At 43.6% G+C, this 66,784-nt stretch overlaps 3 protein-coding genes across 3 annotated transcripts; 2 read left to right on the forward strand and 1 right to left on the reverse strand.

The window, feature by feature from the left end:
• Positions 1 to 6,822: 6,822 nt before the first annotated feature.
• On the reverse strand, positions 6,823 to 39,987 carry fam120c (family with sequence similarity 120 member C). Its single transcript, XM_083920109.1, has 17 exons — positions 38,423 to 39,987; positions 35,465 to 35,711; positions 34,763 to 34,845; positions 32,727 to 32,855; positions 29,339 to 29,441; positions 27,650 to 27,714; positions 27,083 to 27,354; positions 21,082 to 21,244; positions 20,878 to 20,961; positions 19,542 to 19,713; positions 17,785 to 18,034; positions 16,849 to 16,963; positions 16,175 to 16,384; positions 14,961 to 15,204; positions 14,708 to 14,843; positions 13,292 to 13,355; positions 6,823 to 13,166 (listed from the first exon to the last, which is right to left on the reverse strand). Exons 1-17 carry the CDS (start codon positions 38,936 to 38,938, stop codon positions 12,906 to 12,908), a joined length of 3,114 nt encoding a protein of 1,037 aa, XP_083776235.1. The 5' UTR covers positions 38,939 to 39,987; the 3' UTR covers positions 6,823 to 12,905.
• Positions 39,988 to 45,321: 5,334 nt separating this feature from the next.
• LOC310951395 (isocitrate dehydrogenase [NAD] subunit gamma, mitochondrial-like) lies at positions 45,322 to 49,221 on the forward strand (the record flags this gene model as incomplete). Its single annotated transcript, XM_083919597.1, has 8 exons — positions 45,322 to 45,403; positions 46,839 to 46,899; positions 47,034 to 47,166; positions 47,273 to 47,406; positions 47,510 to 47,612; positions 48,410 to 48,556; positions 48,876 to 49,031; positions 49,120 to 49,221. Exons 1-8 carry the CDS (start codon positions 45,337 to 45,339, stop codon positions 49,219 to 49,221), a joined length of 903 nt encoding a protein of 300 aa, XP_083775723.1. The 5' UTR covers positions 45,322 to 45,336.
• Positions 49,222 to 60,720: 11,499 nt separating this feature from the next.
• Positions 60,721 to 64,853, forward strand: avpr2ab (arginine vasopressin receptor 2a, duplicate b; the record flags this gene model as incomplete). Its single annotated transcript, XM_083919545.1, has 6 exons — positions 60,721 to 60,990; positions 61,701 to 61,946; positions 62,748 to 62,894; positions 63,933 to 64,224; positions 64,301 to 64,531; positions 64,669 to 64,853. The coding sequence occupies 6 exons, from the start codon at positions 60,721 to 60,723 to the stop codon at positions 64,851 to 64,853; spliced, it is 1,371 nt and encodes a 456-aa protein (XP_083775671.1).
• Positions 64,854 to 66,784: the final 1,931 nt, after the last annotated feature.

The following is a 66,784-nucleotide window of genomic DNA, read 5'->3' on the forward strand; positions in this document are numbered from 1 at the left end:
TAGCTATTCATTAATGTCATAACTACTCGCCATAGTAAAGCTAAAAAGCTAAACCGGGGCACCATCACCCCAGCCTTCTCGAAGCGGGAACCATTAGCTGTTAAGCAAATAAGACATTGTTGAAACTACGGCGATATCTAATAAAAGAAGCAAGATTGTTGCTAAGATACTTAATTTAGCTTCTAACTGCAGCTAGCCAGCAAGCTAGCTAGCTAACTAGCCAGCTACCAGTGTTATTGGCGGTTCTCGACCTCTCGTCAGTCCGCCTGCTGTGTCACATCCGGGCGGCCCCGCACGTCCTCACAGGTCCGCGGCTGTTCGTCGGTTGGTTCGTCGGTTAAAAAAAGTGCCGGTTGGTCGTGTTGAGCTCGAGGCGCCCGTTACTCGAGGTGTAAACGTTCATTTTTTCCGTTAAAGAATCTCAGCGGGATGTTTCCATGCCTCGCTTTCACCACGCCAAAAGTCACGTGACCGCGCCCTCAAAACGAGGCCCGGCTACGTCACGCTCTCTACGCCACTCGTACGTCACGCGCGTGCAAAAGGCACACTTCAAGCTAATACAAGTGAAATACATTATAAACAACCGAGCGAAGGACATCAATAACAGATTAATACAACACTAATAAATAAAATACGAGACAAAGCAACAATAGTAATAATACAAATAAAACAATAAAATAAATAGGCATTCTTATGCATCTGCTCAGATTGAAATATTACCGGTATTGTTTACTTGTATCCTTGTAATTTGGACTGTTTGACAATAAAACAATTTAAATAATTACCTCTTAAATGTGTATGTCGCCTTTTTCGTCTTTTTGTTCTGTTGTTATCACGAAATGTATTTATGGTCTTCTGCATTATTTTACGATAATGGTCATAATGAAGAAGATGATGATGAATGCACGTTACTAATTCAGCTTCTTCCCCGGAGCTGTTTGTGCTTTGTCGTCTCGCAGGTCTCTGCTGATCGTGGTGGTGCCTGCTGCCGTGGTCCTACATGACGCTTCCTGCTGCTATTATCACTGTTACTCATATATACTATCACTAGTTTAATAAACTATAAAATTTGTAGCTGTATCGTAGCTGCTATTGCCACTACTCATCATTGATCATGTTTGCCACCATAATTATTATCATGTTCATATTCTGTCACCTTAGCTGTGCTTGTTTCTACTATTCTGTTGTATTAACTGTCTTAACATATACGTTATATTCACATTACTATAAATATTATTATAGTTACTGTTAGGCTTTGCTTGCATCTCTGGAAGTGTGTCTGTCTGTCTCTCTGTCCATCTGTCCGTCTTTTCTCTCTTTCTCTCTCCTTTTCTTCCTCTCTCCGGTGCAGACAGATGTCCGTCCTCCACAGAGCTGGGTCTGTCTGACGTTCCTGTCTGTTATAGTGAAGGTTTGCGTTGCCACCGTACTCTACGGGGGAATTGTTGGGTCTGTGTAAATCTTGAATAAGTCATTGAGTGTGGTCTTTACCTACTCTGTAAAGTGTCCTGAGATAACTTTTGTTATGATTCGGCACTATAAATAAAACTGAATTGAATTGAATTGAATGATGATGGTGATGATGATGATGATGATGAATAAAGGGAGTAAAAAAACAAATATTGGACAAACAGACCTTGAATTTACAAACCCTTTTTTAGCTTAATGTTTCAGAGTGCATTTTTTATTGTTTTATTTAGGATAAATTCTTTATTTTGACTACACATAAGGATTTCATGAGGTGTTATGGGACATTTATATGTATCATTTTATATATGATACTTGTTCAACCTTGTTTTAGAGTTGTTTAAAAGAGATTATTTTCATAACACAAGATTTATTACAGTTTTTCTCGATTGCTAAGACACATTTCTTGAACGCTTCTCTCCTTTTCTCTAAACTGTGAACACAAACCCCAATTTTCAAGCTACGTTCACAAAACCTCAGACTCTTCTTGCAAAACCAAACTTTCACCTCACCACTTTGTTGTCAAATCATGCCCCAAGTCAATCAAAACATCATAAAACACTACTGAGCAGTCACTAAACACTACATAGAAAAATAGAAAACACAATGCTCAGGACATGAAGCTGAATGCATGTTGCAAAACAAAAAAACTTGCATTTAGCACTTTACACAAAGACAAAAAACTGAAATCTTGTGCATTAACATGTAGCACTTGTACAGTACAAAAAACAAAGATCTTTTGCATTTACAGTACACATATTATTTGTTCAAAACAAACAGAAACCGTATGCATTTGCCACTTGTGTACAGTTCGGCATTGTCCTCACGGACCATAACAAAACTTAAACATATAATTACTTACAGTATACTGTGGTACAGTATATACTGTAATATGTCATACAGTAATTTGCTCTCAACATGTACATACTTTACTATAATGTCAAAAAAGATAATTACCTATTCTCTTCTCTAAATCTTTGGATTATGGTGGACACAGTGAATCTAGCGATGTTTGGTTGTACCCTTTGTCCGACCTCCCTCATGCTCATACCATGGACAAGAACATGGTCAATCACAGTAGCTCTGATTTCATCAGATATTACTGTTCTTTGTCTTCGCTGATCACCTTGACCACCTATACCACCTTGACCTCCTCGACCTCCTCTCACACAAACTCTTCCTCTTAGATTTCTATCCATTGTAGTGCCTCACAAATCAGTGCTCTCTGAACTGGCTTTATATATTCCCTCACATCATTAGCCACAAGTGTGATCAATTTTGAGTTGTTGTGTTCAAGTAGTGACAACCGTGCTTTAATTGTGTTTGACTTTTGCCACCTGTGCTCACCATTCTGCAGCACATGTGCATCACAATGAAAATGTGTTGGTAAGTTGTGTCTAAACAGGTGAAAAGTGCTCATGGTTTTGCCAAAAGAGTGAATGATTCAATCAGTGTGTTCAGGCAACAGAGGAATTGGTTCAGAAAACAGGATTTAGTGTTTTAGCAATTGAGAAAAACTGTAAACAAAATAGCCACAATAAAAGCAGTAAAACTCAGATTTGTCCTTCTGTTCGACCAGAAGATGTCGCCATTTTGGATCAAACCATTTCATACGGCCATTCAGTTTCTGGCTGCTGGTATGCCTAGGTAACGCAAGATTTGGTCTGTGGGGCGCAAACAGAACGAGACTTCAAGTGCAAACTTCCCTCCACCCTGATCTCATCTCATCTTCAACTGCTTATCCGGGGTCGGGTCGCAGGGGCAGCAGTTTTAGCATGGGACCCCAAACTTCCCTTTCTCGGGCCACATTAACCAGCTCTAACTGGGGGATCCTGAGGCGTTCCCAGGCCAGTGTGGAGATATAATCTCTCCACCTGGTCCTGGGTCTTCCCCGAGGCCTCCTCCCAGCTGGACGTGCCTGGAACACCTGGAGGCGCCCAGGGGGCATCCTTACTAGTTGCCCGAACCACCTCAACTGGCTCCTTTCAACGCAAAGGAGCAGCGGCTCTACTCCGAGTTCTTCACGGATGGCTGAACTTCTCACCCTATCTCTAAGGGAGACTCCAGCCCCCCTCATGAGAAAACCCATTTTGGCCGCTTGTACCCGCGACCTCTTTCTTTCGGTCATGACCCAGCTTTCATGACCATAGGTGAGGGTAGGAACGAAGATTGACCGGTAGATCGAGAGCTTTGCCTTCCGGCTCAGCTCTCTTTTCGTCACAACGGTGCGGTAGAGCGACTGCAACACCGTCCCTGCTGCTCCGATTCTCCGGTCAAACTCACGCTCCATTGTCCCCTTACTCTTGAACATGATCCCGAGGTACTTGAACTCCTTCACTTGGGGTAAGGACTCATTCCCTACCTGGAGTAAGCATCCTCCGGTTTCCTGCTGAGAGCCATGGCCTCAGATTTAGAGGTGCTGATCCGCATCCCAGCCATTTCACACTCGGCTGCGAACCGATCCAGTGAGTGCTAAAGGTCACTGACCGACGATGCCATCAGGACCAAATCATCTGCGAAAAGCAGAGACGAGATCCTCAGCCCACCGAACTTCAACCCCTCTCCACCACGACTACGCCTCGAACAGGATTGGTGACAAAGCGCACCCCTGGCGGAGGCCAACCCTCACCGGGAACGAATCCGACTTACTGCCGAAGATCCGGACACAGCTCTCGCTTTGGGTGTACAGAGACTGGATGGCCCACAGATGTGACCCCCTCACCCCATGCTCCCGCAGCACCTCCCACAGTATCTCCTGAGGGACGCGGCCATATGCCTTCTCCAGATCCACACAACACATGTAGACTGGATGGGCATACTCCCAGGCCCCCTCTACGATCCTTGCGAGAGTGAAGAGCTGGTCCATTGATTGAAGATCTCTCGGACAGGGGCCTCCTCCAGTTCCCAGTTCACCCGCAGTACTAGTTTGGGCTTACCTGGTCTGTCCAGAATCTTCCCCCATCCTCTGACCCAAGTCATCACCAGATGGTGATCAGTTGACAGCTCTGCCCCTCTCTTCACTCGAGTGTCCAAAACATACGGCCTCAGATCAGATGATTCTGTAGTGAGGGAGTGGCGTGGGGCGGAGGAACTGTTCACCTGGGAGGGGGGAGGAGGGACCGGGGTCAGCAGCTGGGAAGAAAACAGACGGGGGAGATAGCGAGGGTGGCAGAGACGGGAGGACGTGAGAGCTGGCGGCCTGAGCTTTTTGGGAGCCAGTGGCACTGTGGCGGGTGGGTGCTGTTCGCAGCTTATAGTGCTGCCGACAGTGAAGACAGCTGAGTAGGAGAGTTCGTCGTGTCGATCAACCCTGTATCAAGAGGGGAGGCCAGAAACCTCCTTTTGGTAGCGAGGGACTGGGGAGTAGTCGTGCCTTACCTGTGCTCTCATGCAGCAGCCACATCAGTGACGCCGACCACGCTGAACTACTCCACGCCTGCCAGCTGAGCATTCTGTTCTGCGGTGCACAGCCCCGTTCCATTGCCTAGGCCCCACGGGGGGGTCTTGTCACCAGACCGGGCAGGATAAGTCCTTTGCTTTAATGATTTTCATATAAACTTACTTGTAGTCTTGTCAGTTAATGTGTTATATGATTTCCCCTCTTAAAGAAAGGTTTTAATTAACTGACGTCAGTGTGCCAGCGGCCCCGTTAAGGGCGGCTCATTGCTCTTGCGGTGCTCTATCTCCCCCTAGTGTTGGGAGTGGGTTTCGGCCCTTTGTGTTGTAGTGGTCCCTAAGGAGCCCGTGTGATTTTGAGCTCCCATTGTCGGTAGTGTGATACCTGTTCTAGTTGCTGTGAAGTGATTTGTGTGCAGTGTCCCTTTCTGGGTGTGTTCTCTCTCGTGTGCAGTGTTGGTGTCGCCGGATGGTGGAGTTACCTGCCTGACCTGCTGGAGCTGCCCTCATTGGCCTGCTGAGTGCAAACGTCCCTAACCCAAAAATGAATTGGAAATAAAGATTGTCTATTCTTATACATATCTGTCTGTGGTGGGTGCTCTCTGACCTCTAAATACCGGACCTGACCGGGTTAACAAAGGTGGTGGCAGCTGGACGCTACTCTAAACATCCTAAACAACAAAATTCATTACAATACGATCACAAAATCGATCATCGACCTTTGGCCTAAGGTGCTCTGGTACCATGTACACTTATGAGCATCCTTATGTTCGAACATGGTGTTAGTTATAGACAATCCGTGACTAGCACAGAAGTCTAATAACTGACGACCACTGGGATTTAGATCAGGGAGGAGCTCCTCCCAATCACGCCTCTCCAGGTGGCTCCATCATTGCCCACGTGGGTGTTGAAGTCTCCCAGCAGAACTATGGAGTCCCCTACTGGAGCCCTACGCAGGACTCCATTCAGGGTCTCCAAGAAGGCCGAATACTCTGAACTGCTGTTCGGTGCATATGCACAAACAACACTCAGAGTTTTCCCCCCTACCACCCGCAGGCGTAATGGGGCGACCCTCTCGTCCACCGGGGTGAACTCCAACACCGCCGCGCTCAGCCGGGGGTTTGTGAGTATCCCCACACCCGCCCGGCGCCTCACACCCTGGGTAACTCCAGAGAAGAAAAGGGTCCAACCCCTATCCAGGAGTACCAGACTGTGTGTGGAGGTAAGCCCCACCAGATCTAACTGGTAGTGCTCCACCTCCCGCACAAGCTCCGGCTCCTTCCCCGACAGAGAGGTGACATTCCACGTCCCCAGAGCCTGCTTCTGTTGCCTGTGTCTGGTCCGTCGAGGCCCCTCATCTTCACTGCCACCCGTGCAGCAGCGCACCCGACGCAAGTGGTGGGCCCACAGGATGGAGAGGAGGGAGGTGCCTTGATATTTTAAATGTAGGTCTTTAGAGTCATTTATAATTAACATTAATTATATATTACGTCACAATTAAATTGACTGACTGATCCCTGTAATTAAGTTTCTTTTTGCTCTGAGATATATTCACAACTGAAATGTAATCATCATTGAACATTTAGAAGGGATTCAAATACACAACTGCGAATTTCGTTTGTGAAATTTAAATGATTTCATTGCTTTTATTGTGGTGATCATACCGGTGTCCGATCTGTCTTAAGTAGGGATGGAAAATGAGGATGTTCTTTTGGGGACAGATTAGGTCATGATTGTGTTCAAAATTGCATATATATTTTTTTTGTATGATTGTACTAATCTATACTTTTGTTTTCTTGTTCCAACCTTGTACATTTGCAAATAACCTTCATAAAAACAAAACAGAAAAAGAAACAATGCGATTGCAAAAGTCAACCTGACAACTGTCACTGTCCGGCCCTGGTGATCATTTCTTTAAAAAAAAAGAAAAAAAAAAAGACAATGGACACAAGAAAATCCTTTTTTTACTAAAAGAATAAATTTTATTTCAGCACTGTAAGTCATTTCCCAACCAGTACAAACATGACTGCCATCTTTGTCTCTTTCTGAACCATTCCTCCCCTCCCTCTGTGAGGTCAGACCACCAACAGCCAGACAAATTAAAAAAAAACAAAAAAAAAACGCTTTCTTTCTCATCTCTCCACAAACAGTCCGGTGCTTCCATAATGCTAATGATGACAAATGATACCAACCATAATTATAACAGCGATAATGAGGAGAATATATCTAGAACAAGAATATGGATCAATTTGAACCCTTTTGTTGTTGTTGTTGCTGCACAGCTAAGTTTTGGGGCGGCCCTGGGTACTGTCGTGTGGCCGAGGGTGCGACTGACCCGACCCAGTCAGCCTGACTGGGTCTCAGCCATTGGAGGGCAGGGACGGGGATTATACTGGAGCTTAGGGGCTGTTGAGGGAGGGAGTGGCAGTGTAGATAGAGACAGACAGAATAGGGAACCTTTATTCAAAACTGGACAAATTGCTGCAAAAATCCTGCAAATAGAGATCAGAACAGGTACAACATAACCGGTGACTCCTTTCCACATTCTGTATGACAGACGATAATACTGTTTTGACTTCCACAATACAACATAGTACATTTCTATTCCGGGACTTTTGGTTCTCTTTAACAATTGTCGAGCTCTTCGGGCTGGACGGGGCACTCTCTGATCATCGCGTCATCGCTCACAGAGAGAGGGAATTTCCCTCACAACACTTCAGCTGAGATTTGATTCCATTTTTAATCAGAAATACATTTTTGTGGATTATTAAATCTGTCTTTTCAGGCTGCAATGATTACTTTCTCAATTGAACTGATTTTTGATGATAAAATGTCACAAAAATAATTTTTAAAAAATGTTAGGATTTCCAGAAGATATAACATTTACTGTCACATTACATTAAAAAAAAAAAAATTATCAATTAATCTGCCAACAATATCAGAAATGCTCTTTTATTCGACACACAGTACAGAGAGAAAATTCTTACATTTCAGACACTGGAGGCAGCAAAGTTTTGGGCATTTTTTGTTTGGAAAATAACTAAAATTCTTAATTGGTTCGTACGACTTTTTAGGGATGAAATTCAAGCGCTTTCAAGGTACTTGAGCCAAAACTCTCGACACGGTTATTGCATCTAAACTGGACAGCAGATGGTGGTCCAACGGAAAAAACATGTCAATCTCCAACAAATATAATCAAACAAATGTGACGACGGGATTGTTTCATTTTAAATATTTAAAAGATTTCAGTTTACATGAGTAACATGAGAAACATTACATCATGTTGAAGCTGAAGTCTTTTAACCCTGAAAACGCTTCTAAAAAAGCCAAAACGTCCGAACCTGCATCGAAATTGTTGATGTATTTTCTGTCAATAGCCTTGTGCGAGCCATATCTTAAGATATGTATAAATGTTTACATATTTTGCTGTTTATTCATACTCATATTACTGGAGTAATACATTTCGCAGCTAACTGACAAACAATCATTGCAGTTCTAGATAAAATTCAGCCAACGGAAAACCTGGAAATAGAGATTTTGTTTCCTTAAAACAGGTCTGAAATTGCAGATTTGTCTTTTAACACACATGCAAATTATTTCCCGCTTGCACAGTCCATTTGAAGGCTGACTCAGATGTGTGTGTTTTGAGGAGAATTCAGCCACGTTCAGCAGTTCCCGCGCATGAAGAGACGAGTTACAAGTAATACGTCGCTCTGTCAATCTGTGGGGATTTTAAAAAGGCAAGTTTGAGAGCACGACAATTACATGTAAGAAAAAAAAATGCAAAAGAGGGCGCCAAAACCCCAGCACGACTGAAAGCATATTTGTCGGGTTCCTTCGTGCGTTATCGAGTATCGTTCCGAGCGCGTGCACATGAAGAAGTTGCGAGGAGCGAGCAAATTTACCCGCGGTGCATGAAACAAACCTTGCTGTCCGCTCAAAAACGCCTTTCTTTCCCTGTCTGTCTGCGTCTCCACGAAAACCACCTCAGACTTGGATAAATCATACGTGCTGTAATGTCATTATATTTATATATAGAATCATACTCATCAGAAAAGTTGTTACTCGGGGGGGGGGGAAAACCGTCCATGTCGAGGGGACTATAGGGGGCTTTATAAGGGGTGGGGGGGATCCTAGGTGTACTTTGGTTCTCAGGTGTTTACAAGAGATGTTTTGCTGCTTTGTGCAAGGGCGCAGAGTTCAGCTTAGATTGATAATGAGTCGACCATGAAATTGTTATCAGGGATATTACGAGAATCATAACATAGTGCAGACGACAATTTTCATTTCGAAAAAAAAAAAACGGGCAATATTTACTTACGCACATAATAAACGGTGGTCTAAAGATGCCATATAAAATACAGGTAAGGAAAATCGCAATCATTACAGTTCAAATCTCTAGGTTGGCTAAGCGTATTTCAGTACTAACTGAAGCGATGGTAGAAGGATTAGATTAGAAGATGTAATAACATTAAAAATAGTAAGAAAAAACACATTTTTGCACAATTGAATAAAACCGTTTTTTTTCAGATTTTTTTTTCCAGACTCTGGCTAGATACATACAGAAACTTGATTATCAACGTTAATATAACCTTTACTGTTAGTTGGGTTCGATTAAGGGGGCGGGGCAGCCCGAAGAGAAAAAAACAAAACAAAAAGAGAGAAAGAACGGCCAATAGAAACGGTCCTAAGAAGGGCTAAAAAGGAGAGGCAGAGAGAGAGAGGTGGTAAGAGTGAAAGGGAGAACTGAAATACAGGAAGTGGCGTGGGTATGGGGGGGGGAGGGGTTAACCTGTGTGTGTCAAATGTGTGCGTGTGTGGGACTGCTTTTAATGCGAATCAGTGGGCATGGTGTGTGTGTGTGTGTGTGTATGTGTGTCTGTGTGTGCGCTCTATGAGGAAGATTAGGGGCAAAGAGAAGAAGAGAATTTTTTTAGGGGGGCGGAGGGAAGGGTTGAGAAAAAGTGTCATAGCAGGAGGGGGCGGGGTCAGGATAACAAGCATAAAAATCACTGATCAAATATCTATTGAACTAAAACAGACAAGGACGAGAGAGGGACACTACATCATGTATTGTGTTGACTTTTTTATCCATACTAGCTACTGTGTAACTCAGGGTTTAACATCTATGTTATCTGTGTGTGTGTGTGTGTGTGTGTGTGTGTGTCGCGTTGTGTGTGTTGTTGCTGTTGTTTTTTTCTTGTTAAAATCTGTCCATGCAAACTTGAAAATGTGTGATTTTTATTTCTTGATTTTTTTTTAAAGTTTTGTTTTTTTAAGTCAGTAGAATGTGTTACCAAAAATGATCTCTGATGAACCGACGACCACTCCACTGGGAACTGAAACTGCACAAAATCACTTCAGCACGAAAGCAGAGAGAATGCTGCTGGTAACAAATGCAACTGAATACCTGTGTGTGTGTGTGTGTGCGTGTTTTATATCTTTGTTTGTCTGCATGTATGTATGCGTGCGCGTGTAACTGTTATCTGGCGAGCGAATCGAGTAGAGGGCATCGTATACCGGATCACGCTCTGGCTCGCCGCAGAAAAAGCCATCTCCTAACAATGTACTGTTGCGATACACATTTGTACTCATGTCAAAAGTTGAAAGCAGTTAAGTATATGACTCCTAGTAATTCTAGACTTAGTATTTTCGGCCAGTGGAGCTATATTCTCTAGCCTAGTCTTGGTGTCCTTGTATTACAGCCCGACGCTCATTACCTACTCTTAACCTATGAACACCTACGGCACTCGTATGCTTAAATCCCTACCAATAACGGCTAGAACAAGTCATTTTGGTGTTGGTGTAAGAGACGGCGGCGCAGCGCGGCCTGGCCCCTCGTGACGGATGAGTGTAGGCCTACACTCAACGGCTGGGTCAACTGTCAAGGTTGAGTTCCTAACTGAGGGGATGTCTGACGCGACTACATTAACACTTACATATATAGTCAGGGTTTTGTCCTTCAAAAAACGGCATTTCCAAAGAGCTTTCTCTTTTTTTAATCCATGTCAATTTTGTGGCACAGAAAAGAGCATCATCAACATAGTAAGAAAATAAGGTGCTTCTTGTTGACTTGCCCTTTTTTTTTAACATGGCGAGCTCATTTCAACCTCTCCTTTTGTAAGTTTATAGAGATTACAATGTTCATGGCCAGCATCTCTCTCAGGCAGTGTCTTGTCGGCCTTACTGCTTATTTATCTATTTTTACATTTGCAGTTGTGCTACCGGCTGAGTGGTGCGTTGTGTTATTTCCGTAGTCTGATGAAACCTACTATGGGGGACACATCTCATTCTCTACAAACACAAGTGCTCTAATAAAAGAATTCATTCTCTTTAGAAGTCTCAGATTGTGAGCGGCACACTCCGGTCCGCCGCGAGGCCTCCCTCTCTCCTGTCGTGTGATCCGACCCATAAAGCCTCCGCCGTGTTCGGACCGAGGTGCTTCGGGGCAGGGAAGTGCTTCCTGCTGGTCTAAAGTGACACACCAGAGTTGTGGTGTTTGGGCTGTCGTATTGACAACCGTGACTCAATCACCACTAGAGTGGCTTGGGGGGGGGGATCTTTGAGGCTTTGTCGCCGCACCCCTTTATATATGTATATATATATAGATATATATATATATCTATATCTCTCACTGGCTGCCTCAGAGGGCGAGCCTTTTTAAAATACACTTTGGAAATAACTTTTAGAAATCTGAAAAGATTCCCAGGAATCCTCGACGTGGAGAATTAGGAGACTTTTCAGCTTCAACATCGTGACTGAACGCGTGAGGCCAGTCTGAAGGGAACTCTGCCTGGCAGCAGTTACCCGAGATCCACCTCACTGTCTATTTTTTTCCACTGGGCAGCATTATTCTTTTCTTTTTGGCCTTAACTCCAGAAGGTGCCTCAGAGTTTTTTTTATTTCTTTATCACCTGGTAGAAGACTGTCCAGTGTGGTTTAACATTTTTTAAAACAAAGTGCTTCTTTGTCTGAAACCACTCTGTTCACATTCTGACGTCTCTCAAATAGATCTCTACCTTTAAATGTAGTTCTACATGTCATAACGATTTATTCAGGCGCAGGGGACACCCCTCTCAGACTGTCAATTCACCTGTATAGGGGCGAGTTCAAATTCCTCATAAGTAAAGACGACATTAAGTGCTTCTGTTAGGGTAATACAATCAAAGCTTTGGGAGAAAGGGACACGGGGGATGGGAGGATAATATAATAATGCACTTTCTTTTGGAGGAGCGGGGTAACATCTTGCATACTTTAGGGCTTAAGGTGCATAAATTCATGGGGTCTCTTAGTACGGCTAAGCACTAGGCTATGCTACATGGGGCAAAGTAAGATAGCACGCTAATACCATGGTGGTGCAGAAGTGCTCCTGTGATAGATAACCAATCGATCGATAAAAGGGGTCCGTTGCTAGATCGTACACTAACGTTGTGTGTTTAGCAATGCTGCAAGCGGGGAGACGAGGGTCACTGCACAGAACAATGGTACATCACTTTGTTAAAATCTTACATTTTCTCTCTGAATTCATGTAAGACAAAGCTCACACGAGACGGCTATGGCAACAGACCGCATCAACGCGTAACTACGGACCGCGGCGACCAGGCCTAGATGCTGCAACCGCGGAAACCACATCCAAATCTGTCGCTGTAACCGCGAGCTCAGCATCTTTGTGCTGAGATTCAAACAATGGGACCATTTAAAAAACACTAAATAAGTTTAAATAAGTGGCAGGGCATAATGGGGGCGGGGCTTCAAGCTTATTTTACTCTGAGTGCGTGTGGGGAGGCATTTAGGATTTTCGAGGGGTGGGGCGCTTACAGACTCATGGAGAAAACCTCTCTTCGTAAAACAATGTAAAACCACATGAGAAAACTAAAAAGGAAGTAACAGCTAACTGCTCTAGCCTATCACGTGGAGCAGCAGGGACGGCCTCCTGCTCCAGGTGATGACATGCGTCAGCTAGCAGGGTGGGGCTACAAAAACAGGGAAAGGCAGTCAAACACAGAACTCTCTCAGAGCAGTGCATCCCGGGAAGGACGCTGTCACTCCTCCTTCTGTAGCGCTCCGTCTGACGGGCAGTCGTCAAGGCAACAGGGGGCCTCCACTTCCACCCCCTCTGATTGGTTGTCTCTGCTGGCTAAGGCACACGGGATTGGCTGGGCCAGGGGGGCCAGCTCCAAGGGCTGGCCGATGGCGGAGGCCGCTGAGCTGCCATTCAGCTGCTGGGTCGCAACCTCCGGCATGGAGGCCGCCTCCTCCTCTGAGGGCTTTGGGGGACTGCTGGATGGAGGGGGCGGCGACGTCTGGAGGAGGCGGTTGGACAGAGTTTTAAGATGGCAAGTAGGAACGTGACAAAGAGGGAATTCACAGCTGAGATCAGTGTTCATGTAGGGAAAAGAGTACAAGATTTTGTGTCAGAGTTTCATACCTGTGTTCTATTGGTAGGCGTCTTTTTCACCGTCCGTACTTTAGCTGTAATCTCTTTACCCCTCCTGTGATGAAGAAACAGAAATACGCTCAGATCAGAAAAGTATCCGTAGTGCTGCTTTAGGGCTCGATATCACAGTGTTTGGTTTTAGTAGAAAACATCTTATTTGAACTTTTTTGCTGAGTGTTAGCAGACCCCATTAATTTTTGACCAACGAGAAAGACTTAGTTCAATTTCCACAGACAGCTGGAGATTTGTACCGACTGCGCAGCCCGATGTGTGCATTTACTGGAACTGCTTGCGCCTCCGTGCAACTGGTAGAGGGCTGCAGCTCTCCATGGAGCGTATATGTCCGAGTGCGTCTTGCCGCAATCCACCTGCGAGGTTGCCAGCTGCGCTTCTGCCCGGCACACAGGCTTACGTAAGCTCCTGCCACCGCGCCAGCAAATCACATTTCAAGCTTAATCTTCTAGTAAGTACGTGGCTCCCACGACCAGGACGGGACCCACGGTGGAGTATAACAAGCAGACACACTGCTAACAGATAGTTATTAACATCCCTCGTAGCGATGTAAATCCATGCAGTCAGATCACTTCCGATCTCAGCTCTGATGAACTTCTCTAAATAGGAGTTGGGTTTTCAGTGCGTTTACATGCACACCAGTAACCCGAAAATGGTCTAATCGGATTATTGAAGTCCCCCACATTTAGAAGAGCGGGGCGGAATGACGGGAGTAACTTGACCTCCGGTACAGTAGGTTGTGCTGCGCCAACATACAGCTGGTCGGAATCGGCTTTTTCTTCCGGTTCATCTTTGTCAAAATCCCAGAATTACGATTACGGTTTAATGGTTAACCTCGTATTGTTTTTTTTTTTTACGTTGTCTTTCGCACCATCGCTTTCCTGTTTATTCTATTTCAAAAGCCACTGCCGCGGAGTGGGGAATTATAACCAACGGAGCATGACGCCAAACTCAATAATAATCCGGGAAGGCTGTTGACATGCACGAATAATCGGGGTACTGAAGGAGTTATCTAGGTCTGCAAACTGGAGTATGAAAACTACGATTTTACCTGGCGTACGGTGTTTACAAGGTGAGAGAAGCCAGAATTTTCCCTGTAAAGCGAATATAATCAGTTCTTTACAGTCGTTTTGCGTTTTTTTTAAATAAAGAAAATCCATTAAGATCATTTGTGAAAATCAGTGCTCACATGAAAGTGTCTGCTCCGTTCAGCAGGAGTCAGATTCAATCATCAAAATGTGCATCTTTACAGCATACGTAATGTTTTTACAACCTTGAAAAGCTGGTGGTTTCTCATCTAAAGACTATAACCACAGAGTACATCCACGCGCTACGACAACCGCATTCATTCTCAGTCGTCAGCTGTATGGATGAAAAGATCAACATCTCACTCACCCTCTCCCTGCTCCCACTGACACCACCTGCATGTTGAAGCCCCCTCTCCCGCGGACTGGTTTGTTCCCAGCCCACTGGCCAACGACCATGCCAGCTATCTCCAGCTTCCCTCCCTGAGGGGGGATGGACTGAAGGCCTGAAGAAAGAAGGAAAGAAGTGAGACTTTTCTTGCTGTACAGTCTCAAATAATCTACAGCTGTGCATAACTTGAATTAGCAAAGAGAATAAGTGTAGAGAAAAAACATAACTGTACCTGGGAAGGCTCTGGGTCTGTGCTGGGCGGGGTGATGTGGGTGATGTGGATGATGTGGGTGATGATGAGGCATGCCCATGGGGCGAGGTGGGTAGAGGGGAGGCATGGGGTAGAAAGGGGGCACCATAGCTGGGGGGAGGAAGGCAGGAGGTGGAAGAGGAGGGGGAGGAGGAGGAGGGCGGGACAGGTTGATGCCCTCGAGGATTGCCTGACGCATCTTCTCCACCTTGGACACCAGCTCCTCCTGCAGAGGCAGAGACGACTGTGAGTCTCTACTGTATGTTGACACAACACACAGCCCGGGTACGTCTGGGCGGGGCCACTGAACAGGTTACGATCGATTTGTACCGTGCCCGAACGCCACCCCTCCCTGCTCAGCTTTCGCATAAGTGATGTTGTTCTAGTGTAGAAAAGGGAGCTGCAGACAAACCCAGATCCACTCCTGACCGGAGGAGAAACTGCAGGTTGAAGGTGGCAGCGTAGTCGGATCTAGGTCTATGATGCCGTTTGATATTAGAGGCATCAGTATTAAACTGAGACTGTTTCATAACCGTGTACAAACTCCTTGTAGACGCTTTAATAGCAGTCCATTTAGTGTTTTGATTAGGACAGAACCTGAATATTTAAATACCCATTCGTTGGGTAGGATATTAGCTTTATCCAAAATGTACCTGCACACTGTCTTACTTGCAAAAATGGTTTAATAAATAGCAATGTTTTGGTACAAGACCTTCATCGAGCATCAGGTTGCCTTTGAATAAACTTTTTTTGGACTCACTCTTCCCTTTCCTACACACCTGTCTTGTACCTTTAAGTGACAGATATGATAAGTATCCTTCTGTTTTGCAAAATTTAAGAATAACAATGATTAAAGAAATAACACTTTAAGTGGAACTGAAACACACGTGTTGCAGCAGTGTAGAACATGAACGCAGGCTGAAATTCACTGACTTGTTCTGAGCAGAAGAAGTCTACTAGCAACTAATTTATTAACTCTGCAAAGCTGTGCCATCCATCTCAGCCGGGAACGGAGAAATGTCTAACTGAGTAATGTTATAACGGAGCAATCTGATGTGTGTAGAGGTGTGTGTGGTTATACTGCAGCAGCGTGGTGTCGTTTTCAGCTGATTCAACGAAGAAAAGCACACTTTACAGCCAATCATGCTCTCAGTTCAGTCCACCATCAGCTGCCACAGGATCACATACACACATACCTGCCCCTCACACATGTCCAGCAGGGCGGCCCGGTCACGAGCGGCCCGGGCCAGTTTGCTCTGAAACAGTTTGCCGTCAAAGAAGCCCCAGGGGCAGCAGTGTTCCCATGGCAACGGCTGGCCGCACACATCATTGATGAACAGCGCAGTGTCCACACCAGCCATGAAGAGAGAGGCTAGCTGCACGCCGCGGGCATCCACCTTCTCCACCTGACAGCAAAACACAAAGAACAAGAGCATTTAAACTAGAGAGAGTGACAGTGCAGAAGAAGCACTGAACACATGATGTGTTGTAGCCGTCATATTTTCACATCTTAAACCCTTTACACGAATAAACGGCACAAAAAAATCCCACTTCCTTTGTGTTAACATTTTTAAGACCATTGAAAGTTCGATTTAAGACATTTCAATAGCAATTAATGTCTTTGTTTGTTAGATTAATGAATTCAATGCCTTTTAAGACTTTTTAAGGATCCGCAGGAACCCTGATAAATCTATTGGAATGTATTGCTTTTTAATTGTATTATGTCGCATGGATGTCTGCCTATGACAAAACAAAATGTCTATATTTATGTTTGGATATGATGGAGTTCGTTTGAATAATTTCCAGTTAATTCCCATGGAAAGTCTCTGTAAATTCCGTTTGCGGCGCTAGTAAGAAGCAAGGGTCTCACCTTGAGCTCCTGTAGCTGGTCGGGTTCGTAGAGCTGGCTGGAAACAGCCTGAGCTAGAAAGGCATCCAGCTCATGTCTCTGGAGGATCCTCCCTCCAGGCCACTGCATCATATACCTGAGAGAGAAGGGAAACAAAGCGTACTTTAGAGAAGCAACACAGTCTGCAGTGTGCTGATGTCTACAGTTCACGGACAGGAGCATGCAGTAGAAACCCATTACAAAGCTCTCGTTATATAGGGCTGGTAAGTCTCGCCCCTGTAATACGGCTTCCTGTAGACCCCATGAGACAGAGAAATGGAAAAATTATTTTCTGGTCCCAGTCATTATCTGTCCTGGATTACACACATGATGTTTGCGGATTTAAATGATCATTTTTCATGTTCAGAGTTTGACAGTTTATTGTAAGATTGTTCAGTGAAAGGCACTGGAAAAAGCCTCATGAGAATGACTACATTTCATGTTCCTATGTCTTTCCGTCCATTTCTCAACTCTGAGTGCTGCTTCCTCGTGTTACGGTCAGACGGGAAAGGAAAGAAAGAACACCCGTTCTTGCTGGAATATGAACATTCTGGCACAAAACACACTGACATCTTGATCTCAATCTTGGCAGAAGACTTAAACAACTAAATCACTCACAAAAATAGTTTAATAAGACTTTTCTGCAGATGGACAAACCGACCACTTAATAAGAGAACATGCACTTAACATCTGGAGAGTTACTGAGCAAAATATTCAAATTAACTCATGGGCATATTGGCATTACATTTTAAATGTCTTGCCAAAGCACAATCACAAGAGACAATGCCTTCAACTGACAAAACATAAGATTAAATAATCGATTCATTGTTTTACTATAAAATGTCAACAGGACAACACACACCTTGTAGCACACTAAACCAAAACAACAACCAGCGGTGGTGTGGAGCCCCATCATACCTGAGCACGCAGCACATGAGCAGCAGATGCTGTGGGACCTGTGCTGGGTTGAGGAGGGCTGGGCAGTCAGAGCGTAGGCAGGCCAGGAAGGCCCTGGTTCTCCTAGAGCGGTCCTCGCTGGCGCGACCCAACCACAGCCGCCGCAGGTTGGGGCAGGTCCATTCCCGAAAACACAGGGCCGGGACCAGCTCCGGAGTCAGGGCTGACTTGGCTTTACCGCTGCTCCACTCTTTGACGATCACTGGAGGAACTTGAAACACAAGAGGCAAGGAGAGCGTAAAAAATCGACATGGATTGTTTTTAAAGAACTTGTTGGTATGATCGATTCATAAGAAACAACGATATAGATGTTCCGGTGCAGCGGGGTTTGGAGCAGTTAGGGCGACATCGAGGTATCACGGCACACAAGTGTATTTATCAAACGGTATCATTTTCAATACCATCAAAAATACAGACGCTCATGCAGAGATGCTGTTTTAAGGTGGTCAACCCTCAACCCGAGGTCGGTCTCTACTCCTGGAACAAGTGGCTGGCCCAAAAAACTGCCAGTGACTGCCAGTGGAATAACTTCATTAAAGGAAAAATACAGCTGCCTGTTTTGATTAGTTTGAGTTTAGTTTCCATGATAAAGGTGAGCCAACCAACACGGACGGAGCTGCCATTATGTGCCTCAAGAAAGTTGCAGCTTCAGCCTCCCGTCAGAGCTCAGGCGGAAGGCAGAGAGCTCAGAGTCCGACAGCAGCAGCTCCTCCTGCGGCCAGGTGAGGGGCTTGCCCCTCCCTGACCATGATTGACATTAACAAATTGCATGATGTCAAATGCATGATGATGAACAGTAAGTATACTTCGCTACGGAATAAGTGTCTGTCGGCCTCCTTCGCTTCTGTTTGAGTTACTGCGAACAACCCGGCGCCGTCGCACCTACGCACCCGGCAAGAGTCAATGGAGGAGGGGCATTTATTTACAATCTATTCATTATTCTATGAACAATAAGTATCTAAACCCAGCGAGAGATGCACGATCCAGATTTTTCCGATCCAATCCGATGCCGATACCTGGGCTGAGCGTATCGGCCGATACCCGATACTTCTGTTGAATGAATGAAGCGTATACCTGTCCATGTGAGTGAAGGCATCATTCACATTTAGCCTTGTTAAAAAAAGGTAACAAATTAACACAGAGAATAAACGTACTTAATATTATTATTAACAAAGTGTACATAAAATGCAAAAATGAATAAATAACACTTCAGGTAAAGTGCACTAAAAACAGATGTTTTAAAGTGTAATATAAAACCCTGACTGTTGTTGCAAACATAGAATTGAAGTAATTAGATGCTGCATCTGTATTGCCGTGTATGATAATAATAAAAAAGAAATGACTGAACTAGAATCCAATCCAGCTAATTAGTCGGTGCATCTCTAAATCCAGCAACCCGGCCCCGGATAAGCGGTTGAAGATGAGTGAGTGAATGAGTGTGATTTCAACCTAAAATGACATGTTTCATATTTCTTAATATCTCTACATTTATTTATTTATTAGAGAAAAAAGGGAATGAATGAAATCAGTAATTCCTCATCGGTCACGCAGGACCGATTCTCTATATATAGATCTGTGGAAAGCTTTAACCTTTGGCTGCACTCCCAGAAACAGATCTAAGAATAAATGTGAGCACATGTACAATACATATATTCTTAAGAACAACAACAATCTACTCACAAGCCATATTCTCTACTCAAGTCTAGCCCAGACCTTACCTTCCAGGGGAGCCCTTTTGCGGAGAGCGAGCCTCTCCAGGCGGCGGTGTGTTTCAGCCAGACTGAAAAGGACGCCGTAGGCATACTGTCTGGCAGCACGGAAGAGCAGAGAGGCAGGAGGCAGCTCAGAGTTACACTCGTCCTCTATACACACTGGCATCTTCATCTCTCCCTGCAGGGGCGCGGCGTGTAGAGGGAGAAGAAAGGACAAAGGGAAAGAGGAGGAGAGATTACAGGGACGCTGTAGTGAGGTCCATACATTAACACATCATGAAGTAAATGTTGATTTCATAATGTTAGAATAAAATTCTACAGAATAAAGACAACACCAGCGTAAAGATTGGTTCCCGATAAACCTCGCTTGCAACTGGGAACGATCTCCCGGGGAATATGAAGGCTCGCTTTACGGCATAAAAGAGAAAAGCCCTGATGTTGCATCTATATTTACTATGAAAGAATAAAATAGAGCGCTTACCATACAGCTTACAAGTAGGAATGTCATCATGTGAGGTTTTGATATCACGATTATTGTCAGGGGAAATATCACGGTTTCACGATGATTAATGAGTGAATTTATTATTGGAAACTCTGGAAGGAAAATAAAACCCTTCAGCCTACTTTCTCTGTGAAATATTCAGGTTGAGCACGTCAACGTGTCCACTTCTTTCTCAAAATATTGTGACTTTTTGTTTCCAATCTTTCAACTTTTTTCACCAAATATAAATCTTTTGTCACAATTTTCCGACTCTTTTCTCTCAAAATATTGCAACTTTTTTATCCAATCTTCCAACTTTTCTTACACAGTATTACAACTTTTTTCTCCATCTCCCCTCGAGATGTAGACAGCAAACGCTTTGCTTTTTTGACTGCAATTCCTGATAAAGACGTTCAGCTGTGTTAAATCTTGAATATGTCGCCAAATGTCATTAATATCTTAGAACAGGTACTATTTCCTGCTGAAACAGGCGGAAAACATCCAGAGTAACTGTGAAAACTACCTGACAAAAGAAGAATACGGACGAGTCAAGGAAGGCAAAGAGGGAGAGTGATAAAAAAAAAAAACTTTTAAAAGCTACATTGTTTAGCCGGTGTCGGGCTGACTGGATCGATCTCCTTGTTCTTGTGAAAATCAATGGACAGAAAATATGTCATCATTGCACAGTTTGTTTAGAAACAAATGTAGTTTGTCCTGTGTCGTTGGTAACGTTAGCTCTGAAGGAAAAAAGAAAACGATCCTGTGTCTTTGCAACGGCGGCACCAACAATATTAGCACTCTTGCAAACATAATTGAAACATGAATGAAACGGGGGGGGGGGGGGGTTGTCGGAAAGTTCACCTTGGTCAATATGTGGTAAATCTGGGGGTACATCAGTCCTCTTCGGTGTCTGTGCTCGGCTACACGAAGAACCTCGGCGCTAACCTTAAAAGGAAGAAATGAAAACAGGAAACGTGTTGACAAAGTGCAACTTTTTCAACACAACCTACAACCGTGTTATTTGGCTTGAAATATGATTTCTGTAAAACTCTCATGGACACACACCTGAGGCAAAGGGGGTGTGGTTATGTCCATGTGACTCCGCGTCGCCATAGACAGCAGTGACGGAATGTGTGACACACTACCGTTGCCTTGGGAACCGTCTCCAGGGGCCGAGCCCCCTCTTCCAGTAGGATCCTCCCACCTAGAGGGCTTGTCCGTCAAATGGCTGAGGAAAAAAAAGGGTTTATGGTGGTGTTGAGTCATCCCGTGTGTGTGTTTATACAATAGCAGAATTTCTGCACAGAAAGCGTTTACTCAAAACACATTTTTGAGCCGATGAAAGAAGGTGGCTCAGGCTCTATCTGCTGGAAGTTGCTTGACATTCTGTATCCTCTATACCAGTGGTTCTCAAACTTTGTACATGACATACCAGCTCAGAAAATATCAGGCTCTCTCAAGTAGCACCACTAAGACCAATGTTAAAATACAGTAGAGTAGGCCGACACTATTAAGGTTTATTCTAATCAGAAGATTATCTATTGTTGAGCCACGCTGTATGAAGGGGTAGCATCAGAACGGACATGTCAGTGTTTTCAAACCAATCATTTTACCTCTGCTCACTCTCTTGAAATGCAGTGCTGTACAGTACCTGTAACCCGTGAACACAGACTGTTACTCCTGTACAACGCGTGGCTTAGTCTTGTATGCGTTTTAAAATCCTGGGAGATGATTTGATCTGCCTGTATGCCTTTCTCCTCCAGGGCAGTTATATCAGTGCCAAGACATACTGTAGTTGACTCTGTTTACCTATATCTTCTCATCTCCATGCATACAACACAACATTCAAGTGATGACTCAGTTTTGTACCAAAATTAAGAAACTAGATAAGACTTGAGCAGAATGTAATATTGAATTGCACTGTATTTACTGTACATCATAAGAGTTTGGCTGACAGGGTACATCACACACGTAGGTGGGTGGGTGGGTGGGTAGGCATGCAGGCATCAAGCATTATTATTTTATACGAGTAACGTATCAAAGTTTAACGTACTGTTAACACCCTCCACTAGGGTGAAACGGTTTTCATTATTGATTGACCTGCCGTTTCTTTTCTAGATTAATCGTTTATCGTTAATTTTGAAAAACATGCTCAGGTCATATACGTTGTAAAAACTGCTGAAGGAGAAAAACGTTAAGGCGAAGTGCATGTACCTAGCCCGGCTGAGGATGATGGTGGGATCCCAAGGAAAAAACTTTCCAGCCGGTGCTTAAAGATTTCAACATCCAGGCTTAAGTTGACGAGCAGGATAAAGTAGAACGAGAGCTGGCCAGACACAGGTGGGAGATACGGGTCGCTAATCAAGGAGGGCGGAATGTCAGCAACTTTACGGAAGAAGACTGTTTTCGTTTTTTTCTTCTCTTGAAGTCACCGGTAATATTGTGCAAAACGTATTCACAGCTATGAGCAGCTGTGAATAATTTACTGTCAGATGGGCTTTAATGGTCTTATTACCCTCCAATTTCAGTGGTGTTGTTGGGCTATTTATATTTTATATATACATGTTTTTATCTATTACTTTTTTTGAAACCTTCAAGTTTATACTTATTTTTCTCTTATTAATATTTATTTACACGTTGCTGAGTTCAGGATGTAACAATAGCAGATTATCTGGTCGTTCTGGTTTGTGGCATCAGCTGCGATTGACTCATTATGGGTGATTTACACTCATTTACACTGTAGGGCCGCAGCAGTTTACCCAATGGAGTGGGTCTGCCGCACAATGTGACATTATCCCGGAGGGTTTCCAGCAACCTCTGCCCAGTTCTACACGGGGACTTGCCACTACTGGAGACAGGCCAGTTGAGGACTTGGAAGCCAGTTTGTTGTGTCTGATTTCTGATGTTCTTTATTGGAAATTGTACATAGTTTTTTTCCCTTTTTGTGTTACTTCCTTGACAACTGCTAGAACTTTTACAACAGGTGATGGTGCACAAGGATTAAGGATTAAAAGAAGTGTAACATGGATGGTTTGGCTGTAGTCAGCTACGATATAAAGGCTCTGGGAAATCCATTTAAAAAGAAAGAAAATACTTAACCAACTCAACGCTTTATAATGTTCAGCCACAATGTTACAAGAGAAACATCTCTCTGAGGCAGAATACCTGAAATTAAAGAGGGACTGGGTGGAACAAAAATACAGTGCATCTAATGGAGGAGGGAGGAAAAGGGGCGTTGCTATCCTATTTAGAAAGAATGTTTTTTTTTAACTGTGAAAAAGTATTGAAAGACTCAAGATGCCGAGAAAGCATTTGATAGACCGGACTTGACATTTTTGGAGCAAACAATGGCTCAAATTGGCTCTAACGAAAACCTTCTAGAGTTGGATTAGTGTTTTATATGAATCCGCGGTCAAGAGTCAGAGTTAATGGTCAATTCTCCGATTTCTTTGATCTGAGACGGGGGACAAGACAGGGGGACGTGCTCTCACAAGCCCCGTTCGCTCTAAGACATTGAGCCTCTTGCAGAAGATTAGAATCTCATCCCCTTATACAAAAAATAGGGGATGAGAGTGGAAACCAACATAAAATAGCCCTATACGCAGACAACATTTTATTATTTATTGAAAATCCTGTCCACTCAGTCCTGGTTCTTCTACAAAGTCTTAATGAATATGGTCTAGTATCTGGTTATAAAGTTAATCGTAGTAAATCAGAAGCGATGATGGTGTCTGGGGCATGGCCTAACCAGCTTGATGACATAGTGTCCTTTCACAGATCTAAACAAGGTTTCAGATACTTAGGGATCATATTCACTCCCCAGGTAACACAACTATAAAAAAATATTTGGGATATTTAGGAATGAATTGGCAAGACGGGATGTGCTACCATTATCCGTTTAGGGCAGAGTAGAGACTGTTAAATGGAATCTGCTTCCCAGAATTGTGTTCTTGTTTCAGTCTCTCCTAGTCGGGATCCCGACATCAGCCGTCAATATGCTGGACGAGCTTTTATCTAAATTTATATGGCAAAATAAGAGACCAAGAGTGAGACTTAAAACACTCACTCTTGGAAAGGACAAGGGTGGACTCAGCCTCCCCAATTTAAAATATTACTATTGGGCAGGAAAACTAATAGCAGTGGTAGCTTGGATTAACAATGACATAGAATCGGGATGGGTGAATATAGAGCAGACTTCATTGCCAGTAATACCTTTATCCACTCTAGTGTTTCTAGACAAGCAGTCCAAGAAGAAATTTTATCTCAAAAATGTATGGGTGATTAGAGGGACAGCTGCCCTCTCGGGGGCTATGCAGATTACTGGATATCTGGATATCACTTTTAAGAGGTGGGCAGGCAGAAACCTGAGGCTTATTGACCAGTTGTTCAGTGACACTGGTGTACAGCCATTCTCATATCGCCAAGACAAATTCCTTCTACCGAAAAGTGATATTTTCCAATATTTTCAGATAAGGAATTACATCACAAATCATACAGACTGGAATATAATTAAAATGCTCCAACAAACATAGACACTAACTTTATTCAAATAACTAACAACTACCAAATAAAAAGCATGTTTCCCATATATACAGAAATCTGTTACAAGATACACCAGACAATACTTTTTATATCAAAAACAAATGGGTATTTGATGTCATAAAGGTATAAATAGTAACATGTGGAAGGAGTTTGATTGGAAGATGAACAAGGTTCTTTAAGGGCGCACTCACACTGTCCTTCCGCACTGCGACCCAGGCTTTAGGGTACTTGTCCCCCCCTCCCTCTCCCCCCGCGCCCCAGCCCCGTTTGTACTCACACTGCCAGGGCCTCGGCCAATGCTTCTTGCTGTCCATACGCCATCACGCTGTAACACGTCACACGCATTGATCGCGTGTGTGTGGCTTTGTTTACAAATCTTTCCACAGACCTCGGAGTTTTTGTGCGTCTTGTCGACTGTTTTTGAATATTTTCATCCGACCAAATCTGCAGTAAACACTCCACCTCCGCATCACATCAACGTGAACCTTTCACCGCCATTGTTGTTGTTGTTAAATGTCCGCGCATGGTCCGTCCTTCTATTTACATGTCCGAACAGGCGCACATAACGCTACTGCCGTAGGGCTCGTGCTCGTACACGTGCGCACGCTCGTGCTCGTACATGTGCAAACGGCTCCGCTAAAGCCCACCTCTTTCAAGCGGGGGGCCCGCTGTTGGCTTTTAAGCGCGGAACCGGTGCACTCACACTGATTAAAGGTACTAGGCTTTAGCTGAAAAAACGGTTTTGGCCCGGGCCAGAAGGACAGTGTGAGTGCGCCCTCAGACACCTTCTGTGGTAAATTTGTGGATAACCCAGCTGCAATAGACTGTTGGAGAGGATGTGGAGTGGTTGGTGATCACTCACAAATATTTTGGGATTGCCCCATGATGCTTCCTTTTTGGAAGGGGATAAAGAGCAAGATAGATAAAGTTCTGGGAATTAATATACTATTCACCCCAAGTCAGTTTCTTTTGGATCTAACTCCTGAAGGCAGGTACACTAGAGATCAAAAGCACTTGTTACATATACTCTTAATGACTGCTAGGAAAATGGTGAATATAAAATGGATGAATCCACAGCCCCCTACAGTGGCACAGTGGAAACAGAAGCTGAGGGAGGTGTATGGAATGGAGGCTTTAACTGCTCAATTACAATTAAGGTCTGATGTTTTTGTGAGGAGGTGGCTACCTATAGCAAGACACCTCTCTAACTAAGGGGGAATCCTACAGTATGCCAGAATGTACTAACTGTCCACTTATTTATTGATTTCATATGTTTAGTATTAGTATTATTCTTTTTTTTTCTTTTTTCTTGTCCTTCCCACTATCATACATACCGTAATTTCCGGACTATAAGCCGCTACTTTTTTCCCTCGTTCTGGTCACTGAGGCTTATACAACGGTGCGGCTTTTCTACGGCTTACGGTAACACGGGGCGCGCACTACCGAGGATGCGCGAGACCGAGGCAGACATTTGGCGCCAGGTAACGAGAGCAAAACAAAGAGTAGGAGAGCGTCAGCGACAGTTTGCGCGAAGGAAGTGTTCATGCAAACACCCTCAACATGGAAAACAAACGGAGAAGTGCATATGATGCTGCTTTTAAGTTAAAGGCAATCGATCTGGCTGTCAAAGAAGGAAATAGAGCTGCTGCACGTACCTGGTTGGTTATTTTGATAACGTAAACGGCCGCGGGACTGCACTTTTACTGCCGTGTTACAGGCGAGCACTTTGTATTACTTTGCACCGTTGTATTATTTGTACTCTGCACGAATGCTGTTCGCCATGTCAAAGATGTGAAAGTTTGATTGAATGATTGAAAGATTTATTCTTAATAAATGGGACGCTTTGCGTTCCCAAACAGTCATCTCTGTCCCGACAATCCCCTCCGTGGTAGCAGGAACTCCTATATACTACGGTAATTACACATCAAAACGCCTGCGGTTTATAGTCGGGTGCGGCTTTTATATGGAGCAATCTGTATTTTCCCCTAAATTTAGCTGGTGAGGCTTATAGTCAGGTGCGCTTTATAGTCCGGAAATTACGGTAATTTGTGATGTTATCAAGGAATGTTTGTGTTTCTCTTCAATAAAAATAAATTCAAAAATAATATTAATATAAAACTGAGAAAAGCATGAAATTTCCATACTTGAGAGGCTGAAATTTTTGCATGAAAAAGTATTTTCACTAATCACTGTCAAAAATTCTAACTAAAAACCCTCGCAGAGTCATGACATTTCATAAAGCGGTGGCAATAATTTTGGGGGAGCTGTATTCCCAGAAGCACTACATCTTTGAGTGCTTTTTAGAAGTCAGTTACCAACCTTTCAATGAACACTTCCTGTTACGGGCATTACTGTTGTAATGTGATGTCACACCGTGAAAGCTAAGCTCTCCCTGTGATTAGTGAAAACATGTGTTATGTAATGTGCTTTGCTCCACCTCAAACACCAAAATCCCCTTTCACTCGAATATAATTAATTGGGGAGCTAAAAAAGTAACGGTGTAGAACGGAGTTTATCGTCTTACTTTGCGTTGCTGTCGTTGGGTTCGTCTCCATCTGATGACGATGAAGGAGATGGAGAGGGAACAGACTGAGTGGCGGTGTGATGATTGGGTAATCGATTTCCCCCCTGAGTGGAATCATATGGAGCCGACCAATCAGAGAAGCCCATCTTGCCCGCCAGCGAATCGTTGCAGTCTTGGGACGGTGGTGGGTTCTGGAACAGAGGGTTGGAGCCAGGTCCGTATGGAGCATTTTGATAGGGTGGCTTTAAGCCAGGCACCTGGGGAGGAGGGAACTGTGATTGGACAGAGGGGAGAGAAACAGAAGAAAGGAGAATTAATTTGAATTTTATTTCAGATCCAACCAGAAGCATCTAATCAAGGCTGGTGGGAGGATTTGGGATGAACCCTCCTCCTCCTCCTCCTCAGCCTCAGTTTTTCCCTGAAATGAGCACATGCCATAAAGGATTTCAAAGAGCAAAAAAAAAAAAAGTAATCCACTCTTACTACATGTAGGTTCATGTAGCGGGCAGAGAACAAATGACACACACATCAAAGAGGACAGAGGCTTAACCCAGCGAAGGAATCTACCTGATTCTTTCCAGGTTGCATCGGTCCCATGTGGCCAGGTGGTCCCCCAAATCCAAACCCGGGTACTGAGCAGGAAAAAAAGGATGTAAATCAACAGTTTCTCTGCACAAATAGACATTCAGTTAGGCTGTATCAAGTGTCTTTTTTAACATTCAAGCTTCTATAGAGTGCTCATGAATGAGCCCTAGAACCTGGAAATTAGGTTTCCTCCTCTTGAAGTCAATGTTTTTGTTTTTGGAATGGGTTTTTGGTTAACGTCTATCGGCCAATACCCCACTCCTGAATTTCAAAGCTGGTACGGGTCTTAAAAAAGGCTGCTGCTAACAAGTGGCTGAGTGAGAAGTAATCAGCTGGAAGCAAGTAATGGTGGGACAGTGGTGTAACATAACTTTAGCTTTTTACTTCAGTCAGTTACATTTTTGCTTCTTAAACCATAAAAGTGGTGTTCATTTGTGACGATCGTCTTGATGAACAAAATGTGCGAACCGGTTTGGCTTTTGTGAACAAAGTGTTCTTCCGGTACGAACCGCTCTCAAACAGCTCTCGAACAGCTCTCAAACAGCTCTCGAACAGCTCTCAAACAGCTCTCGAACAGCTCTCGAACAGCTCTCGAACAGCTCTCAAACAGCTCTCGAACAGCTCTCGAACAGCTCTCGAACAGCTCTCGAACAGCTCTTATGGTACGAACCAAAAGAGTCGTACAGGAGAGCCGTTCTCTGTATCGCTGTTCTCCCCACGTGCGATTCTTTGCCTTTCTTCCTCCTCCTGTGGCCGTGACAACAGTCAACGTTTGATTGATAATCTCAGATGAATAGTAACCCCCTTTTGAACAACTCTCGGAAAACGGAGATCTGGTTCCCATCAAAGAGCCATAATTCCCATATACTAGTGTAAGAATCAAACTTTTATTCACCAAGGAGCTTGTTTTTGCAATAATCTAGTGGAAAAATCCCATTGCTGATTGCCGAGGGAACCAAGGCAATGCTAACCTCCTGGTCAGCCTACAAAGGTACGTCAGCCTAATTCAGCTCTATGTAGTGATTCATCTGATTAAATGAGTTAAGGCTCATTTCTGCTTCCTTTTCGTGTGTAAAGAGAGACCTACATCATCAGCTGCCCTCATACTTTCACGCGTCCTCTACGTTGGAATGATCATTGAGCAAAACATCCTCTAGAGGGCGTCGCTCAGATTCAAAAGTTACTCCAATAAAGTTTGAAAAAAAGAAGTTTATGACAACACCAAACATGCCGACGATGGAGTATGGACAAAATGTACGCAGACAGAAGGCTTTGTACGTATCCGTATGCGTATCTAATGTAGAGCATAAATTAGTCTTTTTTAATTGAATGTTTTTTTTAACAACTCAAATCACTTATGAATGTAATTTACCTGTTATTAAAACAGGTGCGGCAACAAATATTAACTGAAGCAGAATATTTTGTTGGATAAAAACATGTTGTGAATTTATGAAATTATTATATCTATCTTTTTCTTTTCAATTAATTTTGACTTTTGCACTTTGTTTTTAGAAATGTTTGGATCGCACAAGTTGGAAACCACTGGAATCTAATTCTACAATACTAATAATATTAGCGTAGTAATCTTTCTTTGCAACAGTGCAGAAATACCAGTTTCAAACAGAAGCAAAAAAAAAAAAAAAGGACTGTTGGCTAAACTCGACTACTCACAGATGAAAGAGGAGGGTCCCATGTTGGGCGAGCGCGGTTTGGAGGCAGCTGAGAAATACTCCACAGCCTTCTTGAATCGCTCCACCTTGTCCTCCATACGGGACTGGAAATGAAGAAAACAAACATGCTGGGATGATAACAGTGATGATGCTGAGGGATGCACACATCTGTTGCTGAGTTATTCCCCATCCAGGCCAAAGCAAAAGGACCTGGAAGAAACTGGTAATGGAACTGGAAAATGTTGGTCGTTACTGTTAATTTGTTTCCCAAACTGACCTAGCGTTAAAGAGTCTGAAGTGATTCAGCTTTAATATGAAAGTTTGAACACAGGCGGCATTAATAACCACAGAATGTAATTACTGGCTTCATTTAAGACCCACATCGATAAAATACATGAATTTCCTTAAGAATCAGGGTTGGAGTACGTTTTTTCTCAACATGTTAGTCGGGCTCGCAGCCACAAACCCATTTGTTTCTATTGGCAATGTAATTCTTTTTAAAAACAGGTCAAAAACTTTCATTTTTGATTAAAAAAATCTTTCAAAAACACAAGGGCACTGGTTGAAGTTACTCAAAATGGAGTCAATTGGGAATTTGTTGGGACTATTTTCAGCGGCAGATGAATACACATTTGGTGCTCTGCTGAGTATTTCTAGCAGCAGGACAGCGTGTGTGTGTGTGTGTGTGTGTGTGCTGTGTGTGTGTGTGTGTGTGTGTGTGTGTGTGTGTGTGGGATTGAGCTGAAATGGACAGCAGAGCCACTGTTTATCATGAACGAAGGAACATGTCACTGTGCGCAACAGTGTGGCTCGTTGATGTGTTTTAATCGTTTTTGCACAACAGTGGAGCTCTGTGCACAGAGGAAGAAGTTATATATCAAGCTTTGATACACAGTGGGACGGGCGTTTTCAGTCATTTCAATATTCAGATACTCACATTACCTGACGAACGAGGACTCGGGTACTTTTAGTCATAAAAACAAAAAAAAAACAGGAGGTCCGTTTTTGTTTTTTTAACTCGCGTGGCTCAGAGCGAACTCAGCGTAATTATATATTCATATTCTTAATTTAACAAACTAACAAAATTCTTTAAAGCAAGTCATTTGGTGCCTATAGCGCCCACATATAAATCTAAGACAGGTTCCTGTTTATATGATTCACCTGCAGACAGACTCTCTCTTTCCTCCTCTGCCGTTAATATTATAAATTATAACTCATCTACCCGCGGAACACTTGGATGGGCTCGGAGTATCCAGTTATGCATCGGTTCCGTTTTGCGCTATTAAAGTGATTTCAAGAGCTTTGCGGGGAGCGAGCTGAGAGAAGCAACCCAGTCTCTCACAGCATATCGGTGCGCAGAGATGAGAGAGAGGACACTGTCACTGACACGGTTCTGTTTTTGGCTGCCGTCAAGTTTTGTGGAAGGCGAAGGTGAGCGGATTACTTTTATCGAGTGTCAGTACAAGCCACCGTCACGGCAAACAACGGCAACAAGGGTGGAGAAAATGTATTATGACAGAGCGGCAACATTTGGAACATGTCAGAAAAGGCAACAGCAGTGCCTCACCGCTGTGTAGCGAATGTATTCAAACAGTGGAACAGCGTTTTTCTCGCATATGAGATATAGAGGGCCTCACTCTATTATAACATACGCAGCGCAAATAGTGAACCGTTGAACTGTTGAATATTGACGTCAACAACAAGTACTAGGGTACTCAAATAACCGTGTCCATCTATAATACACACATAACAATTATTATTATTATTATTATTATTATTATTACCAGACTCATCCTTAAGATTCAAGTCAAATGCCGAGTTCAAACCGGGGGCAATAGATGCGACAGGATTACATACAAAGTCAATGTACGCGACTTCAAGATGGGTGGCACATAAGGCGTGTTTTACGCGAGTTGAAAATATTGAATTTTTCAAGTGAGTCGCTCGATACCCAATCAGCAGAGTGGACTAGCTGCAGTCCTGAAGACCCCCATGGACCCTAGTTGTTGTCACAGTACCACCCACTAACAAGCAGCCGGCAGCCAGGAGCTCGGTGTGCCGAGGTGAGACCAGGGCTGCCAGCTGCGGACTTTAGCGAGGCCTCGACCGGGGCTGCCAGCTGCCACTCTCAGTATTGAGGCCTTGCTAATGGGGCATAAGTATACTTTTATATTTCACAATTATTGTTTTCACCAGACCGTGGTAATGATCTCGATATTTATGACCGCACTTGAAGGCAGCCTTATTTCACAGAGAAAGACGAGATGCTACAAAAGTTAGGCTTTTTCACCCCCTAATGCTTCCACCAACGCAGCCTACACCCATTCAAAATGAACGGGAGGACTTGTGTTATCGCCAGGGCAGCCTGATCTCGTCTCAATGCATGCAAAGAAATCTGTCTACATCTGGAGTCTGCTACTGATAATGGAATATAAGGATGTACTGCTGTAACTCAGAGAGGCAGTTGTGTACTGGACTCACTGAACATGGCAGCGCGCTCAAATATTTCAAAGTGCAGGCATACTCCACTTTAAAAAAAAAAAAAAAGAGAGAGAAAGGCAACATACTAACAACAAAGGGGTGCTTCGAGTCCTTTGCTTAAATTAAGTCAATTTCTGGTGCTTTAAGAACATGGTGGGGCCAGTTTAACCGGTTTTAAGGTTATATGCAACACATTAAATCACTTTAGTTGACATTGGTAGTATCAAACAAGGTGTCCAAAACCGAACATATTTCATTTACAGTCATTTGAGACAGAAACGCATCAAAATCCTCACTTTTGAGACACTGGAAGCATTGAATTTGAAGCATTTATAAACATATATCAATTATTAAGAACATATTTTGGTTTCAAAACGGAAAATTTCGCTGAAAGGTGAGCAATTTTCATGCTTGCTTATGTTTTATATACATCTGTGTTTATACTGTTCATATTTTTCTACAATTTAGTGTTTTTTTCTGGTGTTTCTATGCTATGCTGTTCTAAGGAAATTTCCCCTTTGTGGGACTAATAAAGATCAAAATTAACACTCCAACCCTTGACTGGGGACCAAATTTCCACTTATTTAAAAATAAATTAGCAAATTTGTATTTGTAATGAACTGTACACAACGCAGAAGCTTCTTCTGATGAAATGAAACTAGAAACTCCTATTAAGCACAAAGATTCATAAAAAGTGTGGTGCAATTCTATGGTTCGACACTGATGTGTGAGGAAGTACCGATGCTGACTCAGGGTCTTGTGTCAACACTGATGACCTATTTAACCACCAGGAGCGTTGTGGTATGTATGGTTACAGGCGAAAACACGTACTTGAGTCAATTTAAGTTAAACCCAAGAATCAGTAATAATTACTGATGAAGGGGCGGTGCAGCGTACGCAGGACCCACCTGTGATTGTTTGAAGACATCTCTGGCGATGGCGTCGAGGTTTCCCAGGTCTTTGATGGAGGAGACGTACTCCGAGACGGCCTTGATCACCACCTCACAGGGCGGCAGCACCAGCTGGTGGGCTCGCACCTGTAACAGCAACAACACAGGTTTTAACCCCGGTTGTGTGGGGAGGAGCACCGTGAGAGAGAGAGAGAGAGAGCCGCAGCAGGATATTTAACTGTTATTCACCGTTTTATTTAAAGCTATTCTTACCTGGCATTTTACACTTTTCTTTCGTAATCTCTAAATGCTCCTAATGAGCGCATGGCACACTAAAAAGGAAAAGCAGCCTACCAGGTGTTAAACTCCTTAAGATTCAATTCTCATGTATTTCTGATAAAAGTCTGGCCAACCATTTTATTGGGCCCCGAATAAAATGGTTGGCCGAGCTTCCTGCCTGTCATCCACTGCTCTGTTTGCTCGGCTCATGCTGCGTTTGAGTGCCACAGGAATTGCCCATTTTCCGACTCCAACTAGGCAACGTGCACTGGAATGCACTGGAATACTAGTGAATTCAGGGGAAATCTACTTTCCCTGAATTCAATAGTAGGAGGTTCCACTCTGACAGGCTTTCCAGTGTACTTTGCCTAGTTGGAGGCCCGAAAATTTAGACTTCCCATGATACTGGAACTCAGCATTTCTCTCTCAAGGCACGTGTCAGGGGAGGAGGGAGCGCCAGAGGTCAGTCAGGTTGGAGAGGGTGGGACTATCAAGAAAGGTAAGAGTTGCTTTAACGGAAGGAAAAAAAAAAACATTACATAGCATTTCTGTTAAAAACTGCCGCCGGTCCACATGTTCCAGAAGATTTATAATATCTATTATTATAGATAACGTGTACATTTGCATTACGTTTTTAATACAATATCATAGTGTGTTCAGCTTATCCATACCTTCTTTTTAAACGATGTTCCTGTGTTGCACAAAAATGTGTTTTTTTTAACTACTCTGGGACGATTAAAGGGTTCTGAATTTGATTTGAATACGTCAGATGAGTTTTCACGATCAAAAAGAAGAAATAAGCAGAACAGAAAATCCTGGTATTACTACTTATAGTACTGCTGTGTTACTAGACAAGTGATTGATTAGACCACAGCTTAAAAAAAAAAGAAGGACCGGAAGTTTTCAGGTTTTGATAAAGCATTGAGGCTGGACTAATGTACTGGTCGGCACTAATGCTTATGGTGACTCAAATTACTGGCTGATGATCTATTATATCTTACATCAATATTTTAAACCAAAGCATCAGTTTTAAAAGGCTTCAATTTGTTCAAATGTTTTCTTCAATATCACTAACTGTTTTGTTTTTTGTCTGACCGTTCTCTTTATTTCTGCCATTATTTTAAGGGACAGTTTGGATGTTTTGAAGTGTGGTTGTAAGCAGTAGTAGCTAAGCGATGTAGCGTTGCTGCTGTGGACTTATTCCGCAGCTAAATGTATTTAAGTCACCCAACAAAATAAATACAATAAATCAATTTCAGTGAATGTCAGAAGCTGTGATATAGATTATTCTACAGAAAAAAACAGTTGTTGGTGGCAGCTCAAAGTATACAGGAATGGATTACAGCTAGAGATGGAAATACTCATATTCAAGGAGCTCATCTGACAATGTCATTTCTAATTAACACGCCTTGTTCTATCAGAATCCATGTGTCGTTGGTAAGCCACACAACTGCTCCCCGTGTGTATGTGTGCACAAACTGTATGTGACTGGGCTTGTATGATACATTTCTTGGTAGTGTATGTGTTGAAGTATATGTTTAGTATGTAAAAAAATAAATAAAGATTTTGTAAAGGAACCTTCCACTTATAAAAGTGGTCAAATTGGAAATAAAAGCACGTCCCACGTAAAGGTCTGGTTCTGTTTCCACTTGAGGAAAATCAGGGCTCATGTCACTATTTGATTAGTTACAGTATAATGTGAGTATTACAGCTAATATTCTCGCAGAGTAAGCTGTTGTTTGCAGAGGACTTAGGACTTTGTAACAGCACAGTACCTTGAGAGAAGCTAGCGGGTGTTCTGGTCCCAGCAGACTCCAGTGGAAGGCAGCCAGGTCCTCATCAGGCAGAATATGATTTCCTGCGAGACAGAAACTCTCATATTCAATGTTTTGCTCCATCAATGAACAAAGACGACAGGCAAAAAATAGGGAAGCCAAAAATAAAACTCACAAGGTGTGTGTTTCAGTGAAAAAAATTGATGGGTTACATGGTTGATTGTGTGTGTGTGCGTGCGTGCTTGCGTGTGCTAGGGATGGGCGAGAGTTTTTCTTGTGTGGGCGCATAACCTCTTGCTTCTGCGCTTGACCCGAGACACAAACACCTCAGATTTTTGGAGCAGCACCTCACCAGAAGTTTTCTGACCTACATGATGGAGTTACTGTGCAGGAGCGATCATTAACAGAATGAGAATGCAAATTTAATTACGTTTTCGAAAGGAAACAGTGTTTTGAAGTTGTGGTTGTAAAAACCAATCCTTAAAGGGGAACTGTGACTGTTTTGATTGAGATTTAGCATTAGGTGTTGGGTAGGCTGTTTTGAGTTGAGACTAAATGCATATTATAGGACACTTTAGGTCCTAGGGGACATACGTAGATTTGGTAAAACGAGTACTCGATGACCCTCAAGGAATTGATGCAATCCCTCGGTCTTTGAATTTACTACTCGTGCCCATCCCCAGTGTGTGCGCAGTACCTTACCCAGCAGAGCAGCGAAGCAGGGCAGGTGCTGTGTCTTCAGTCCGAGCTGCCTGGCGGCCTCAGACAGCAGGTACTGGTGTGTGGTCAGGTTCTTGCCGTTCCAGCTCAGTTTGAGAGCGTGCGACGAGAAGTAGGCGGGTACGTTGCAAAGGGCAAATTCAGAATCCTGAGCGATCAGGCCGGCAAATCCAAAGTCCCTGTAGAGAGACAGCACTTCCTGGTGGTGGTCTTCCAGAGTCTGTACAACCTGTGGATGCAGAGTGGATGAACTCAGTCTGCTGCGTCATAAAAACATCCTCTGCGGAGCAGGTTTGCCCGTTTTAGATTTTGTTGTCATAATTCAAGTAAAGGCAGCACAGTAGTTCAGAGAAGTTTTTTTTTTGACTGATTCTTTTTTAAAAAGGTGCTCTACTTTAAATACAGAAAGAAAATAGCGGGATCCTAATGCCTCAACACAGCTCTAATATGTGAAAAACAAACCGTCCATCACAGACAAACTCAGAAACTCAGATTTCAACACACACAGAAAGAGAGTGACTGCATTCTCTGCTCGGGACACCATTATTCCACTATAACTTTGCAAAACGCCAGACTTTACTCAGTTTCAGCTTCTTTAATGTGACAGTTTGCAGCTTTTCTCTGAACTTAGAATTAGAAAGCCTTTATCGTCATTGTACAGTGCAAGGAATTAAAAAAGATGCCACACACGCAGAGAGGTGAAACGTCTTCCTAGACAAACAACCAGTCCAGTTGTTTTTGACTGAAATTGCTTTGAGGATAACGATGACCTGGACGAATGAGAACACACACACACACACACACACACACACACACACACACACACACACACACACACACACACACACACACACACACACACACACACACACACACACACACACACACACACACACACACACACACACACACACACACACACACACACACACACACACACACACACACACACACACACACACACACACACACACACACACACACACACACACACACACACACACACACACACACACTTCACTCTCAGTGGTTTCTGTAACATGATAAATAACTGTATGTTGTTTAAAAATATAAACACAGACAAACCCTGAACAGCCACACCACCCTTTCACACAGTGGAAAAGCAAATCACCACCGTGTTGGGCAGGTGCACCAGGTCGAGCCGAGCCGGTACCGTGCAGTTAGACACCCATTAGACTGAGACATTGTGAATGAAGCTATGATGAGACTAATCATCGGTTTAAAGCTCTACAGTAGCTGTTTCTGTATAATTACACAAGGACCATGAAACAGCATCCCAAACAGTAAAGATCTGCCAAAAATGGACTGGCATCTGTGAAGCTCATCGGCTACCATGCTAACATGCAATGATATACTCTATTCATGATGGGATATTGATAGAGGGCCAGTGGTCCTGACTGTGTGTATATCAGCATTCTAAAGCTCCACAGCAGCCCTCGCAAAAAATACATCTGTGGAAAATGTGTGCATCACCAAACAGTTCCAAATCACTGATTGGTGCGGCAGGAACCTGAACCCAGGGCAACGTTATTGCTTCATAGTACACTCATGCGTGATAAGTGTGAGGTGCACTGTTATGCCAGAGCTTCACCATTATGCCAGAACGGTTACGTTAATCTTGTTAAACAATGTCACTGTTAACCAATCTAAAAATTAAAATATTGCAAACTTACAAAAAAACTTGTTAAAAAATGTTTTAATTTACGTTCAGCAATTTTATGTCTTATTTCTTCTTTTTTTTGAAAAGTTGTATTTTATAAGATGCAAAAAAAACCAACATATTTGCATTACATATCAGCTATCAGCCCCCCTACTTTCTAAATATCAGCCATTGAAAAAAACAATACCGACAGCGGACCACTCTAAGCATGCATGTAGCAAATGAAAAGGCCACCAGAGCTGCACAGAGAGCAACAGCAATGACTTCAGTAAAGCTGTAATTCAAGCAGAGGCGAGAGGAGCTGCAGAAATAGGACTGTTTCTCAGAATACAGGTGAAAACAAGAAAGTACACATGGGAACTGTGAGTAATGATGCCACACACACACAAACACACACATACACACACGTTGTACTGTAATGTGGGTGGGATTTTTCTATTCTCTTATCCTCTCGTGATACACTATGGTTTTGTGTTTTTCTTTATGTTTTTAAATGCAAGAAGCTGGAAAGGTAGATCAAAAGCAAAAAGAGGCAGCTAGAAAAAAGACATTGAGCGGCCTTGCTGCATTTACGGCAGGTCCTGAAAATAACATTATGTGTAGAGTAGGGCAGATATAGTACACCCACCTACCATATTTTATAGCAGAGGAAATACTATTATGCCAAAAGGTTGATGCACAAAAAAAAAGTATATATTTTTTATTTAAATATTCTCAACCACCAACTAACTAAAATGCGCAAAATAAGTCATTGCAATTGTACCACTGTCTGGCAATAGTGAATCTATAAATAGTCTATCCACTCAGCAGTTGTTCAACAATGTATGAAAGGTTCAATGAGTTCATGTTATGTAATATATAGGCTAGGCTAGGTCATGTTAAGCACAGACTGGTTTAGCCAGTAGCTGCTGCTTCATATATGCACTAGATACATCCCTCCTCCTCGGTAGAACCAACACAAATGCATGCATGAGAGCAGAGCAGGCCAGCTACAGGCATCACAGACAGAAATCTGTACTCTGCTGGCTAAAACAAGCCAATGCAATGGACAGATCCGGTCTGTATTTAATATTAAAACAACAGATTTACACATGTACTCCTTACGGTGGTTAGGGCTGGTAGTTGCACTTGTCCCCCAAATTGGAAGGAGTTAAAACGGCGCTGGATGATGTAAGCTGCTAAGTGTTAAATGAACAGCACGCTATATGACCACCATAAAAATACAACTTTACAGACAGCCATGATCACACATTGCTTACCCGCACTCGGAAGCGGAACATGGCGAGGCGGACGCAGTGGCTGAGGCAGGCCGGGGGCAGGAACCATGCCCGGGGAGGCGGGGTGGCCTTGCTGCCGACGTGGTTGACTATCAGCTGCGCCGTCTGTCGCTGGCCCTGAGCTCGCCGCGCCCACTCGGGCCACCGCTCCTTCCCCAGTGTGCCGTTGAAAACCACGACCAGCTCCAGGCCACCCTGGTACAGGCAGGCCTGCGACAGGGCGGCCAGGTAGCCCAGCATGGCGTTCCACTCGCCCCCGCAAACCCAGTCCGTCTGGTAGCCGCCGTAGAGCCGCTGTAGGCCGGAGTCCGCGTCGATTAGGATCCTGGCAGGCGGGGGCGGGGGAGGCATGGGCCCTGGGTGATGTGGGTGGTGGTGTGGGTGATGGTGGTGAGGGGGCTGGCGGGCCGCGGTACGGGCAAGCTTTAGGAGGTCCACCGGGACTGCGGCCCCCGGACACCGCTTCTCTAAATACTCCTGAAAACCCTGTACTCCCATGACGGTGTTGTTGAGCCGGTGTGTGTGGCCGGGAGCGGGCTCTGAATACGTTCTGTACGCCGTGTTTGTGGTGTGATGTGGGGCGAGACCGGAGCTAGCTGTGCACTTTTGGCAAAGCTAGCTGGTCTGCGATGTAGTGACTAACTGTAGTTTAGTTAACCCTGCAAAGACAACTTCTGTCACCCAGACTAGCGAAATGAGTCACCGTGCACCGCTGCACACGTGTGTCTGCTATCGTTACTTATTCCAAAGATTTCTAAAATGCCAAATGCCTCAGTTTTGGTCGCGGGTGCTCAGTTTAGTGTCCATCCCTGTGGATTTTTGGAGAGAAGCCAGCAAGGCCAGTGTAGCTACAACCAGAAAAAGTTCAACACATTTCCTGCTCCCATAATTTGGCTTTAACATAACCAGCTTCAAAAATGTAGTTGGTAGCAAATAACGGATATGCAGCAAGGTGGTGGTTATTATTGAAAAAATGCCAATAAAATTATAATCCTGCTGGTTTGTGCACATGAAACAGATGCAATACTGCGCATTAGTTAGCACAACCACAGCAGCAGGCTGGATGGCCGGTTCGCGTACATCATGTAAAACCGAGCAGTTTGCTAATATTTTTTTTATCTGACAGTTCAAATATTTGACATTTATTTATGCACTGCCTCCGTCAGTTATCACCACATTTGCACCGGTAACTTGTTGGCTCGCAGGTGTCAGAATATCAATTAAAACAAACTAACAAGCTAATGTGCCTCCTGGCTGACTGGCTAGCTGTTCTAACATTTGCTAACTGTGTGGCTAGCTGTTAGCTGCTGTTAGCTTGCTGGCAGGGTCCCCGGCGTGATTTGACGCGTCAACTCCCGAAGACAAGTCCCGGGGGGGCAGACACGACGCGGAATGAGATGGGTGTTTAACGAAATTAAAATAAAAGTAACTAAAATAAAAATAAAAATAAAAGCCCGATGGTGCCTCCCTCGCTTTCTTCCACACTCACGGCTTCATGTTGCAGAGGGGAACGTTACTTCCAAGCGACATCAGCCATCTTGCGACTTCCTCGCGGCCCAGTGGAGTGGGAGGGAAGGCGGAGGGAGTGGAGGGAGGAGGCCCGATCGCGGTGGACGCTGGGAAATGTAGTCTAATATGCGTATTATGTCCGATCAAGGCAGATGTAATGAAAGGCAGACGGAACTACAACTACCAAGCATGAGGATAGCGACGGTTTGGACGAGGATAAAAAAGCTGGAGAGTAGAATTTCTCCAAGTTTTTTTTTTTTATTGAAAAGATTCAATATTATAGAAGAGTTATACACAATATCAAAATGTATTTCTAAATGTAGAAATAATGATAACATAAATTAAAATGTACTAGGTACTAAGGGAGTACATTTGAATGACCTAAATAATCGAATAGTTTTTGCCAATTTATTATTTTGAATTTTAAGTTTTCCATAGTGGTCAAATATTATTTAAAATCTGAATCTTTACAAATATAAAAGGGGGGAGATTAGAGTGAGAGGGAACGGCAGAGGGACGTAGAGAGGAGGCGCGGCCGCGAGGGACGCTGGGAAATGTAGTCTAATAAGCGTACCAGGTCCGATTGGGACAAATGTAATGGGAAGCGCAGGAAACTGCAACTACCAGCATGATGATAGAGACCGTTTGAACGAGGATTAGAAAAAAAAGTGGTTCACAAGTGATTCAAGTAAAAGCGCCTCACGTCATTTGTCCGTTAACCGCACGGTTCTGATAATATTTCCTCTTTCATATCAACATGTAAATATTTATGATATAACGGTAGCTAGCTGCTGTCATTGTAGATCAACGCCAACTCTGTGAAAATATACGTATTGAAAAGCAGCTCATTCAAAAGTCAAACATGAACCAGCAGTTAGTTAATGAGAAATGACTGAGTGGTGTAACAGGTAGAATGGCGATGTCCCGTCCATGTGGAATCTGTGTGTGTGTGTGTGTGTGTGTGTGTGTGTGTGTGTGTGTGTGTGTGTGTGTGTGTGTGTGTGTGTGTTAATGTCGCCTCCCGGTGGTTCAGTCTGGTGCTCGAGGAGGAAGTGCCACGACAAAAAAAAGAGGGGGGGGGGGTAACTAACTAGGCCAACGGGCCATGCTCGAGACCATGTCTATGCTCGAGACTGTCTGTTAGAGTAACCATGGTGACATGAAGCTAGATTTCATTCTTTTTTTTAAGATAGCTTGAAGGACTTAACTGGTGCTCGTATATTTGTCTTCGTTTTTATATGATAAAACAAAACAAATAAGAGTCTCATTGTGTGTGTGTGTGTGTACGTGTGTGTGCGCGCGCGCGTGCGTGAGAGAGCGCGAGAGAGAGAGAGAGAGAGAGAGATTAACGGACGGTGAGCGCGCAGCACGCCCCCGTGGCCATCCATCCATCCGAGGGAGAGCGATCATGACGGCCCGGTCTGTGCGGTCCCTCTCCGGAGCACTGAAGCTCGTGTTCAGCCACCGGTTAACCAGGGTAGGAGCAGTTCACTACCACATAGTTAAAAGTTAAAAACTCTTTTTTTTAAAAAACAAACATTTGAAGTGGTTTAACTGCTGGTTAGTTTGGTAGAACAGCGGTGAGTGATGTTAAGCTGATTAACGGTTGGTTAGCTAGCTTGGTTAAGGTCGCTGTCCGTTCAGCACCACTCTGTCAACTTGATGTCCACTGGACATACCTCCGGAGAAAATGTACCGCTTCTTATGCAGGACTGCCAAACGAGAGGAGGCTGTAAATGCATACTGAAACTGCTCCCAGCAGGCTCGTACATTATTCAAACAGCAATACAACAAGTAGGTCCGTCGACCAGTGTTGGAGGAAGTATTCACAAAGTAAAAATACTCAAGTTTCAAGTAAAAGTCCTGTATTCACAATCTCACCCAAGTAAATCTACATGTATTAACGTTGGCATCGAAACATACAAAACGTAAAAGCACGATGCACAATGGCCCATTCCAAAATAATGAATATTATACACACAAAATGACCACAAATAGATGCAAAATGACTTTAAAATAGATGCAAAACCACCACAAATAGATGCAAAACCACCACAAAAAGATGCAAAATGACTAAAAATAGATGCAAAACCACAACAAAAAGATGCAAAATGACTTTAAAATAGATGCAAAACCACCACAAAAAGATGCAAAATGTATAAAAATAAATGAAAAACCACAACAAAAAGATGCAAAATGACTAAAAATAGATGCAAAACTGCCACAAGATGATGCAAAATGACTAAAAATAGATGCCAAACCACCACAAAAAGATGCAAAATTACTCATAATAGATGCAAAACCACCACAAAAAGATGCAAAATGGCTAAAAATAGATGCAAAACCCCCACAAAAAGATGCAAAATGACTAAGAATAGATGCAAAACTGCCACAGGATAATGCAAAATGACTAAGAATAGATGCAGAACTGCCACAAAAAATGCAAGATTACTAAAAAAACAGCCACAAAGTCCTACCAAACAACTAATAATGGACATTAAATGACCACAAAGAGAAACAAAATGACTACAAAACAGCTAAGAGTAGACTCTTTAAATGTACTTAGACAGAGTGGGTGGTCTTTTACATGTCTGTGCCCAGGGGTCCGTCTCATTGTCTGTCCATGTTACTGGTTAGCTTAATTCATATAATAAATCATAATTAATAGTTGATTTACATTTTGTATGGATGACTATGCAATGTAACTAAAGCTGCCAAATAAATGTAGAGGAGTAAAAAGAACAACATTAGCTTCCAAACTGTAGTAGAGTAGCGGTATAAAGTAGAATAAAATGGAAAGTACAAAACTGTACCGCTGGCTAATCAGTTATATCTCCTCCACACTGAAAAGGACTAAAGAGAACATTTTGACTCAAATTATGCAACAATGGAGCAAAATAAAGATGTGCTTTTTGTCAGTCTTAAGAGTGGAATAAAAGGGGCCCGTTAAAACGCTGTATGGAAAAGAATAACGGAGGCAGTCAACCCGAAGCAGCGCTCCACTGTGACCCGTGTGCGTGTCTGCGCACTGCTGAACCTGCGCTCCTGCTCTGTAGCAGGGTTTGCCAGCGGGGTTATTAGGTAATCCGTAAGAGGATAACCTCTGTCACCTAGAAGAACCATACCAAGATGTTAATCATCTGATACCTTGTTTGATTTAATGCAATTTATCGAGGGTAGCCTCTAACCGAGGAGAGGACTTTGGCTCTGCAGTGCGCTTTCCTGCAGCCGCGCGCCAACACATTCATTCACTCATTCATATTCAACAGCTTGTCCCTGTCGGGGTCGCGGGGGGGCTGGAGCCGAGCTGTTTTGATATTTAAAAGAATCGTGTGTGTCCCCTGGCCACCTGGCCGCCACGTTCACAAACAAATCACAAATCACCTGTACATTTATCGAGTGGTAGTTTTTCTGATTGATGAATGCGTAATCAGTCATGGATGGTGCCTTCAGACGCACATGAGTACAATCAATTGCTCCAACCACAATTTTTTATTCGTTTTAAGAATCCGTTTTGATCTGTTCTTAATATGTGACTGCTTATGCTTAATGACAGCTGAGGTTTGTTCATTATTTTCAGCCAGGTTTTGCTGTGCTGCACCGCAAATACACAGGCTTAAATTTACGTACACGATCTCAGACCAGACGTGAGATTTGATCGTAGCTCCCGCTCACGTCCAAATTTATAAATGCAGAAGTTTGCCAGGAAATGGTCGTACGCACATTTTTCTGCCGTACGTTCGTTCGATAAATGAGGGCCAATGTCTTTAAATGAATGTAATTAGATCAAACTTTATTTTCATGAAGTACAAGTACTGAGAAGATGAGATGCAGTTTAACATCAAAACAAAAGCTTAAAAAGCAGAATATAAAAAAATGCAAGATAAGTCGTACACATTATTATACTAATATTAGACATACTTTAAATGCAAAACTGTACACATAATGATAACGATATGAGAGCTCAGTGTCAACAAACATGTCTGAATCCAGCACTTTAAATGGAAATATTAGATTATTATTACATTATAGACCGAACAATGAATCAATGAATTGAAAAAAAATCATCAGCGGATGAATCGATAATAAAATTTAAAAAGGTTGTTTGTTGGTGCTCACATAAAAGGCAAAATTCCTGTCTGTGGTGTTAATATGATCTCAAAAAAATACATTTAAGGACATTTTTGTAAATTTCATGTATGCTTATGATGATTGAAATGCAAATGACCACCTTTTTCTCTGAATTCACAGGTTTACGGTGCAGCTACATGCAATCAGAGACAGAAGTCCACTTACACTGTAAGTTATTCAGGATTTTCAAAGAGAGCTTGGTTTACCTTATTCCCTTCCTAACCTGATAAGCCCACTGTTGTACCAACGCACATATGTCTTTGCTGCATGTCCACAGGAGCACCAACATTGTTTTGTCTCATCAGTGTGCGTGTGCTGCCACCAGGAAGCTGCTGCACCACGTGTCTTCTCCTCCTCTTTGTCTTACTAACTTTCCTGTTTTCTCTCCTCTGTTCTGAATCCCTCCTTCCTCCGTGCCCTCCCACACCAGACCATAGTGAGTATGGCTGTTTACGACACATACAGACAGACAGACAGACAGACGGACAGACGTGTAGCATAAGTGTTATTAGAATTTATTAGAGAGAGCCAAAGGATTATACATTTGTGTCTTTCTAATAGCTTAGAGTCTTCTCAGTAGTTTTGAAGAGATATAGATCTTTTCAACAGAATTCCACTGCTAGGCAACAGCCTTGGTCCTTGTTGACTTCCTGTCAGCTGATGTCATTCACATACACTGCAACAGGAAATAAACTAGGACTGTTTTGGAATGTTTATGTCTACATCTTTGAAAAGGTCCACATCTGCTATGTTGTAAGGGTTTTTATTTGTGTTTGTGTGTGTGTGTGTGTGTGTGTGTGTGTGTGTGTGTGTGTGTGTGTGTGTGTGTGTGTGTGTGTGTGTGTGTGTGTGTGTGTGTGTGTGTGTGTGTGTGTGTGTGTGTGTGTGTGTGTTTGTGTTTGTGTGTATGTGTGTGTTTGTGTGTTTGTGTGTGTGTGTGTGTGTGTGTGTGTGTGTGTGTGTGTGTGTGTGTGTGTGCGTTACAGCCTCCACCGGCACGCTACGGAGGCAGGCACACCGTCACTCTGATACCCGGAGATGGCATCGGACCAGAGCTCGGAAACCACGTGTGCGAACTATTCCGGTGAGAATTCACACATACACGCACACACACACACACACACAGTAACTGACTCATACAGTACAGTCACTACCTTAGTTGGCTCCGTCATATTTGTAGTGATTTCCGTCTGTTCTTTACTGTCAGGTTCTGCTGTGTGCCGGTGGACTTCGAGGTCGTCAAGGTGGACTCGACTATGGCGTCAGAAGATGACATCAATAACGCCATCATGGCTATCAGACGCAATGGAGTTGCACTGAAAGGTAAGTGTTTTTTATGTGTGTGTGAGTGTGAAACATGTTGTTACTGAGGGCCTGTAAAACCTTAAGGGCGCACTCCCACTGTCCATCCGTACCGTGCCCAAGCACGTTTCACGGCTAAAGTCTAGTTCGTTTGACCAGTGTGAGTGCAACCGTACCGCACCTAGGAGCGGTACGGTTGCCGGCCACGGTCCGTTTGGGAGAGGTGGGCTTTTGTAAAGCACGTTTGCACATGTACAAGCATGAGCGTGCGCACGTGTACGAGCACGAGGCCTACGCCGGTTCTGACGTCATTTTATGTGCGCCTGTTGGGACATAGAAAAAAGAAGGAGGGACCATGCGCGGACATTTAAAACAATGGCGGCGAAAGGTTCACGTTGGTGTGATGCGGGGGTGGAGTGTTTACTGGAGATTTGGGAAGATTTGCAAACAAAACGACGCATCGCGATGACGTCATCAATGCGTGGCAATCCACCAAATAGTTGTTCAGATATTTCAGTCTGAACCAAAGTGGCAGAGCGACCATAGGCTATAAAAAATGGACGTAGCCTGTATGCCGAGGTCCGTTCTCTCAACTTGATCCAATCGTCCTCGCCTATGGGAGTCTCCATTTTGTCAGACTTTGACTCCGACTCATTTCCTCTTACCAAGGGCATGTATGTGACGTAAGGGGAAGGGACATACGTCCATTTGGCTGACGTTTACCTCCGAGGAGAAGTGAGGGCCAGAGGCTAGCTGTCACTCAGTCTGAGAATTTTTTTGTACCAGGCTAGTTTTTATTTTATTGGTTAAAGTTTATGAATAATTAGGGGCGTGGCCTCTTGAGTGACAGCTCGCCTCTGGCCCTCACTTCTCCTCGGAGGCTAGTTGTCAGGATTAGCATCATTAGCATGCTAACTCCGTCATCTCGATCTGGACTGCAGTCATTCATCTGGTGGTGTTTCCATGAGTGACAAGATGGTTTGCTCTTTGATCAACTGTACTAACAGATGGTTTAGGAACACAACGTGTTAGCTTTGTAATGCTAATTAAATAGCTGCAGCTGCACCTGCACCGTGACTTGCAGTACAGCCTACTATCTATGACACATGCACTAGATGCTAATCTGGAGCACCGGGAGGATTCAGGCCGTGAGGGTCGGTGGTTTACAGTCTATGAGCATGGTCTTCCAAGACCGTTTATCTAGTAACATGTTCTGTTAGCCTAGCCTAGAGGTGGAGCTAATGTGAGCTAATGTGGCTAATTCTGCCCAACCACAGGAGACGCTGATCGACCCACCGACCACAAGTTAGCCTGATGAGTTTTTAAGTTATTAATTTCACTGTTTTATCATTTAGCTTGAATAAAATGCTGTGCTGTCTCAGTTTGGAGTTCATTCACTTGAATGAGTTACAGTACGTTTGTCAGTCTTAAGATGTAACTTTGTTTGTGCATCCAGGTAACATTGAGACCAACCACAACCTGCCACCATCATACGTGTCCAGAAATAACCTGCTCCGGTAACTTTTTTACATCTTTCACCGCTTTTCCTTATAGTAAAGTGTTAAACTGTAGCGTTGATATACAGCAGCAGCAGGGTTACAGTGTGTGTTTGTTCCCTATCCTTCTCTTTTTATTCCCTTCACCCCTGCAGCACCACTCTGGATCTGTACGCCAACGTGATGCACTGCCAGTCTCTCCCCGGAGTGAGGACACGCCACAGAAACATCGACATCATGATCATCAGGGAGAACACTGAGGGAGAGTACAGCAGCCTGGAGCACGAGGTGTGTGTGTGTTTACAATCACTTTGATGGTGAAATACAAACATCATAACACATCTGGCCTCCATGTATCTCCACTCTCTCTCTGTCTCTCTCTCTGTCTCTGCAGAATGTCCCTGGCGTTGTTGAATGTCTGAAGATCATCACCAGGACCAAGTCTTTACGCATCGCTGACTACGCGTTCAGAACGGCTCGGGCCACGGGGCGCAGACGAGTCACCGCTGTACACAAAGCCAACATCATGTCAGTTTCTGATAGCTCAAAGGCCCTGACTCTGCCCATCTTTATCCATCTTTCTCTTTTAAACCCATGATACATCTTAACGTGTGTTTGTTTGTCAGAGCAGGAAGTTGGGTGACGGCCTCTTCCTGGAGTGCTGTAAGGAGGTTGCCAGCGGTTACCCTGAAATCACCTTCGACAGCATGATTGTGGACAACACCACAATGCAGGTAGCTATGGCATGTCCTCTCACCTTTATCTTCATCTTATTTGACAGGGACAGTGCATATTAATAAACATATCTGTAAATATAATATACATTTTCATTTGCAGTCCCGGACTAGATGTTACAATAGGCTCCCTAAAAAGCAATTACACAAGAAGGGTTGAAAAAAACATACAATAACTAAAAGCAAATCAATCTCATTATGTGGTGTGCCAGTCATCGTGTTAAACCTGCCCCACATCACATAAACGACTGTGATTGGTCTGTCAGGGCCCAGGTCAGCTAGAAATCTGTCCAATAAGGAAGTGCCAAAAACTGCAGTTCTCTGAGTGTCCACTAGGGGCAGGTTTCATAATAGAGCAGTTTCTCATTGACCCCCATGTTAAACAGGCCGTTTTCACAGCATCATTAAACCTGTTTAAGGCCTGGTACAAAAAAACATTCCAGTCTGTATGTTTAGGTCATATCTCCGGAGGTAAACGTCACCCTGATGGACGTATCTCCCTCCCCCCTACGTCACATACATGCCCTTTTTTTGTAAGAGGAAATGAGGCGGAGTTAAAGTCTGACAAGATGGAGACTCCCGTAGGCGAGGACAATTGGATCAAGTCAAGAGAGCAGACCTCGACGTAGAGGCTACGTCCATTTTTTTATACAGCCTGAGATTTGAACGGGAGAGAGGCCGGGCATATTTGCCAGAGCAAATGAAGGTCTCATGCTGTCTGTCCTATTCAATGTTGAAGAAACAAACTTCCTCAAACAGAAACTGTTCTGAGTTGATGTCTTATTTGTGTGTGTCAGCTTGTTTCCAGGCCCCAGCAGTTCGATGTGATGGTTATGCCCAACCTGTATGGCAACGTAGTGAGCAATGTGTGTGCTGGGCTGGTCGGTGGACCGGGCCTGGTGCCTGGAGCCAACTACGGAGAGGACTACGCTGTGTTTGAGACGGTGAGAGGATTTACATCAAACAAAAGGGAAACAGTGACGATACACATAAACACAACACACTATTATCACTTTTTAAAGTTCATACGGTGATGTGTTGGCAAACAGTTGCTTCATTTATTTTGAATCGTGTTTGTGTCCAGCTGAGCTAAGTCCAATATTCACTCCCCTTTAAGGGCTGTTTTTGGTCTCCACCAACTCCTGAGGGAAATTCATGGTTCTTTAGCTGCCAAATGCTCCATTACGTTCACCAGCTAGTCTCTACCTGTGCCTGTTTTTATTTGGGTACAGAGGGTTGATCTGTCGGCTCTTCTCTGTGCAGGGCACCAGAAACACCGGGAAGAGCATTGCTAACAGCAACACAGCGAACCCCACGGCCATGCTGCTGGCCTCCTGCCTGCTGCTGGATCACCTGAAGCTCCACGCCTATGCCAGCATGATCCGCAGAGCCATCCTCACCACGGTCACCGAGACTCGGGTAGGCGCACAAATCGCACGCTTCAACACCAAAGGAATGAATGATAATATTCTGCTCACGTTGTTTTTGTCGTCTCCTTATTTTCCAGCTGCACACCGCTGACCTGGGAGGCGAAGGCTCCACCTCTGAAGTGGTCCAGTCCGTCATGAATGCTATTCGGAGCACCGGGCCGCGGACACAGAGCATCTAGAACAAACGCACGTTAATGTGCACTCTGTGTACGTTACTGTGCCTCTCTTCAGTAGGTCTTCTATGCAATTTCATAATAACAACAGGGAGTTGAAATGTAATACTTTTCTCGACTCCAGACTGTTTTTGAGCACTTTGTTTGCATCTATACTTTACTGTACCGTACTGTATGACACAGTGCAGCACAATACTAAACCTGAGTGAATCCTTTCCATGTTTTTTAGTTAATTATGAAGTGAAAACAGTTATTCTTCGTGCATTTAACTTATTTTAAACACAGCTGTCCTACCACTGGATGTATTGGCAAAATAATAAAGATAATAATGTGATAATACTAAAGCTTGTGTCCCTGAAGTAAACAAACATGTATGAATGCTCGCAGCACCGGCTCGTCCAGACCACCGGGAGGCCACATCGTCTAGTGTTTGTTGTGACTGACAGGGTTCATACGCAGTCTGGGAAAGTCTGGAGTTTAATCAGAGTCATTTCCAGGTCTGGATACGTTTGGAAAAAGGGAAAAGATGGAAAAATGTTTGTGTTGTTTCCGGACTATTATCTCACTTTCTAAAATAAAATAAATTAATCTATACAAATCAAAACAAGTTTACTAACACAACACAGCCAACTGTAGATGACATTTCCATACGTGTCTCCTACATTTTATTCATTATTCTTTATTTCTCATTATTTTATTTACTGACAATATGTTTACTCCATCTAAAGCCAATGAAGCACACACTTGTGTTTTCTTCTGTAGTTCCTGTTAATGTCCATCTCTACTGTTCCTGTCTGTAGAGTTACAGGTTCACTTATTCATTTAATGATCCATCTCTACTGTTCCTGTCTGTAGAGTTACAGGTTCACTTATTCATTTAATGATCCATCTCTACTGTTCCTGTCTGTAGAGTTACAGGTTCACTTATTCATTTAATTATCCATCTCTACTGTTCCTGTCTGTAGAGTTACAGGTTCACTTATTCATTTAATGATCCATCTCTACTGTTCCTGTCTGTAGAGTTACAGGTTCACTTATTCATTTAATGATCCATCTCTACTGTTCCTGTCTGTAGAGTTACAGGTTCACTTATTCATTTAATGATCCATCTCTACTGTTCCTGTCTGTAGAGTTACAGGTTCACTTATTCATTTAATTATCCATCTCTACTGTTCCTGTCTGTAGAGTTACAGGTTCACTTATTCATTTAATGATCCATCTCTACTGTTGCTGTCTGTAGAGTTACAGGTTCACTTATTCATTTAATGATCCATCTCTACTGTTCCTGTCTGTAGAGTTACAGGTTCACTTATTCATTTAATGATCCATCTCTACTGTTCCTGTCTGTAGAGTTACAGGTTCACTTATTCATTTAATGATCCATCTCTACTGTTCCTGTCTGTAGAGTTACAGGTTCACTTATTCATTTAATGATCCATCTCTACTGTTCCTGTCTGTAGAGTTACAGGTTCACAGTTATTCATTTCACTCTTTTAGCATTTGGCTTGAATTAAATGCTGTGCGTTGAACATGTCTCTGTTAGAAGTTCATTATAAGTTATTATAAGTTAGTTATCATTCACTTATATGAGCAACAACACGTATGTAAAAATGTCTTGTGATCACTTGGCAACACAATGGCATACATAGAATTTAACATATGTGTTAAAAGTTGGATTTTTAAACCATTTATTGACAAAATAAGCATCTAACTATTGGTGTTCAGATGTTTAATGTTGACTGAAAAATCCTCTGAGAAGTCTGGAAATTAGAAATGTAAAATGAGCAGGAACCCTGGACTGACTGACACCTTTCAGGAGCGCGTTGTGTTTTTATTAATGGCAGTAATAATGACTTTATGTGCAAAGTGCTTCAGGGTTAAAAACGATATTCAAATATTAAATACAATAAGTAAAACATTTGCAAACCATACCATAAAACATTTAAACAATAGATTTAACGTATTACTATTATAGTATTTAATTCACCCAATTACTAACAATAGTAATTCTGAAGAACTTTTACTTAATACTTACTTCATATTTCTACTCCACTGTATTTTGAAGATGATTTATTTAACATCATTAGTTACTTTGCAGATTGAGGTTATTAACACAAAATATAATCACCTCATAAATGTTGGTATATAATATAGATTAAAGTACCCAACCAATACCCCCTAGCTGTGATATAACCCCAATATACCACTGCCAAAGGAGCGATGAGGAACACTCAAATAAAACAATGTAAAATAATTAAAATAATCACTAAAATAAAAGTGAAGAGAATGCCTTGGTGTATAAATACGTTTTAAGGTGTGAATTAATAAATAAAGATGAATTCAGGACACAAATAAAATGGTATAAATTGGGTTTTGAAGTGGATTTAAAAGAGCTCACAGGTCCGATTTCCCCAGTAATATCAAAATATGAGCAGAAACAGCGTGAGCGTGAGTTCAAGTTTCTGTGTGTGTGTGTGTGTGTGTGTGTGTGTGTGTGTATGTGTGTGTGTGTGTGTGTGTGTGTGTGTGTGTGTGTGTTTAAGGTCACGCAGCAGGCCCCTCGATAATTAGAGGCTTCTCCCCCGACGAGAGAGCAATTGAGGGGAGGCAAACAGTTGACTGCAGAGAGAGAGGTGGAATGCAGGAGACGGAGGGGGGAGGAACACCAGGGAGCAGGGGTGAGAAAGAAAAGGTGGAAAGTCTCCTCTTGTTGCATCTCTCTAAAACATCCCATCTGTCACAACATCTGACGCCGCCCCTCTCTCGCCCGCTGCAAAATCACACGTACACGTATCAGTTGAATGTGTGTGTGTGTGTGTGTGTGTGTGTGTGTATACGAGAGGTCTTTGATCATAACAGAAGTCTCATTTCATCTGCCGGTGCACGCCCCCTCGTGCACGCCCCTCGTGTGCACGTCCACTCTGCACCGAATGTGGATCAAAGTAGGGCACGACGGCAACGTGGTTAATATCCAAAACAATCAGCAGGAAATGAAATTAATTCACCGCTGCAGCACCGGCATCACGTCCTTTTATCAACACACACACACACACACACACACACACACTCCTTATTTTATACTCCTGCTTTTCATAAATGCAACTATCCAGGTGGTTACAGGGGCACGGGATGGGGGGAATCAGATTAACATATTTTAGACACCCAACCAAAAGTGTACGCTATATTTAAGATTACAAAGCCACCAGACTCCTCTAACAAAAACACTCATTTTACCTTGCAGGACACACCATGAGGTACCGCTGTCCCTTTTTTAAAGAGGCTGTACCAGGCTCCATTTTAAAGCTGTCTTGGTGTAGACCACTGGTCTACGGTGGTCCTTGGACCTCTGGTCCTTAAACTGTGGTCCCTGTACCACTGGTTCTCAAACTGTGGTCCTTGGACCACTGGTTCTCAAACTGTGGTCCTTGGACCACTGGTTCTCAAACTGTGGTCCCTGTACCACTGGTTCTCAAACTGTGGTCCTTGTACCACTGGTTCTCAAACTGTGGTCCTTGTACCACTGGTTCTCAAACCGTGGTCCTTGTACCACTGGTTCTCAAACTGTGGTCCTTGTACCACTGGTTCTCAAACTGTGGTCCTTGTAACACTGGTCCTTAAACTGTGGTCCTTGTACCACTGGTTCTCAAACTGTGGTCCTTGGACCTCTGGTCCTTAAACTGTGGTCCTTGGACCTCTGGTCCTTAAACTGTGGTCCTTGTACCACTGGTCCTTAAACTGTGGTCCCTGTATCACTGGTTCTCAAACTGTGGTCCTTGTACCACTGGTTCTCAAACTGTGGTCCTTGTACCACTGGTTCTCAAACTGTGGTCCTTGTACCACTGGTTCTCAAACTGTGGTCCTTGGACCTCTGGTCCTTAAACTGTGGTCCTTGGACCTCTGGTTCTTAAACTGTGGTCCTTGTACCACTGGTTCTCAAACCGTGGTCCTTGTACCACTGGTTCTCAAACTGTGGTCCTTGTACCACTGGTTCTCAAACTGTGGTCCTTGTACCACTGGTTCTCAAACTGTGGTCCTTGTACCACTGGTTCTCAAACTGTGGTCCCTGTACCACTGGTTCTCAAACTGTGGTCCTTGTACCACTGGTTCTCAAACTGTGGTCCTTGTACCACTGGTTCTCAAACTGTGGTCCTTGGACCACTGGTCCTTAAACTGTGGTCCCTGTACCAGTGGTTCTTAAATTGTGGTCCCTTTACCACTGGTTCTCAAACTGTGGTCCTTGTAACACTGGTTCTCAAACTGTGGTCCTTGTACCACTGGTTCTCAAACTGTGGTCCTTGTACCACTGGTTCTCAAACTGTGGTCCTTGGACCACTGGTGGTACTAAAACTCTCTCTGGTGGTACTTGGTGGAAAGAATCTCCAAAATCAAAAAATAATAATAATATTCATTACTAAATTAATATAATACTAAGAAAATACTTAATCTTGTTAGATCCTTGAAATGAAATAAATGAACAAAATATATTTAGCATTTTTGTTTCTGGAGTTTCCAGCAATTTACCAAAAATGTACCTCCCCTTTGTAACCCTAGCTGAGATAGGTTACCTACAGTGTCTCAACCAGTGGTGGCCTCAGATAGGGGCGCTCTTCATGAGGTAAAGGTTTGAATCCATGTAGACCGTACAGCCTCAGACAGGGGCGCTCTTCATGAGGTAAAGGTTTGAATCCATGTAGACCGTACGGCCTCAGACAGGTGCGCTCTTCATGAGGTAAAGGTTTGAATCCATGTAGACCGTGCGGCCTCAGACAGGTGCGCTCTTCATGAGGTAAAGGTTTGAATCCATGTAGACCGTGCGGCCTCAGACAGGGGCGCTCTTCATGAGGTAAAGGTTTGAATCTGTGTAGACCGTACAGCCTCAGACAGGGGCGCTCTTCATGAGGTAAAGGTTTGAATCCATGTAGACCGTACGGCCTCAGACAGGGGCGCTCTTCATGAGGTAAAAGTTTGAATCCATGTAGACCGTACAGCCTCAGACAGGGGCGCTCTTCATGAGGTAAAGGTTTGAATCCGTGTAGACCATACGGCCTCAGACAGGGGCACCCTTCATGAGGTAAAGGTTTGAATCCATGTAGACCGTATGGCCGCAGACAGGGGCGCTCTTCATGAGGTAAAGGTTTGAATCTGTGTAGACCGTACAGCCTCAGACAGGGGCACTCTTCATGAGGTAAAGGTTTGAATCCATGTAGACCATACGGCCTCAGACAGGGGCACCCTTCATGAGGTAAAGGTTTGAATCCATGTAGACCGTACGGCCTCAGACAGGTGCGCTCTTCATGAGGTAAAGGTTTGAATCCATGTAGACCGTACAGCCTCAGACAGGGGCACTCTTCATGAGGTAAAGGTTTGAATCTGTGTAGACCGTACGGCCTCAGACAGGGGCACTCTTCATGAGGTAAAGGTTTGAATCCATGTAGACCGTACAGCCTCAGACAGGGGTGCTCTTCATGAGGTAAAGGTTTGAATCTGTGTAGACCATACGGCCTCAGACAGGGGCGGTCTTCATGAGGTAAAGGTTTGAATCCGTGTAGACCATATGGCCTCAGACAGGGGCGCTCTTCATGAGGTAAAGGTTTGAATCCATGTCGACCGTACAGCCTCAGACAGGTGCGCTCTTCATGAGGTAAAGGTTTGAATCCATGTAGACCGTACGGCCTCAGACAGGGGCGCTCTTCATGAGGTAAAGGTTTGAATCCATGTAGACCGTACGGCCTCAGACAGGGGCGCTCTTCATGAGGTAAAGGTTTGAATCCATGTAGACCGTACGGCCTCAGACAGGGGCGCTCTTCATGAGGTAAAGGTTTGAATCCATGTAGACCGTACGGCCTCAGACAGGGGCGCTCTTCATGAGGTAAAGGTTTGAATCCATGTAGACCGTATGCCTCAGACAGGGGCGCTCTTCATGAGGTAAAGGTTTGAATCCATGTAGACCGTACAGCCTCAGACAGGGGCGCTCTTCATGAGGTAAAGGTTTGAATCCATGTAGACCGTACAGCCTCAGACAGGGGCGCTCTTCATGAGGTAAAGGTTTGAATCCATGTAGACCGTACGGCCTCAGACAGGGGCGCTCTTCATGAGGTAAAGGTTTGAATCCATGTAGACCGTACGGCCTCAGACAGGGGCGCTCTTCATTAAGGTAAAGGTTTGAATCCATGTAGACCGTACGGCCTCAGACAGGGGCGCTCTTCATGAGGTAAAGGTTTGAATCCATGTAGACCGTACGGCCTCAGACAGGGGCGCTCTTCATGAGGTAAAGGTTTGAATCCGTGTAGACCGTACAGCCTTAGACAGGGGCGCTCTTCATTAAGGTAAAGGTTTGAATCCATGTAGACCGTACGGCCTCAGACAGGGGCGCTCTTCATGAGGTAAAGGTTTGAATCCATGTAGACCGTACAGCCTCAGACAGGGGCGCTCTTCATGAGGTAAAGGTTTGAATCCATGTAGACCGTACGGCCTCAGACAGGGGCGCTCTTCATGAGGTAAAGGTTTGAATCCATGTAGACCGTACGGCCTCAGACAGGGGCGCTCTTCATGAGGTAAAGGTTTGAATCCATGTAGACCGTACGGCCTCAGACAGGGGCGCTCTTCATGAGGTAAAGGTTTGAATCTGTGTAGACCGTACGGCCTCAGACAGGGGCGCTCTTCATGAGGTAAAGGTTTGAATCCATGTAGACCGTACGGCCTCAGACAGGGGCGCTCTTCATGAGGTAAAGGTTTGAATCCATGTAGACCGTACGGCCTCAGACAGGGGCGCTCTTCATTAAGGTAAAGGTTTGAATCCATGTAGACCGTACGGCCTCAGACAGGGGCGCTCTTCATGAGGTAAAGGTTTGAATCCATGTAGACCGTACAGCCTCAGACAGGGGCGCTCTTCATGAGGTAAAGGTTTGAATCCATGTAGACCGTACGGCCTCAGACAGGGGCGCTCTTCATGAGGTAAAGGTTTGAATCCATGTAGACCGTACAGCCTCAGACAGGGGCGCTCTTCATGAGGTAAAGGTTTGAATCCATGTAGACCGTACAGCCTCAGACAGGGGCGCTCTTCATGAGGTAAAGGTTTGAATCTGTGTAGACCGTACGGCCTCAGACAGGGGCGCTCTTCATGAGGTAAAGGTTTGAATCCATGTAGACCGTACAGCCTCAGACAGGGGCGCTCTTCATGAGGTAAAGGTTTGAATCTGTGTAGACCGTACGGCCTCAGACGAGAGCTTGAAACCCATACGCTCACTATGCTAGTTTGAGTTGGCCTGATGTAGCTTATAAAATAAAAATAAAATATAAAATAATAGTTGTGACAGGTGCTACGCATACGTTTGTCAGCAGAGAAGATGTTGGAACATCAGCCAGTAGAAGCACAGACTTTGCACAAAATGATTAGTTATTTGCAGAAAGGGAATCAACAGGATTCTGGTGATCCAGAATGAAAATCTGCGAATGTGTTCACTATCTGAATGTGTTCACTATCTGAATGTGTTCACTATCTGAATGTGTTCACTATCTGAATGTGTTCACTATCTGAATGTTTTCACTATCTGAATGTGTTCACTATCTGAATGTTTTAATTTTTTTGTTTTTCTGCAGCAGACTCCGTGTGGGCTTAGTTGTCTGTAATAAATGCATGTTCTACCCCATATGGTTGACAGATAGATGGATAACTTTATTTGTAATCACGTATACACATAGACACAGTGCACATTGAATGCAATTTTGTTGCATCGACTCTTCAAGTAGCAGCAAGAATATCAACATTTATAAAAGGCGATCAGAAAAGTCAATAAAAGTGCTTAGTGTGCATTGCATAGTTAAAAACAGTTCTGTAAAATGCAGGACAGTTTTAAAAGTGGTAATGTATAAGAAAGTTCTAGCATCGGTTTGATTGTGAGTCAAACAGCATTGGTCATCGTATCTTTTCCATCACCGGGGTCTTTTGAAACCTTTATTCACGGTGAAAAAGCTCAGAAGAACTGACCTTGTCTTGGCTTTTTTCCCCATTTTATATTTGCGTTGTAAAGTACTCCTATCATCACAAAAACAACAGTTAAAAACATATGTTGATGTTTCTAAAAAAAAGGCTTTTAGGCTACATTTTGGCGAAGGAAAAACCGTCATGGTCGGTTTTTTAAGGGGGCCCCTTGACCTTTGACCTCAAGATACCGGAATGAAAACGGGTTCTGATAATCCACACCGCTTTTCTCCTGCAGTCCACACGTGTTATGTTATTCTATTCTATAAATGAATATTTCTGCATACTTGGGTCCATAAACAGAGTTGAATGTGATAAATTGTCCCTGACTGTAAAACTGAGCCTCCTGTGAATTCAGTGAACTCAGCTGTATTCTCGTGTGATGAAGAACAACGGCCATTCGGCGGATGGATGGCGTTCAGATGGCCCCAGCGTGGCCCTCCCGTCTGAAAACGGTGTGCAACCGGCACTGCCGAGAGAGGCGAGGAGGGGGAGGGATGTGTGAAAAGAGGAAGGGTGGGGGAGAGAGGAGGAGATGGGGAGACAGGAGTCAGCGGCGGGAGTTGGCAGAGGTCGCCCTCAGAGTAATAAGCGAGAGGGGAACACAGCATGGATGCGGTTCGTGTGTGCAACAGCAGATCAGGTTGTCCTGGCTCCTACAGATGCTTCACAGGACACTGAGGACGAGGTGAGTGAGCCGGTCGTCTACGTTTGCTCGCACTTCCTCATCTTTCTGTTTTCTACTGAAATGGGAAAAGTAAAAAAAGTCCGTAGAGGTAACTTTTAAGGGGGCTGCAGAGGGAACAGGTATGAATGAATCTGTTGATAGAAGCTCATTTCTGATGGGGAATCATCTCCAAATACCCTCAGACGGGACGGATAAGAGTTTTTTTGTGTGGTGAAAAGGAAAGTATTGAACGGCAGGTGTCTGGTCCTCTAATTGGATTAACATTGCTAAAAGTTGCAACAAATGAGCATCAGAGAAATGTTTGAAAGTGTTTATTTTTAAGCGTATCAAATGGCTGCATGAAGAGATATGAAATCAATACGTGTCCCACCTTCAGACTGCCATCAGAAGGTTTATTCTGTTACGATTGATTTTGTGGCTCTTGTTTTTTTGGGGTTTTTTTTTTGTTTCGTTTAACTAAACAGGTCGCAACAACTCAGCTCTTAACTGTGTCCAGTGGCAGAATTAACGTCAAAAGCTGTTTTTCAAGGCGGATCAAAGGACTGCTGAGAGCCCCGGAGAGTCTGTTTTGTGTCCGTGCGCATGGATGATACTGTCAGCAGCTTTCCTTTGGTTTCCCCTTGATAGTGGAGGAAGAAGCACTCTTTTAGCAGATATTTGAGTCAAGTCAAAGTCTCCAAAGTCCTCTGTGACTGATGTGTTATTATATATGACGTTATTACTGATGCATCAGTGTGTGAGCAGCATTTACTGTGGAAACCCCTTCAAATGGTCACCACATAAACGTCTGTGTCTCAGAGTTGTATTATGACTATTGAATCATTTGACCTCTGCCATTGAAACCTTGTGAGACGCATTCTCATCAAAGGGTTAATATGATATCAGCACACTATTGTATTGTATTGGGAGTAGTTTGTAGTTTGAATATTGTTGCTTTATACAAACACATGGATGAATATGTGTGTTTATACGTAGCACACTGTATGTGCTAATGTATGTAGATTGCATGTATGGCTGTTGATTAGCACTGCAGAGGTGTGGGAATAGGCAAACCTGTTCATTTCTGTTATAATCTTCAGCTTTAACTGCAGCGTTTAAACATATGATTACACACGGTGGTCTGACCTATCCGACATTTCTGCCGTGCTTATTATGAGATTATAGAAATGATGTTCCGGGTTGTTTTTCTAGTGTCTTTGAAGTATCAAATCTAGCTTTTTTTGTAAGATGAAAATACGTCCGCCCTTCTTTGGCTACGGTTAGCACAATGCTCAAATATTAGCAGCCTTCTCCCCCGTCTCTGAATCCTTTCACCGATTGTGCAGTGCTAACTTCCACCATCTTAAAGGGCCGTGCACGCACATCTGTATTCATAGCACAGCCAATAGGAAGCCTCTCTGAAATGAGCTGCGATCGGCCGAAGTCTCCCGTCACACGTTAGATTTTCTTCTTTTAACTATGATTATGTTTGAATGTCATATCTGTATTTGATTTTCTCACAATTATATTATATGATTCTACTCTTTGTATTTTTCTCTTCTTGCTTGGATTTCAATTTAATGTGAGACGATGCAAGGAACCACAGAGTGACACGAGACATACTCATGACCACGACACACACACAGACAGTCACACACACAAAATAAAGATGAAAGATTTTCTAAAGCCACGAGCAGCTGCAGAAGTCTAGCTTGTTTATCTAACACTTCCATTGTAATAACATAAAAGATTCATATTGGGGTATTTTTGCCCGATGATGCAAAAAAATGAAATATTGTCGTTGAGTACAACCACAACCTTGTACTTAAGTAGAGCACTTGTAAATGTCCCTGCGCTTGTTTTTGGTTTGGTAGAACTACAGCTTTTTATTTCACTGCCGGTGAGAAGAGATGAGTTAAATCACTGTGACCTTATTAGAGCCCTGCACATTTGCACTCAGTAAACAGTCCCGCATGAGGCCCCTCTCTGCATGCCTTTGCGATTGTGTGCGCCTCAGTGTGTATTGAACTGTAAAAGTGTGTGAAGCCGCTGCTGTAAACATGTTTCACTCCTCTGTGTTTTACAATTAACGTGCTCACAGAGGCCTGACCCTGCGCATACACCCCTGTTCATCCGTGTTGTGTTTGGGGCAACAGAGGTCAGGTGAAGTACACTGTGGAATCAACTTTGACCGCAAACATGCAGCTATATATACACACAAGCATCCAGAGTAGATTGGTCATTAGAAACACACTGAATAACGTTCCATAATCGCTGTCATCACAATACATCCTGTTCCGGCAATATGTTCGAGGACCGCAGAGAAAACACGGGAGTTGCTAATGGGCATTCACTAATTGGTTGAACCATCACGCAAGAAATGAACATCTAGTGGTGGGAAGTGATTAAGTTACGTTTGTCCATTTAATGCGACTTTACACGAATGCAACGCTACAATTCAGATGGATATATTTTGTATTCCACTGCATTCGCTAGGTCTTGTCTTTTGTAGACATTGTATTGGGGAAAAGTAACACATTCTACCTTCTTCCACCCTTGTGCAAGGATGTAATGAAACAATAACAGAACAGTTCTCCATAATAAAACCGCTGCTTTTGGTTCTGACTCACTGACTTTTCTTCGGAGAAACTTAATTAGAATTTTACTGTAAAGTCTGTATTGGTAGGAACTTTTGTTATATCTGTATATTTTTGATATATGTATTTATTCTTTCATAAATAATAATAATAATAATAATAATGGTTTTATGTATGTTTGTAGATTGTTCCTGCTTATTGTCATCAGTGTTCATGTGCCCAGTGCCTCCAATCAACTGTCTCCTCCTCTCCCAGCCAACATGTCCGTCTCCATGGTAACAGACTCGTACCCGTCCATCGGCTGGTCAGTGGTCTCTGTGACCCCCGCGAGTACCAATGTCACACACCGGGAGCGTGACAGCCTTCTGGCAGTGGGCGAGGTCGTGGTGCTGGCGGTCATCTTGGTGATGGCGCTGCTTGGCAACGGGCTGGTGCTGGTGGTGTTGCTAAGGCGGAGAGGACACCACAACCCGCTGCACCAGTTTATGCTCAACCTCTGTCTGGCCGACCTGGTGGTGGCGCTGTTCCAGGTAAGAAACATTTAGTCCCCACAAAGTTGTCGGTCCCCGCAAAGTTGTTGGTCCCCGCAAAGTTGTCGGTCCCCACACCGTGCCCCTTAACAGAAACACGCACACACACAAAATTGGTGGTGGTTTTACATGCTCTGGATGATTTCTAATGTCCCGGGAGATTTTCCGGTCAAATATTATCTGTGTGTTTTACCTTAAAACCGGCTGATCGGCAGCTGAAGGACGACACCATCAAGTCATGTAGATTTAGAATATTTTGTGTTGAAAAGTTGGCTACTTTCTTCTTCTTAGTATTTTCTAAATGGAATAAGTCCAGTCAGTCGCATGCATGGTAAAGCTATTTGGCTGATTTTGAAACTGGGACGGACACCGTGTGGCTCATGACATCACGGCGTGCTGCTGGTGACCTGATATTAATCAAATCTCCATTCGCTATTCTCAGATAAATTAGAATAAAAACGATTTGGAAAATAACCAGAACCCAAAATCACTGGCTCTTAACTTAATCGCAGCAGTGACTCATGCAGCTTAGATTATTTTCACCGGACATTATGACCGGAGAGATGGAAATTATGTTGGACTTCAGATTTTCAACAGACACACACGCACACACACACACACACACACACACACACACACACACACACACACACACACACACACCACATCTCACTCCACCCTTCCTCCTCCTCCTCCTCTTCCTCTCTGAGGTGCTGCCCCAGCTGGTGTGGGATGTTAAAGGTCGCTTTCCCGGCCCGGACTTCCTGTGTCGTCTGGTGAAATACCTGCAGGTCCTCGGCATGTTCGCCTCCTCATACATGATCGTAGCCATGACGATGGACCGGCACTATGCCATCTGCTGCCCCCTGCAGGCACACCGCAGCGGCGCCACCCAACGCTGGAACAACTTCATACTGCTGGCCTGGGGGCTGTCGCTGCTGCTCAGCCTGCCACAGGTAGGGTGACACGAGTCCAAACAATCCATTCTAAGTTTAGTTCCAAACAAAGAAATAGGTATGCACATTCATTTCTTCCCTAATTTTAAAGGGGTCCTATCAGGCTTTTCCTGATTTCCTGTCATATAGATCTTGTTATGATGTTGGATGTTCATGCTAAACACGACCAAAGTCTCAAATAAAGAGGTAAACGTGTTCATGAGCAGATCTGTTCAGGATGCAGACTGCTGTCAACGCCTCCTTTCAGACACTTTTCTCTACTTTCTCTGTGGTCTGACATCAAGCCTTCATGGATTTTCAATAAAGGTCATCTGCTCCAGGAAAAGCACGCCGGGCACGCCCATGAAGTACAGCTACGCACCGCTCCAGTGGGACGGGTTGCTGTGTACTTTATGTAGCTACATGCTAGCGGCAGAGAGAACTGTAATATTTGTTGCTTGCGTCGCCCATTTCTCACTAATTTGAGATCACACGCCTGCTACATGCTAATGCTAGAAATCGCGGATTTACTTAAGTCCACTGCTAGCAACACTTAGCTACATGCTAGCGGCGGTAATAAGGAACAGCTGGGACAGAGGGTGCAGCAGCCGTGACAAGAATGAGAGAAAAAATAATGTGTTTTTGAACATTAAGGCATGTAAACATGCTCTAGTAGAAACACAAAATACATGCATGAACCTGAAAGAGTAGAATAGCTCGCCTTGCACAAACAGAGTTGTTGTTTTGTTTTTTATCATTTCTTCTTATATTTTCTCAGTCTTCTATCTCTTTTTATGCACACCCCTCTCTTCACCCCTCCAGGTTTTCATCTTCTCCCGTTCAGAGGTGGCTCCGGGTGTCTACGAGTGTTGGGGCAACTTTGCTGAGTCCTGGGGCCTGAAAGCTTACGTGACCTGGATGACCCTGGCTGTCTTCATCCTCCCGGCCTTCGTCATCACTGTCTGCCAGGTAGAGAAGGACGCAGCAGGCCAGGATTTAAGAACTGAACTGCTGTGGAGTGGGGGCAGCAGCTACATTTATTTTAGACAGCAAGAAAGAAATCAACATCAGTTGAAGTGTGTTCAAATGTTCAGCGCTTAATTTGCCGTCAGACTGTTAAAAGATACGATTTTCATGTAGTTAATCGTTACGTTCCTGTCTATCACAGAGACAGTTAAAACAATGGGGATTGATCATGTGACGCACTGATGAACCACTGTCAGCAGTGGTTGGTCTGTCGGCCCACATCGTCATGGTTATGCTGCCTTCACTTGTAATCGGAAATCGTGAACTTCCAACCTCTGAGTCAGGCTTGTAGTGAGGGCAGAAGTGTAACAGGAATGTGTGTGTGTGTGTGTGTGTGTGTGTGTGTGTGTGTGTGTGTGTGTGTGTGTGTGTGTGTGTGTGTGAGTGTCTGTGTGTGTGAGTGTCTGTGTGTGTGAGTGTGTGTGTGTGTGTGTGTGTCTGTGTGTGTGTGTGTGTGTGTGTGTGTGTGAGTGTGTGTGTGTGTGTGTGTGTGTGTGAGTGCGTGTGCGTGTTTCTGTTTAACTGTAACTGACCGGTTTTGACCTGGAAGTCTGTTGAAGTCCAACATAATTTCAATCTCTCCGGTCATAATGTCCGGGAGAGGTGAATACCTAAAAAAAAACACTCGCCTGCAGTGACATCTTACCGCCAAAGAGGCCGCTAGAGACAACGCATCTCATATTTGACGGATTATTGTGTGATTCTGGTGATTTAAAAGGGTTAGAAACTAACAACGCTAACAAAAAAACTAGCTGATCGAGGAAGGGGCTGATCAGCTACTCCTGTGCTCTGCGGGGTCAAATGACTCTTTTTGTAAATGGAGTCTGGTGATGTAAACTTAAACCTAAAGCTATGAAAATATACTAAATATAACGTGCCGACCACCATCTACTGCAGATAACACACTGAACACCCATGAGAACCTCTTACAACCACACTTAAAAAAAGAACTAAACCCTTTAACGTTTAATTCTTCTTCAGGTGCGAATCTTCAAGGAGATCCACAACAATCTGTACCTGAAGTCGGAGCGCCGCCTTTCCCCCGCCTCCCTCTCACCATCCAGACGGGACAGCCAGAGAGGGGGAGGGGGAGGCAGTAGAGGGAGGTCCAGTCTCCCCCTGTACGTCTCACCACTCATCATCAACAACCCCGGGGCTGACACCAGTTTAGACGGTGGATCCATCTACCAGCACCTGCCGATGGGTCCGGTCCGGTCCAACAGCGTCACGTCCAACTGTGAACTTCACACGTTCACCACAGCGGTTCACTCAGGTGAGACCCTCACATGCCAATTCCCTTCCTCATTTCTGTCCCATGCATCCTCACCCCCCCCTCCCTCCCTCACCAGTTGAGCTGCAGCCTGACGTGTTGCCGGGCCCCGTGGCACCCTCTGCTGTCTGCTGCCCTCCTCCTCCTCCTCCGCCCAAAGTGACCCCGGGCCGCGGTGGAGAGATATCGGCGGCCATGTCGAAGACGGTGAAGATGACGCTGGTCATAGTGCTCGTCTACTCGCTGTGCTGGGCCCCGTTCTTCAGCGTCCAGCTGTGGGCCGCCTGGGACCCCGACCCTCCTCAGAACGGTGCACACACACACACACACACACACACACAAGTCTAGTTTATCATCTATATCACTTTTGTCATTTGTTCATTTGGTCCAAGTCTCAAGTCCAAAGCAATTATTGTGTGTGTGTGTGTGTGTGTGTGTTGTGTGTAGGTGCAGTGTTCACCCTGCTGATGCTGCTGGCCAGTCTGAACTCGTGCACCAACCCCTGGATCTACTCCGCCTTCTCCAGCAGCGTCTCTCTGGAGCTCCGCCTGCTGCTGCTCTGTCGCACTCACTCGCAGCGCCGCGGCTCTTTGGCAAACGAGTCCACCACCACACACACTTCAAACTACTGAACAATACACACACACACACACACACCAACTACTGAACCACACACACACACACACACCTCCAACTACTGAACAACACACACACACACACACACACACACACACACACACACACAGGGTCAAGGAGGGGGACATAAAGTCTGCGTCTTGTCCACTCTGTAGTTTGCAGCATGATCTAGAGGGCTTACTTTTCCACAGTTGCTGTTTAAAGAAAAGCTTTTGACATTTGGGGGGAAAAAAAACACTTTCTTTTGCTTCTGATCCAGAAATGATCCAAACCAAACCCACCAATGAAACCACAAGTTTTCATTTGGAAACTTTTTTAAATTTATTTCCCACAATGTCAAACTTTAACTTAAAGTACAACGGGTAGTTTAGAGACAAACTGCTGCAACACGTTTGATAAAGTGTCGTAAACGCACGTGTTGGGGTGATTCTTTTAATGCTGACTTAAAACTCTGAGACACAACAATGAGATTTGTTTAAAAAAATGTTTATTCATTCTCTCAACAGTCATGAAAACACTTCATACATACATAAGAACAACTGGCACCACTAGAAAAAAATTTAAAAAAAACATTTTTCAAAAGTTAACACACTGATTTGTTGTAGTACGTTTGTGCTGTGGCCACGTAGTCGTACAGTCGTACAGTCGTACTACTTAAAAAAACAAAACTGCAGCGGAAACGTGAATTTTAATGCAATGGTTAAGACGTGCTCTTTCAAAGTGTCACATTTCCTTCTCAAATGCTTTTATCAAAAGGCAAAATAACGATTATTTACCCATAATAATGAAGGAAAAATCTGGGTTTAGAGTAGTTTATTACAGTGGGAGGCTACGGAAGCCCAGAGAGGCAAGTTCAAAATATTTATTCATTCAGTTTGATCTAAACGCTTTTCTCCCCTGGGATTAGGAATTTAAAAAAAGTTTTTTAACCTTTTATTTCGCGGATATAGTCCAAAATGTTGAGAATAAAGTCAGAAGGCATGAGAACAAAAAATAATCGGAGGAAGTTTTTACCTTTTCTTTGGTTTCAAGAATGATGTCAAAATGCTGCGCCTGAAATGTGGAGTGCAAAGTTTCAGTGTCGAGAATAAAGTTTCAGTGTCGAGAATAAAGTTTAAATGTCGAGAATAAAGTTTAAATGTCGAGAATAAAGTTTAAATGTCGAGAATAAAGTTTAAATGTCGAGAATAAAGTTTAAATGTCGAGAATAAAGTTTCAGTGTCGAGAATAAAGTTTAAATGTCGAGAATAAAGTTTAAATGTCGAGAATAAAGTTTAAATGTCGAGAATAAAGTTTAAATGTCGAGAATAAAGTTTAAATGTCGAGAATAAAGTTTAAATGTCGAGAATAAAGTTTAAATGTCGAGAATAAAGTTTAAATGTCGAGAATAAAGTTTAAATGTCGAGAATAAAGTTTAAATGTCGAGAATAAAGTTTAAATGTCGAGAATAAAGTTTCAGTGTCGAGAATAAAGTTTCAGTGTCGAGAATAAAGTTTAAATGTCGAGAATAAAGTTTAAATGTCGAGAATAAAGTTTAAATGTCGAGAATAAAGTTTAAATGTCGAGAATAAAGTTTAAATGTCGAGAATAAAGTTTAAATGTCGAGAATAAAGTTTCAGTGTCGAGAATAAAGTTTAAATGTCGAGAATAAAGTTTAAATGTCGAGAATAAAGTTTAAATGTTGAGAATAAAGTTTAAATGTCGAGAATAAAGTTTAAATGTCGAGAATAAAGTTTAAATGTCGAGAATAAAGTTTAAATGTCGAGAATAAAGTTTAAATGTTGAGAATAAAGTTTCAGTGTCGAGAATAAAGTTTAAATGTCGAGAATAAAGTTTAAATGTCGAGAATAAAGTTTAAATGTCGAGAATAAAGTTTCAGTGTCGAGAATAAAGTTTAAATGTCGAGAATAAAGTTTAAATGTCGAGA

Source organism: Echiichthys vipera (genome assembly GCF_963691815.1).
Source record: "Echiichthys vipera genome assembly, chromosome: 9".
Taxonomy (NCBI): Eukaryota; Metazoa; Chordata; class Actinopteri; order Perciformes; family Trachinidae; genus Echiichthys; species Echiichthys vipera.

Coding starts and splice junctions, on each gene's coding strand:
- fam120c (XM_083920109.1), bottom strand. CDS start 38,938: ATGGGAGTACAGGGTTTTCAGGAGTATTTAGAGAAGCGGTGTCCGGGG. Junction 35,712..38,422: donor TGTTCCGCTTCCGAGTGCGG/GTAAGCAATGTG, acceptor CTGCATCCACAG/GTTGTACAGACTCTGGAAGA. Junction 32,856..34,762: donor ACCCGCTAGCTTCTCTCAAG/GTACTGTGCTGT, acceptor TTGCTGTTACAG/GTGCGAGCCCACCAGCTGGT.